The sequence below is a fragment of the Olea europaea genome, unplaced genomic scaffold (genome assembly GCF_002742605.1).
Source record: "Olea europaea var. sylvestris unplaced genomic scaffold, O_europaea_v1 scaffold1588, whole genome shotgun sequence".
In the NCBI taxonomy this organism is placed as follows: domain Eukaryota; kingdom Viridiplantae; phylum Streptophyta; class Magnoliopsida; order Lamiales; family Oleaceae; genus Olea; species Olea europaea.
Genome location: NW_019233501.1, coordinates 68,506 through 140,594, shown reverse-complemented (window position 1 = coordinate 140,594; position 72,089 = coordinate 68,506). Strand labels below are relative to the sequence as shown.

General features: G+C 38.3%; 2 protein-coding genes across 2 annotated transcripts; one reads left to right on the top strand and one right to left on the bottom strand.

Annotated features, from left to right (window-relative positions):
• Positions 1-37,781: 37,781 nt before the first annotated feature.
• LOC111376960 lies at positions 37,782-41,296 on the top strand. Its single transcript, XM_022999972.1, has 4 exons — positions 37,782-38,118; positions 38,206-38,370; positions 40,095-40,476; positions 40,617-41,296. Exons 3-4 carry the CDS (start codon positions 40,351-40,353, stop codon positions 40,863-40,865), a joined length of 375 nt encoding a protein of 124 aa, XP_022855740.1. The 5' UTR covers positions 37,782-38,118; positions 38,206-38,370; positions 40,095-40,350; the 3' UTR covers positions 40,866-41,296.
• Positions 41,297-66,085: 24,789 nt separating this feature from the next.
• LOC111376963 lies at positions 66,086-66,916 on the bottom strand. Its single transcript, XM_022999974.1, has 3 exons — positions 66,655-66,916; positions 66,268-66,541; positions 66,086-66,179 (listed from the first exon to the last, which is right to left on the bottom strand). Exons 1-3 carry the CDS (start codon positions 66,914-66,916, stop codon positions 66,086-66,088), a joined length of 630 nt encoding a protein of 209 aa, XP_022855742.1.
• Positions 66,917-72,089: the final 5,173 nt, after the last annotated feature.

Sequence of the window (72,089 nt, the reverse complement as noted above, 5' to 3'; positions counted from 1 at the left end):
CAATGACCTCCAAGTTATCAGATCTCCTGTAAGTGAGCATGTGATTTTTCGTTCCTTGCAAGTATCTCAATACTTTATTTGCAGCTTTCAAATGATCAAGTCCCGAGTTACTTTAATACCTGTCCAGCATTCCAACAGTAAAACTGATGTCTGGCCTGGTGCGAGTCTAAGCATACATTAAGTTTCCAACAAGAGATGCACAAGGAATAACTGTCATTTGTTTGCGTTCCAATTCATTTTTAGGACATTGCATGAGACTAAACTTGTCTCCTTTCTGAATTGGAACAATACTCGTTCAACAATTTTTCATATTAAATCCCTCTAAAACTTTATTGAGATATGCTTTCTGAGATAACCCTAACAATCCTTGTTACCTATCACGGAATAATTCAATTCTAATCACATAGGTTGCCTCTCCCATGTCTTTCATTTCAAAATTTTTTAGAGAGAAATTTCTGAGTCTCATATAATAGACCAAAATCATTAGTAGCTAGCAAGATATCATCAACATACAGAATCAGAAATATAAACTTGCTCCCACTGACCTTCAGATATATACATCGATCAACGACGTTTTCCTTAAATCCAAGGGAAGTAATGGTATCGTTGATCTTAAGATACCATTGACGGGAAGCCTGTTTAAGTCCATATATTGATTTCTTTAACTTACATACCATGTGTTCCTTTCCTTTAACTGAAGTTGATCCATATAAACTTCTTCATCTAAATTTTCATTTAGAAAGGCGGTTTTCACATCCATTTGACGTAGTTCTAAGTCATAATGAACTACTAAAGCCATTATAATTCTGAGTGAGTCTTTCTTAGAGACTTGTGAAAATGTCTCCTTATAATCAATGCCACTTTTCTAAGTAAAACATTTGGCAACAAGTCTAGCTTTATGTCGTTAGATATTACCATTAGAGTCGCGCTTGGTCTTAAAGATCCATTTACGCCCAACTTTTTTACATGATTCTGGTAATTCAACGAGGTCCCATACTGCATTATGTTCCATAGATTTTAACTCATCTTTCATAGCATCTAACCACTTATCAGAATTAGCGCTCTCAATGGCCTATGAAAATGAAACTGGATCATCATCAACAATTCCCAAGTCAAATTCAGACTCTTGTAGGTAAACCACATAATCATCAGAAATAGCATGTCTATGTTGTCTTTGTGACCTTCTTAATGTTATTTCTTGTGGTTCATTTAATGCGGGTTCATCGATGGCAACTTCATTGTGAGGTGTTTGATCATTTATTTGTTGTTCGGGTAAATTGTCATCTCGTTCAACAATTTCAGGAACAACAACATTAGAAGAAGTTGAGGGTAGAGAAACTTGAACTCTAACTTCTTGTATTTCCACATTTCGTGGTTCAAAACTCCCACTAACTTCACCATTCTCAATGAACCTAGCATTTCCAGTTTCAACAATTCTAGTACTATGGTTAGGACAATAAAATCTATACCCTTTTGATTTTTCTGGATAACCAATGAAAAATCCATTGATTGTTCTTGAGTCCAGTTTCTTTTCATGTGGATTATTAATTCTTGCTTCTGCTGGGCAACCCCAAATATGCAGGTGCCTTAAACTGGGTTTTCCTTCCTGTCCACAGTTCAAAAGGAGTCTTTGGAACTGCCTTACTAGAAACCCTGTTTTGTAGATACATAGCAGTCTTTAATGCAAACATCCACAAAGATATGGGTAAAGAAGAATTGCTTAACATACACCTTACCATTTCTATTAGAGTACGATTATGCCTTTTAGCTACACCATTTTTGTTGTGGTGTGCCTGACATAGTGTATTGAGAACATATGCCATGTCTTTCAAGAAATTTAGCAAATTGACCTGGGTGTTGTCCAGTTTCATCATACTTTTCATAATATTCACCATCTCTATCAGATCTAATAATTTTCAACTTTCTGTCTAATTGCCGTTCAACTTCATTGACAAAAATCTCTAAAGCATTTACAGTTTGAGACTTTTCATGTAATAGATAGACATAACCATAACGTGAAAAATCATCGATAAAGGAGATAAAATACTTTTTCCCACCAAATGATGGAATATCAAAAGGCCCACATATATCGGTATGTATTATCTCAAGAAGCTGTGTGCTTCTTTTGGCTACTTTCTTTGTGTGTTTGGTTTTTTACTCTTAATACAATCCACACAAGTTTCAAGATCACTAAAATCTAAGTTGGGAAGGATTTAATTCTTTACTAATCTTTCTATCATTTCCTTGGATATGTGACCCAAACGTTTATGCCACAAGTTAGCAGATCGTTCATTCAGTAAAACACGTTTAGCACCAATATTATGATGCAAGATCAAAAGAGGCAAAGAGGTTATCAAGCTTTAATTTATATAAGCCATCACAAAGAATGGCGGAACCGATAAGATGATTTTGTTTAAACAAATTTAAACATCCATTTCCACCATCAAAGAAATATCCAACATAATCAAATTTCGATAAGGAAACTAAATTACGAGAAATAGAAGGTACATAAAGAGTCTGAAATAAATTTAAATGATGTCCAGTATCTAAAATCAAACGATAAGTTCCAATGGCTTCAACTGGAGCTTTGACTCGATTTCCCATGAGGACAAACTTTTCGTTTGGATTTATGGTCTGGGTTGAAAAGAATCCTTGCATCATATTAGTAACATGAGTGGTACATCCGGAATCAATCCACCAAGTATTATAAGGAACTTTTGCCAAATTAGATTCGAAACATACGTAAGAAATAATCTTACCTTTACTTTCGAACCATACCTTACGTTTCAAGCAGTCCTTTTTATGGTGCCCAGGTTTGCGACAGAAATGGCACGTATCCTTCTTATGTTTCTTATTGTGGATTTGGGCAGAAGACTCATTTATTTTTAGTGGTCCTTGCTTAATGCCCTTTCCAGATCTTTTCTTATATTTCTTTCCAACTCCTTGATGACTTATGAGATGAACAAAATGAGTTCCTTGATTCTTAAGCCTTGTCTCCTCTTGCACGAGCATACTATGCAATTCATTTACATTCCATTTATCCTTTAAGGTATTATAGTTCATATAAAATGGATCGTACTCGGGAGGCAAGGAGTTGATGATAAATTGTACCAGAAAGTTCTCATCCACAGTCATCCTAAGAGTCTTAAGTCTTGCTGCAATGTTACTCATTTTAGTAACATGCTCATGCATGGTACGAGAGCCATCAAATTTCATGGTGGTTAAGGTTCCCATCAGTGTGCCAGCAAGTGATTTTTTAGTTGTTTCTGAACGTTCTTCCACAAACTTCATATATTCCTTAGCATTCTCAGTTTTAGGGATAGTAGCCTTGATATTCTTTGCTAAGGTCATCAACATAAACATTAAGCTTAATCTGTTAGACCTTTCCCAAGCTTTACTCTTGTTTGCATATCCAAGAGGCTTAATGCCCTTGCTTCGTAGACAGGGTTTGTGGGAACAACTCGTATTCCTATTCTTCTCTCCAGCATACCTGGACAGATCTTTCATCAGCACTGCTCTATCAATAAGATCAACAAGTTTCTCAACTTGAAGTGCCAAGTCCAAGTCCAAAACACCTAAGTTGAACTGAACTTGTTTACACCAATCAGAGAAATTGAGCCTAATTGAACACTGGTACAAATAAAGCATGCGAATGTAGAGCAACGGGAACAGATACTGCAAAATATAAAATACTCTAACATTAATACTTTGAGTTTTAATTTCAGATTCAGATAACAATAAATGTATAGCGTAATTCTCCTTTGGGTGATATTACGTTATACCATCATAATAAACATAATGATGCTAATTGAATTTCACTTGATTGGTAATTAATCATACTCCAATCAGACATGCCTGTCATCTTTGGATACACAAAACACATCTAATTAAGTATATCAATTAACCACGATTATGTTCAAGATTAATAAAATTGACCGATCAACCTTTGGGCAATCCATAATGATTTTATAATCTATGAACGCCAATATACTCTTGAAATCAATAATTTTCAATGTCATTTCCTATTATAAGCATCACACTATCAAGAGTATTTGACAAATAAATTATGTGATTTAATGTTCGCATACCATAATGTTTGGCCATTTGGGTGACTAACAAACAACGTCAATCGTACATTAATTACATAAACATAATATTTATCATTTAATATTTTTCAATTATTATCCTGTTTATTCAAGTATTACAGATCATCATCTACTATCAAAATATATAATAAATCCATCCTTTGACTATTGGCATAACGACAGAATATATATGTGTGTGTGAACAGGACGATAGCAAATTCATCAAGCCTCATTTAATGACCCAAAATACATAATTATTAGTCTTGAAATTTGGGGTCAATGTCTGAATCCAACTTTAATTAGCACAGCATATATATTCCAAAGTTTCAAAAAATTTCTTTCTGCAATTACCGTACACAATTCCCCATATATCACACCATAATTCTGACATTATTGGGAATTGGAATAAACAATTGAAACAAAGTCAATTGATATAAATAGTGGTGTGTACTGGATCATTCTGACACACATTTAATGAATTAATTTTTCATGCCCTTTTCAACCACTTCACAGAATTATGAAAAAAGACCATGAAGAACCAGAATTTAAATACGCAATGAATGACCATGTGCATATAACAGCGATTCATTTCAACGGAAACTCCCAATAGCATATTTAATTCTAGTAAAATAGACAGTACAGAATCCAGATCTCGAATCTGATTTCATATTTCGTTCATAAATTTATAATAAAAATTAAAGATCGATAAGTAGAAAATCATAATCTTTAAAGGAAAATCATAAATTCTATAACTTGGGCTCTGATACCACGTGTTAGCCATTAATTTAACTTTAATGCCAAGATCTTAGAATTCTATGACATATAAGCAATTTGATCAAGAAACATACCTTGATCCATGACAATAATTGAGAATTTTAGATCTGCAAAATAATAAACGGTTAAATTAAATAAACTATTCTCTCACTTTTCCTCTCTTTGATTGAATGAATTAGTTGATGAGTTTCATTCACATTTATAGGCAGAGAGAGGCAGTCTCCTATATGTTATAAAACTCTCCACCTTCCATCAAAGTAGACAATTATAAAATTGCCACTTCTCAATTGGGCCAATAGGATTTTAGCAATATTAACCACCTTTAATTAAGTCTTTAATATTATATAGGCCACAAATAATTGGTTTTACAATGTACTCTAATTTTATTTGTGTTACATCGTATAAGTACTCTGAAGGTTCCAGCTTTTTTATATCCAGCTGCTCTAGGAGGTGATTGGAAGGCTGTTGAAATTGTTCTGATTGTGGACACAAGTGTAGCTTGTATAGAAAAAAGAAAAAGAAAAAATGGCCTCTTCGCATAGATGCTGTCACCAAGCAAGAATCTAGTGACTTGGCGTTGACAAGTGCACATGGAAATACCACCTTTTGTTTTGCAGCTGCATCAGGGATTGTAGAAATTGCCAAGGTCATGTACGAAAAAAAATAAATCGTTCTTTGCCAACAACTCGAGACAGCCAAGAAATTACCACACTTGAAAAGGCAGCTGCTTTGCTCGGAACCTAAGATATAATTTCATATCTTTACAAGATTACATCTCTTTGAGATCTCAAGGCTGAGGAATGCACCAGGCTTCTTGTATCAACTATACACACTGATAGTCTGACATGTGTGGCATTAAATCTCGCTCATGGATCTACCCGTTTAGGATTGTTAGCTCGAAAGCCTGTTATCACACTATGACAGAAATGAATTAAGAACCTGGGAAAGACTTATTAGCATCGTTGCTACTATCCTTTATGTTCCACGTAAGAAAATAAAGATTTATTTCTCTTTTCTACCAATTAGATCGCTTGGTTTGTACCTGAAGCAATAGTAATCAAATATTAGATTATAGCCTCATGGATGATGATAAATTCAAGTTCCTAATTTACCCAAAAAATGTCAAGCTGATTGATAGTCCACAAATGTTTCTGCTAACTCCTTTCAACTCATTTCATTTTGGAGCCAGTGCGATCCTTTAGTACTCTGTTCACTTCCAAAAATACAATTGCATTTTGGGGATCACGGCTTTTGATATTTAGTCAAGGATATCATACATTTAGAGAACAGTTAGTAGATAAATTATTCTACTTTTCAAGTAGACTCTAATTTTGGGACATCCGTTAAATGGAAGCGGAATTTACAGTTGGATGGGAGAAGTATCTTCACCATTATTTTGATCCCACGTTTAAAGTTGATTATGGGAAAGAACGGTTGATTATGAATGAAAATAAGCATGCCCAATCACACCTAAAATTGCAGGATAATCTCCATATATTGTTTGTTGCTTCGTAAGTATTGTCTACTCCTACATGATTTGGACATATTTCTTGTTCTAATTATATGTTCTAAGGCTAGGAGAAGGATTTTATTAATTAGTAGAATTATGACAACCTCTTTCTAAATCAGACGAGGAACAGTAATAGAAGAAATTATCGTATGTCTCTCTACTATAAACTCTAAGATGTCTCTCAACGTCTATAAATTCTGAAAGGGCTTAAACTATACATTGTTGGGATGTTTTTCTCTTCAGAAATTGTTGTCCATTTACATGAATAATTCTACTGTTCCCAGTTTTAATTTCTCAAGAATTATTTAGTATTATATCTTTCAAGCAGATGTTAATGGCATCTACAGTGTATCTTGAAATTTATTTTTAAGCATTGACTATCAAAAATAAAATAAAAAATATATATCTTGTATTTAGAGAGTCTTTTGAAAATGCTTTCAGCTAGCCAAGAAAAATGCATTGAAGTTTTGGTTCGAAATTTGCAATATAAAGCAGTTAAATACTAAAATTGAGGTACAATTAAATATATTTTCAATAAAAAATAATTGATATTTTGACGGTTAAATAAATGAAATTTGCCACACTAGAAAATTAATTTTTTTCTTTTGGATATGGCATTACGTCTTGAATTATATTTAAATTAAAATACAAAGGCGACGAAAAAAGTAAAATTGTTGTATTTTGGGAGAGTTGGGGGTTATTCAGTCATTACATTGCTACTTAGTGGGTTCATAAATAATGTCGTGATACAATTTGATAATTATTATGCAAAGAATGGAGACGAAGTAGCAACTTTGCAACTATTAGAGTGTTTAGTTAATATTATTTCTACTTATGATTTAGATCCACAATTGTAATTCACTGCTTATGACTATTTTAGACAATATTTTAAATGATATACGTATGACTTTATCTAACCATTTAAACATTTAAATCAATGATAAAGTGTTTCAAGATTATGTACTTTATTATGCAACCTTACACAATTTCATTACATTTTATTCAACTTCGATCATTAATCTATACACAATTTATAACTGATTTAAAAATTTCTCCACTTAAAAACAAAAACTTCATAAGTAATCACTTAATTGCTCATGTCACAATAGAGGCGATCCACATATGATATTTAATTTATATTATCAAGACGTAACTATAGTGTTACAATTACTTTTTATAGTTTCTCCAGATTGGGCATTATCGTTGAATCTGACCTTGAAACTTGCATGCACATGGTACGACTTTTAGCACTTCGAACACTTAAAACTGCTGTACTCCTTCAGTATCTCCATTATTTTTAGTATGGTCTCTTTCCCCTGATCTTATTTTAAACCAACCAAGATATTCATCGAAACTCTCCTTGCAAATGCAGAATTAAAATCTCTTTATACTTAGTGGCTCACGTCTCTAGCACTTTCCACACCCGTTTACTCATATATAATTATTTATGTTACGCTCCTATCTGAATCACTTTGAAAAGTCTCCCCCCATGTCATACAAGGTGTTCAACACCCATCCGAAGTGGTTCCGAAGTGACGCCACCACCAATGTTGTTGATCTGCTAACGCGTGCGAGGCACAGACAGTCTATTGAACCTACCAAAGTGCCCTCACCCCGAAGCCGAGGCGCAGCACATTCCGAGGTTCTCTGTCAGAGGATCCGCCGCCAATTTCTGAAAGAGATCTATGTCAAGATCCTTTCTGCCCCCAAGGTTTAATTGATTGGACGTCTCCATGAGCCTAGTTGATGTGACGTATCAACTTTATGTCAACACAACTATGAAGAAGTAATTACCCGCCCACCCTATAAAAGTGGCTGATTGACGCCTATGAGCAGACGCCTCACACCGTCAGATGCATACACGTGTCCCACATCCAACGGTTCTCCTCACCTATAAATACCCAAGGTTTGACAAGAGGCAAAGGTAATGAAACTCTTACAACATAGTTTTCCATAATAAGCAAATATATTCATTCTCCTCCCCACTATTTCGCACAACCTTGGTATTGTTCCGATCACCTGAAGTTAACTTGACCGTCGGAGTGTATGCGGCTGCCACCACCCCCGCTGGTTCGGACCGTGTGCATCTGATCGTGCGTTGACTGTGCGCAGGAAGGAATACGTGGAGTAGCTATCGATTGGCCACATGGAAGGTCTAATTTGCAAGGTCAACAGATTGACAGCGTCAGTGGAAACTACTTCCCGTCCAAAGTTCTGCATTCTCCACCGGAAAACTAGTGACTTACCTTGAAAAGGGCACGTTCTTGAAAAAGAACAAAGTCGAGTTATAATCTAAGTTCTTATCACCTTTGAAAAAGGATATGAGTCACAGCCATGAAGACAAGAACCCTGTGAGAGAGGCATCTGAAGAAGAGGTGCTACGTAACAATGTCACTCACCAGAGACCCCATCACCGGCGTCGCCGAGGTGAAAGAACGGCCATACTCATTGAAGGAATGACTCAAATAACTGCGGGTATGAGAGACATTGTAGCCCAGAATATGGCGATGCATGAACTTCTCATGCAAGCCCGAGATCACCAGGGCTCTCAAATGCCCTAAGGATCTTACCCAGTTCAGAAAGCCCCAGCATCTCGTTCCCGAGGCCATGTGAGCCAGCACAGAAAGTGCCCCCTCGAAAGAGAAGTGGGTGCAAAAGCCACATCCTATGTGCAAGGGAGCCAGTCAATAGAACCACAATTGGGGGGACAATTTTCATCAAGAAAATAAAGCACAAAGGTCAGTCAGCGTCTTTGACCGAATAGGGCATGACCCTAGTAATAGGGGCTGCTCAGTGCGAAGATCAGTTCGGAAAGAACAAGAGCAAGAACAAGCACTTCTTCCTCTCAGAAATAGGAAGGAGAAAAGGGATTTAGTTGATTGGGGCAGTCGAGGAGCAGCACCTCCACCTCCCCAGAACATTCAAGAGGATGAAGGGTCAGATGGGCCTTGTCGATCGTATGAAATTGACGATGATGATGATAACCTCCCTTTCTCAAGGGAAATTAGAAGTTTCCCAATGCCTACGAATTTCATGCTCCCTAAGATCCCCAAGTATGAAGGAAAGGGGGGACCCGAAGAAGCACCTCACCAAATACATGACACAGATGAGCCTCAGGGGAGCCTCGTCTGCTTTGAAGTGCAGAGCCCTCCACTTAACCCTAAGCAGAGCTGCTGAAGTGTGGTACATCAGACTTTCTCGCCTGAGCATTAGGTAGCCGGATCTGAAGAAGGGGTTCTTGAACCAGTACCTCTCACGTAGAGAAGGAGAGGCCTCGGTGCAACGCCTGCAAGATATGAGGCAGGCCTCTGGAGAGACGCTTAAAAGCTATCTCGCCAGGTTTACAGATGAAATCACGTATTATGAACAGGTCACTGACAGAGAAGCCCTTTCAGCCTTGAAAGGCGGCCTCAACATGAACACTTTGTTCTGGAGGGATGTGCGCAGCAAAAATCCCACCACTTATGATGAATTGGTAGAAATGATGAGGCTTGAGATCGTTAGTGAAGAGATGATTGATCACAGAAACCGTGTCGCCCAGGGACTCCCTCCGTCTCAAAGGCAGATAGGACGAGGACCCGCAGTGCACCTTGTCACTCAGCAAAGGACTCAAGCAAGTCATACAATAGCCCCCATCTCTAGACAGGCACTGGCTTCTGCCACACTAAATGCAGTGCCAGAGTTAGCGTACGAGAATTTTCGTGGCGGAGCAGGGCCATCTGGCGGAACTGATAATAATAAAAAGAAGAAGAAAAAGCGATCAAACAGGCCCTTGGAAGGGGCAAGTTTTTGCACTTTCCACCAACTCTACGAGCATGACACCAGCGAGTACAGAGACGCTCCTCCACGCCCGGATCGGAGCGACCCACGTTCCTTCAGGAGGAACGAATATCCTCTCAGATCCGTCTCCCTGAACAGGAGAAAGAGAAGGCATAGAGAGCAGTCACCCCAGAGAAGAGAATCAAGGGACCAAGGACAGTCCAGACAGAGAGATCAGACCCCATTTTCTGGGGGCCGAATCATCAGGGAGATCGACACGGTTATTGTGGGACCTCACATTGGTAACAACATCAGGAACGCCCAATGGAATTACACAAGGGAAACAAAGGACCCGTCAATGCTCACCTAAATTGTCAACGAGTCTCAAGTGGCCAATAGGATGGCTCCAATCACCTTCTCCCAGGAAGATGCACAAGGAGTTCACCACCCTTATTGTGACGCATAGGTTGTGAGAGCCGTAGTGGCAAGAAATGGGCTCAAACGCATGCTCTTCGACAATGGTAGTTCGGAGAATATACTATTCGGCTCCACCTTCGACAAAATATAAATTGAACATGGGTTGATCCTCATGATCGATTCACTGTTCGAATTTACTGGAGACAACATCGTCCTACGAGGGCGGATTACTCTACCCATCGAGATGGGTTAAGCTCTTCTAGGGGCGCAACACTTCATGGAATTCTTGGTGGTAGACCACAGATCAGCCTACCATGGAGTATTGGGAAGACCCGCCTTGAAAGATCTTTAGGTTGTCACCTCCATCCACTACTTGTGTATGAAATTCCCAACTGAACATGGGATTGCCACGGTACGAGGCAACCAGATGGGCTCCAGGGCATGTTACTTAGACTCTCTGCGAAAATCGGAGCCCTGAACTGTTAACTTGATCCTAACTGAAGTTGCCAGTGAACCCAATTTGGACGTGAAAATGCTCAATACCCCTGAACAAGGGCATACCTCCGAACATGAGGAAGACGTCGACATGAAAGAAGCCCCTGAGGAAGGGCACCCTCTTAACGAATTAGATCCCCGGATCATTGACTCCGAGCCAAATGCAACCCCAATGGAAGAACTTGAGACCTTCTTCGCCAACCCAGAGGACCCTAGTCAAGTCCTGCGAATAGGAAAGACACTGTCCCCCAAAGAAAAAAAAGAGATGGTGAGCTTCCTGAAAAGGAACTTGGATGTCTTCGCTTGGAAGCATGAAGATATGGTGGGAATAGATCCAAGGATCGGTTGCCATCATCTTAACATCAACTCCTCCTGTGCCCCCACATAGGCAGAAAAGACGTGCCCTCAACCCGAAATGGTATGTGGCGCTGAAGGACGAAGTACACAAACTTAGCCGCAGCGGATTCATCAGAGAAGCCATCTATCCGAAATGGATATCCAATCTAGTTCTGTTGAAGAAGCCCAGCGAAAAGTTGAGGGTGTGTGTAGAGTTCACAAACTTAAATGAGGCATGCCCTAAAGACGGCTTCCCACTTCCGAGGATAGACCAACTTTTGGATTCCACCGCCATACATGAACTCTTGAGTTTCATGGATGCATACTCAGGGTATAACCAGATACCCATGTTCCGACCCGATGAGGAGGCTACGTCATTCATCACTGACAGGGGATTTTACTGCTACAAAGTCATGCCCTTCGAATTGAAAAATGCTGGAGCTATATATCAGAGGCTGGTCAACATGATGTTTGTCGAACTCATTGACAAAACCATGGAGGTCTACGTGGACGACATGCTAGTCAAAAGCCTTCAGGCCAACGAACACATAAGTCACCTCGACCAAACCTTTCAGATACTTAGAAAATATAAAATGAAGTTGAACCCCCTCAAGTGAACCTTTGGAGTGCCTTCGGGTCATTTCTTGGGATATATTGTAAACCAACAAGGAATCGAAACGAACCCAGTGAAGATAATGGCCTTCCTTGAAATGAGGTCACCTCAGAAACCAAAGAAGGTCTAAAGACTCAATGGTCAGATAGCAGCACTCAGTCGTTTCATCTCCAGAGCTACAGATAAGAGCTTACCCTTCTTCAATGTGCTAAACCAAGGAAAGAAGTTCCAATGGATTTTTGAGTGCAAAGAAGCCTTCCAAGCGCTGAAGAAGTACTTCGGAGAGGCACCCCTGTTATCAAAACCTCAATCGGAGAGCCACTACTACTGTACTTCACTATTTCGGATGAGGCGATCAGTGTTGTCTTAGTCAGAGAAGAAAATGAGCACCAGTTACCAATATACTATGTCAGCAAAGCACTCCTCCCACCTGAAACATGCTACCCAGACATGGAAAAATTGGTACTCGCTCTTATCACAGTCTCAAAGAAACTAAGGCCATACTTTCATGCCACTCAATTGAAGTTCTCACCAATTTCCCATTAAAGTAAGTGCTGTAAAGTACAGACGCATCAAGATGCCTGCTAAAATGGGCGATCGAGCTTAGTGAGCTCGACATACTGTTCCGACCTCGCCATGCCATCAAGGGTCAGGTCCTTGCAGATTTTGTGGCTGAGTTTGCCAAAGCCCCAGAAATGGAGGCGACAATAGAACCAGTCGAGCCCCCAACGTGAAAACTGTTCGTAGATGGATCCTCAGGAGAGGCCGGCTCCGGGGTAGGGATTGTCTTGAAAAGCCTCGAAGGCCATAAGCTAAATTGCGTAGTAAGGTTTGGCTTCAACTCCTCGAACAACGATGTCGAATATGAGGTCTTTCTAGCAGGCCTTAGACTGGCGAGGAAAATGCAGGTCAGAAGGCTCTTAGCAAGCAGCGATTCTCAGCTTGTAGTGAGTCAGGTCAATGGAACTTCGCGGCCAAAGACAGTAGCATGGTTGCATACTTGAAATTCGTTCTGGACCTAGTTCCTCATTTTAAAAGGTTCGAGCTGATTCAAGTCTCATGCTTAGAGAATACTCATGCAAACGCCCTGTCAAAATTGGCCAGCAGCAAAGATTCAGAGCTACTAAAGGTTGTACCCATTGAACACTTATCGAAGCCCTCCATTTTTGGAGGTGAAGAGGTGCTATGGATAGAAGGCACCCCGTTATGGATGCATCCCATCATCGCCTATCTTAAGGACCAATCACTACCAGCTTCCAGAAGCGAGGCAAGGAAGTTAAGAATAAGGGCTGCACATTTCGTCCTACAAGAAGATGTCCTCTACAAAAGAGGTTTCACCTCGCCACTTTTCCGATGTGTAGGAGGTGAAGAGGCTATGTATATACTCAGGGAAATCCATGAGGAAATTTGCTGGAATCATTCCGGAGGAATGGCTCTGGCACACAAAGTACTACGGCAAGGCTACTTTTGGCCGACCCTAAAGGGGTGCTTGTCAGTTTGTCCAAAAATGTGATAAGTGTCAGCGCTTCTCAAATATTCAAAGGCAACCTTCTCAAAGCCTCTCCGTAGTGATCAGCCCTCGGTCGTTCGCCAAATGGGGCATCGACTTCATCAGTCCACTCCCAAAAGAAAGAGGAAGCGCGATTTTTGCCATTGTCGCCATCGACTATTTCACCTAGTGGGTCGAAGCTGAACCTCTTGCCAAGATCATCGAGGCGAATACTACAAAATTTGTCTGGAAGAACATCATTTGCAGGTTTGGCATTCCCCACTCCTTAGTATCTGATAATGGGAGACAGTTCGACAACAAGAAAATGCGAAACTTATGAGACGAACTGGGCATAAAAAAGGATTTCTCGACGCCTCATCACCCACAAGCAAATGGCCAAGTTGAGGCAGTAAACAAAACAATCAAGCATACCCTGAAAAGGAAGCTTGACACCTCGAAAGGGGCTTAGGTCGATGAGCTTTCCCACGTCCTCTGGGCCATCAGAACAACTAGCCGAACTGCAATAGGGGAGATACCCTTCTCCATGACCTACGGAGCCGAGGCCATGAGCTCGATTGAAGTAGAGTCTCATCGCACCATCGAATACACTTCAATGATATCAGTAACGACGAGGCTCCAATGAGCGAAATCCATCTCCTTGAAGAAAGGAGGGATGCCTCCCAGGTGAACTTGGCAAAATATCATAGAAAGATGACGCACTACTATAACTCCAGGGTCAGAAATCGGACTCTTCGTCTGGGAAACCTCGTCCTTAGAAGGGTCTTCCAATCATCAAAGCCAATCAGCTCTGAAGTGTTGGGATCGAATTGGGAGGATCCTTACTGTATCCGCAGGGAATCCCGACCAGGAACTTTTGAAATTGAAGACTTGGCAGGGAAAGCACTGCCTCATTAATGGAACATCAAACACTTGAGGAAATACTATCAGTGATGAACTTGTGTTCCGGTCCGATCTCAATGTTTAATAAATGTGTCATGATCCGATCTCATTTGTAACTTCCCTGTCTTACTAAGTGCTGAAAATACTTGGGGAAGAGTGATGTAAATTCAAAGTAATTATACTTCAGTTCTTTGTCACATAGGTTAGTAAATTGTTACATCTACTCTTTAATATGTTAATTAGTCCCATCTACTGTTATTAATCGATTATTGGTAAATGGCGCTTCATGTTTACTTAAGTGATTGTCATTCATATACTCAAATGTAAATGGTTTAACACAATAGAAAAGTAGAAGCAACAATACTTAACAAAAAATTTTCATTTCATTCATTTGGAATTGGATTACAAAAGAGGTCGAAGCCATTACAAAAATTGATTACCCTACTCTACTTGGGCATCTTCTGCCCCGGCCTCCGCCGCTCTTGTCCCAGGGGCCTCTGGAGCATCCTTAGAGAACCTATCAAGTCGACTTCCAGTAGGCCCACCAAACTCCGCCTCTAACGAGGATATGTCCAGAGTAGGATGAACTTCTTTTGGCCGACCCAATATTCCTTGGGCGCTCCAGAAAACCCAGAAGTTGGCAAAGTCGTCGTGCAGAGGGTGCTCTTCAAAGTGGTCGATGAAGTTTTGTACTGCCACCTCCCCTGCCGACTTCAGCTCCTCCTTTATAGAGGCGATCTCTTCAGCCTGGGCATCCACCCTCTGCCTCAACTCCGCCTTTTATTTATTTGAGGCCTCCAGATCCTCTGTGGCGAGCCAGTGGTGCTCGTTTGCATGATCAACCCGTCAGGTAATTGCAGCCACCTGGCACTCCACTTCATAGAGCTCCTTCTTGAGCCGTTCTATGTCCCCCTTGGCAGTTGCCAGCTGGGCCTCAGCCTCCTTCCTTCCTCTCTCTTCTTCCTCGGCCTTAGCCCGGGCCTCATTCACTACGTCTCCATATTGTATCGCCTCCTTAAGGCCTTGGTGAGGTCCTCCCTCGTAGCGTTGAGGTCTTTCACCAAGCTCTCGAGTTGGATGCTTGTGCTTAAGGCTCGGGCCACATTGGCACTGTTGGCTGCAACCAAGTCCCCGGCAGTGTAGGAGGCAGTGTGGTCTCTCCATTCCTCGGTCCAATACTTATTGTGGACCACCGCCACCGTAGCCGTCTCTGGAGAAAGAGCCTCCAACACTTCCATCACTGGCTCCTCCGAATTGGCGCCCAAGAAGTCCATCTCCTTCGAGGGACGGGCCCTTCTCCTCTTTGGCTACCCCTGCAATTGGGCAATGGGTATAACAGCTACTGGCGATGTGGTCGGGGCAGGAGAAGCTACTGATGGCGAGGGCATCTTCTCCAGGATGACCACCCCGGTAGGAATTGTTGTTTGCCTCAGAGCCGGGGACGGCCTCGCCATAGTTGGGCACTTCGAGAGGGTAGCAGGCTTCTTGCCCTTCCGCAGCAGATTTGTGTCCGGGTCCTCCGCCACTTCCTCTTCGGTCAGAGGCTGGAGCTTTTTGCTGGTCTTCACTAGATCCTCCATCTGCTTTTTGTACGCAGATAAGGAGGTCTTCAGGGCTCTCGCCTCTGCTATCATCCTTTAGATGGTTTTGGAGTCTGGCCTCGGAGGCAGCTTCTTGTTAAAGTTATCTGCAAGGGAACAATCAAATTAGTACAAGTGCAAACAGTTCAGAAAGTAATGAAAGATATTCGCTTTAGGACATTTACCTTGAGAGGCCATCAAGTCGTGCGTCACGAAGTGGATGTTTTTTCTGATCAGCTGGTGATATGACCTCTTCTTCGGAGGCAGTTGATAGATAATGCAGATGATGTAAAAGTCATCGGTGGAAAGCTCACACCACGGAAGAGTACTTTAAAAAACAAACAGAATAGTTAAGAATCGAACCGGAGAAGAATAAACAAGATACACAAAGCCACAAAACTCACAAAGTGTTGAATACTTTGTGGGGACCGTAAAAGGCGCCAGGGGGCCCCCCTCCATCGTGTCCTATCTCCCAGCAGCCCAACACTACAAGATCTTCCACTCTTTAATAGAGCTCGACAGATCAAGCAAAAATGAAATGGAAAACCCCATGAGGTTAGGTAGTACCAGCCCCTGGTCTTATCCCCCCTCCCAGGCGCTACCTTGGGGATGTAAAGAGTATGGAATACAAAAAAAGGCATCTCTACCCCAAGCGACGCCTCCTTCCACAACATCCAGGAGCCCACCATTTGGCTCCAGGAGTTTGGGTAGGAGCTAAGCCGTATGACCTTAGTACCATATGGAAGAAATGGTGGATTAGGAGCCTAAGGCCAGCCCTAAGGATTGCCTCGTTGATTGCCACGTACCCTGGCTTAGGGTAGTAGCTTGTCAGGTTCTGGTAGGATCAGATCTATACTATCTGGGATCCTATATTTAGCCTTAAGTCTCTCCAGGTCGGCACCCTTTAGCTTAAAGTGGTAATCCAACGCCCTTCCAATGCATAGATGTGTCTACTGGGCTATCTGGTCTCTTCCATATGTTCTTCCTCCCAATAATCACTTCGGCTAGTTCAGAGGAGGTCGCCAAAATGGGCTCGTCCATCCTCACTAGTTCCAACCCCCTCCCCGAGCTACCACTACCCTCAGAAGCCATTTTCAAAAATGAAAAGTTTCAAATACTTACTGAAACTTTCGAAATGAAATGTCCCGCAGTCGGAAATGGTCAAGAAACAACATGAGTCGTCGAAAATTGGGATTTATCGCCGAAAATTGATTGAAGATCGTCGAAAAATGCAAAGATTTTGAGAGTAAATGGGGATTTTGATTTCGTAAAAGTAAAAAGCTCCAAAAACGTTCAAATCCGCCTTTTCTAGAGTGTCCCAACTGATCTCCACCATTGAATTCAAATGAAATCAATCTAGGCTGCCGGTCGCATCATCAATCTACACCATTGAAATGAAATGCCAGAGTTGATCTATGCCTAAGATCTAGCTGTGACCTTCACGCTCACGCGAAACGCGTCGCCTTGATCACCATCAGTCGTCTACAATAAGTACCCGCAGTAGCCTTTTTTGGGAATGGGCATTGCATCCAACTGTCACCTTGGAAATACGCGACAGCTGTCAAATCATTTAAACTAGAGATGCCCGCCTCAGATTGAGCTCTTCACTCAGCTTTACTAAACTTAGACGCACCTGATGCGAAGTCCCCTGTGGGTCATCGCCTTAGTAGCTGCGATCCCTCCTAAGCTTTACGAAGCTTTAGCCATCTCCCAATGAGCCGTCCCCTGTGAGTCGGCGCACCGGAGGCAGATGAGCTCATCAATCGGCTTTACTAAGCTTAGACGCACCTGACGCGAAATCCCCTGTGGGTCATCGCCTCGATAGCTGCGTTTCCTCCTAAGCTTTACGAAGCTTTAGCCATCTCCCAACGAGTCGTCTCCTGTGGGTCGACGCACCAGAGACAGATGAGCTCCTCACTCAGCTTTACTAAGCTTAGATGCACCTGACGTGGAGTCCCCTATGGGTCATCGCCTCGGTAGATGCATTCCCTCCTAAGCTTTACAAACTTCGACAGTCTCTCAACGCATTGTCCAGTTCACAGTACATCGATCTCGAATAAGTTCTTTCCTTACACAGTAATGAATCTTTATCGCGTCTGCCTAAGGTGAACACTTCGGTGAACACAGAAAAGCGACCCATAAGTTCTCACAAATCACGGTCCCTATCGTAAGGCGGACATACCCAATCGGGAAAATAAGTCCACTCATGATATAAATATTCATGCCTGAACTTGGAGGGACCGCTGTTACGCCCCTATCTAAACCATTTCGGAAAGTCTCCCCCCGCGTCATACAAGGTGTTCAACACCCATTCGAAGTGGTTTCGAAATGACGCCACCACCAATGTTGCTGATCTACTAACGTGCTGCGAGGCACAGACAGTCTACTGAATCGACCGAAGTGCCCTCGCCCTTGAAGCCGAGGAGCAGCACATTCTGAGGTTCTCTGTCAGAGAATTCGCCGCCAATTTCAGAAAGAGATCTATGTCAAGATCCTTTCTGCCCCCAAGATTTAATTGATTAAACGTCTCCATGAGCCTAGTTGATGTGACGTATCAACTTTATGTCAATTCAACTCGAAAGAAGTAATTACCCGCCCACCCTATAAACGCGGCTGATTGACGCCTATGAGCAGACGCCTCACACCATCAGATGCATACGCGTGTCCAACATCCAATGATTCTCCTCATCTATAAATACCCAAGGTTTGACAAGAGGTAAAGGTAATGAAACTCTTATAACATAGCTTTCCATAACAAGAAAATATATTTATTCTCCTCCCCACTATTTAGCATAACCTTGGTATTGTTTCGATCAGTTGAAGCTAACTTGACCGTCGGAGTGTATACGGCCACCACCATCTCCGTTGGTTCCGGCCTTGTGTATCTGACCATGCATTGATTGTGCGCAAGGAAGAATACGTGGAGTAGCTGTCGGTTGGCCACGTAGAGAGTTCAATTTACGAGGTCAACAATTTATGTACAAGTAACTCATTATTCTAAATTAGATTGGGAATGTTGTTACAGTGTTACTCTTCAACAAGGAGATTCGAGGGACAAGGAATGAACGTAAGTCAGATATTTTAGCACATGCACAATGGCCCTCAAGACAAATTTATCAAACAAAATGCATAACAGCTCTTAAATATCTGTAGGCAATATCATAGTTTCTAGATTCGACTTGAAAGCTAACCTAGCAGGGGCGAGTTGGGGGGTGGCAGGGCTGGGTCCCAAGGCCTTTTCGCCCACAAACACGGAGTAAACCTCAAGCTGTCAAGCACATATCTTCTCTCCAAAATGTCATTCCCGTGTTTCTTCCGTATATTACATTGTATAATTTAGATTAAAGTCGACATGCGCTGATTTTCGAGCTATTATATAATTCTCGTGTCAAACATAAAAAATATTATTTTTGTTATATAAAAGTTAGTAATTACCCTTATTATATACTAAATTAATCCTTAAATTTAGTTTCATTCTTTGCTCCAAAAACTCAAGAAGATGAAGGTTTTTAAGATGAAGTATAAAAAACTATTAGCAATTTTAAAAAAAAATGTGAAAAATGATGTCTAGAGTGTTATGCAACTATTCAAATGCTAAATAAAATTTGAAATTGTTATTTAACAATGATCAACGGGTTAATGGGTTCAATTCAAAGGTTTTTTTTTTTTTTAATGAAAATTTGTGTCCGTGTTTTTTTTTTTTTTTTTTTAAATATTGCGTGGATTGTAAACTAGTCTGATAGAGTGGCTCGAACAGGATTGATATCGATAATGGATTTTTCGTTTAATCGCCTATCTTATTCAAATTTAATAATATTGGGTAATACATCTTCAATGAATTTTTTCACTAAATGTGTTGTAGATAAGATAATTATCTAACATAAAAGGCATCGTATGATTCTTCTTAACATGTATTTCTAAGGGATGCAGCATAAATTCCTAATTCTTTCTTCTTCTCCATCTTCTTCATTATTATTTCTTCTTTTTTAAGAATTGTCTTTATTTGAATAGTTCAATGAACAAACAATTAATTTGACTTTTAGTACAAAGTCCCGTTTGGCTCCCATTAAAACTATAATTCATTTTTTCTCTTTCCTTATCAATCACATATTTTTTTAATAAAATAATAGTACACATAATTTCAAAACGCTTTTTCTTTTTTAATCACATATTTTATAAAAAAAAACACTACCCATTTTTTATGACGATAAGCCTTGTTTGTTCTACATATTTTACCCATTTTTAGAGATTATTTATCCATTGCACAGAGCAGACCAATTTTAATTGATTGAAGTGTCTGACTCAAAGGACGGTTGCATGTGAATTTTCAAGAATCTACTTCAAATTTTTTTCCTTTTTTACAGAGGTAAAAAGGGCAAGTGATAAATGAAAGGATTCTAATGGTAAAGTCGCGTCTTTTACGTGAAATTCAAAGGCCCATTTACTGTGCAATGGTCAGATAGTATCTAAAAATGAAAGGAAACATGGCTACCAAACACAGGAAGGTTGTTGGACGCACTGCTGTACGGAAATAATGATTTTTTGGTTCAATCATTTGGGGCCCATGATGTTTATATATTTGTAGAAGTAGAAAATGGTTTAACTATGTAATAATCAAATATTTAAAAGGGTGGTTATATTAGCAACGTAAAGCCTATTTTGTTTATATTAAAATTCGATTTTAATTTAAATAAAAGTTAAACAATCAATATTAACCATATTTTTTATGGGTCCTACAACTTTTCGACCATATATTTCAAAAACTTCTATCACAATCTATTAAAAATCTAATTTTAATCTCCACCAAATACCGTCATAGTTTTTTTTTTTCCTTTTTTTATTTACAAGACATTTTAATTGTAGTATAGCTCCTCAATTTTTGCTCGTTATAGCAATTAGCTTCTTTGTTTTTTCGTCGAATTATTATCTTTCACCTTCCATTAATTAGTATATCTTTTCCTTGATGATAATTTATATCAAAATATTTTATTTCCATGATTTAAAATAAGAAAAAAATATTTTTCGTACTTATTTATTTATTTATCTAAAGTACAATGAAAAAATAAATTGTTATATGCTATTTCAACGTACTTTTTAGGCATAAACTATTACAGAAAAACAAAAATGTGTTAATTAATAGAAAGGTCTAGGATAAGATCAATATCATAAAAAATTGTCAGGGACATAAATACCATATTGAGTAAAGATCTAGAACCTTAAAATATATTTTGCCCTCCAGATAGTGCTATCTATGAATGCAGAGAAGGAAAAAAAGTAATTATGCAATAATAATTGTAGGATAAATTTGATATTTGGTAAAAATGAAAACAAAAAATGGCCTATATCCTACAACCCTACTCAAAATTTTCATATTGTAGGATTATGAGCATGTTCGGGAGTGATTTTGAGAATTGATTTTTTGACAGTTAGGAGAAAAGTGGGGGTTTATCTACGAGAGAAGAAGTCTTATGTGAAGACTGAAATAGTGAAATAACGGCAAAAAAATCAATTTTTTGGATCAAAAAATCGCTCCTAAATAGGCCCTATATTTTTAATTGAAAAAATCCACCAGATGGTAATATTTTTAAATTGTAGTATACAAATAGATTAATTCACAATTATGAGGATGGAACACATGCAAAAGACTAAAGAGCGAGGAAAATTGCATATCAGCTTTCAACCTATCATGTAATAACAAATAGGTCCCTATTCTACTTCTCTAATCATTTTAGTCCCCTCCTTTTAATTTTACGCAGCACCATGGTTTGTAACAAAAGCTATCCAATTGTCAGCGAAACATCCATACGAGTCTCACATTACACATTTCGAAATGGACCACACCCCCATGCAAATGATTTCAACCACCCATCCTTTGCAGCCATCGCTGCTAAATCAATTATGACGCAATACGAGACAAAGAATTCAAGCAAAAATTTTAAAAACGCAATTTTTGGAATTCACCAAACTATGAAGAAATAAGCTCATTAAATTTTTGAATTAAGTCATTTGTACTTGTTTGTTCACACTTTGGATTATCCAACTCCACCACTCTTCTCACATGAGGTCGAGTCCCATGTGAGGGTCATGACGTGGGGTCCTACCCACATGTGAAAGGAGGAGGTGAGCCCGAATAAACAAAAGTGTGAACAAACAAATATAAGTATCATAACCTTTTTATTATCATCTTTTTCAGAAAGTGCAAAACTAAAACTCTTGAAGCATGTTTTCAATCGACTTTGTAATCTGCTCGGGTGATAATGCTCAAAATGGACTTTTGAAATGCTTTTAAGCATACCCAAACAGGCTCTCAACTTGTTATGTGCTACCTTGTATAGAAAGCCTTAGCTCAAGTTTGAGCAAAGGCAGTGAACTGGTAGCTGAAGCCCTCAATTATTATTCATTTTTTGGTAGGAAATTGCAGTACGCCTTGTCAGTTGTCAGATTACAAAGTCGAATTGAAAACATGCTTTAAGAGTTTTAGTTTTGCACTTTCTGAAAAAGATGATAATAAAATGGTCATGATACTTGTATTTGTTTGTGAACACTTTGGGTTATTCGACTCCACCACCTCTCACACGGGTCGGGTCCCATGTGAGGGTCATGACGTGAGGTCCTATCCACATGTGAGAGGAGGAGGTGGACCCGAATAAACCAAAGTGTGAACAAACAAATACAAGTATCATGACCATTTTATTATCATCTTTTTCAGAAAGTGCAAAACTAAAACTCTTAAAGCATGTTTTCAATCCGACTTTGTAATCTGACAACTGACAAGGCGTACTGCAATTTCCTCCCAAAAAATGAATAATAATTGAGGGCTTCAGCTACCAGTTCACTGCCTTTGCTCAAACTTGAGCTAAGGCTTTCTATACAGGGTAGCACATAACAAATTGAGAGCCTGTTTGGGTGTGCTAAAAGCATTTCAAAAGTCCATTTTGAGCATTATAACCCGAGCCTGCACGAAATAATCAGCATTCGCATTATAGCAGATCAGGAGTTACTTGTACAATGTTGAAATGTTATCAAATTCATATCTACTATATATGCAGAAATTAACCCGAACTGATACCAATTAACAGGATAATATTGGTTTTCTTGATATATTTCCAGGTCATCGGGTAGAAGAAGACTAAGAAGGGGTAAAGCAACGAGTTGGAGGAGTTATGAATCGGATCCAGAACTAACTCCCGGTATGAGCCAAGTTGAAGTGAAAGTAGGAAATCCAATTTCCGGAAATTGTAAGTTTCTCATTTTCTTCTATTTTACAAGTTCGGGAGTTGATCAAATATAGGGTAAGTGTATAAGCCTGAATTAGGGCTGGACGTGGTTTAGTTTGAATCGATTTCGACTCCAACCCGAAATCAAATCAAATTAGTCGGTTTGGGTGAATTTCAATCCAAACAACCCATTATAACTCTTACACCGACTTTATATTACAATAACTATTGACTGAAAAATAAAATCAGGTTAATAGAGACAGATCTACAGAAAACTAAAGAATTTGTTTTTTTTTATACATTTTGTAATCAGACTGTTTTAGTAGGGAAAATATACTAAGTATATTATAATAAGCTTGTAAAAGAAAATTTTCAATACTATTGTTTACTGGGAACATCATATATCGTCAGGAATCAAGATATGGTTATGAGATTAGAGCTTATATTTTGATTTTGATTTTTTATTTAAAAAAAAAAATACAAGTGGGTGAAGTCGATTTGGTTAACTAGCAGTTTGACTCTCAAACCATTGTTGAATAGACCCATTGTGATGTTAATTAAGAAAAAAATCAAACCAAATTAATTACCTGTGTCAAATTGACCCGAATTGGTTTGGTTGATTTTCTATTTTTATTGCCCCCTTCTAGCCAGAATTTGGACTATAAATGGATTGGATATGAACCGGATCGCCCATATTCGATCCATTCCGATCAGAGTAATTATTTGATTTTATTCGATAATCCAACATATATTTGATTGTTAAATCCATATTTGATTATCTATGTCATCGGACATCCGATCCAAATTAAAGAAATTAGGAAAATAATATCAATGTTGAAATTAACTTTTTTAATATACATTTTTCTTTCAAATTCATCAATTCTTAAACGGGTTTAATAATTATGAATTTTTAACTTTTAGCCAATTGGATTGAAAAACACAAAAAGTTGCTTACCCATTTATTTATAGATGATGTCTCTAAGCATTTTGTTATAAACTTTCGAAGTGAGACAATAATTCATTTGGTTTCGTTGTAGTACATTGTATGTTTTGTTTCCTATCTTTTACTATTTAATAAAAATTTAAAACTCTCCAAATATTTCAATTAATACTATTATTATCTTGCTTATCGAATATATTTATTTTATTAAGCTCTTAAAATTGCATTTGGTACTATAATTTGTATGTATCATTAAAGGTGCATTTGGTTGCCAATATTTTTTATGGACAATGTGTTTTTTCCATCCAAATTCTTACTTTTGTGCTGTTTAATTATCATTTTTTTATGGAAAATATCTTTCTACTTTTGGTCATGTGATCATATTTTCTTCAAAATTAAGGAAAATACTCTCTTTCTCTCTCATATCTATTCACTCAATTGTCTAAAATTTATTTTCTTTTCATGCAAATTTCATGCTCGCAATCAAATAAAATAATTTTTAGATTGATTAAAATTTTAAAATAATATTAATAAGAAAATACATTTTTACATTTTTTTACGTCTAGACTCACCTAACCTGAAACCTCCACGCCTCTCCACGCATTACGCTTTTGAGAACAATGTGTACACATTAATTGACTTTCTTACTTTTAATGTTTTGAATTTGATGACTTTTTTATTCTAAATTTCTTTATTTTCTCATTTTTTTTTATTTTACTGACAAATAACATGCCATAAACTATTTAACCAACTTAGCTATTTATAACAAATTGGATAGGGTTGTTATTGGATCCGATTAACCTCTATCCATTTTTTATCCATTTAATTAACGGATTATAAAATTAAGATCTTGATTGGGTTATCGGATTGAGACCCTAAATGTATCTCCTATTAATTTGATCGAATTCGGATCGACTTCGAATCAATATCCAATCCGTGGGTGGCAAGATGACTATGAATATGAGCATAAAGTATAATCTGCCCAAGTTATTTATGTAGACGGCCACGTCCCATGGAAGTTATATGATTTTCCATCTGGAAATCCCGTTATAGAGGTCTTAGGTTGGGACTATATGACATCTGTGGCCGAGTGATAAAACGAACCGTGAGGGGGATAGAGAGGCTTAAAACCTATTAAGAGGTTTCGACAGACTTGATTTTGGTTCTATGCAATTTTATTTTGTTCAATGTAATTATTTTCGTCCAATTTTTCACATCCCCTACTTGGAAAGTATCCAAAAATCATCAATATCCTCGTTATGATTTGAACTAATTTCAACAGTAATGAGATGGAAATTGTTGCAATTAGCCTTGGAACAACTTTAATACAAAGTTGATGCGGCTAGTAAATATTAAGATGTGATGATTGTGTACTACGTTATGTAAGTGGATTTCTGTCTACTTTAGTTTAATATGTGTTACATATTCCACTTTCAACACATATCTGACAATGGTTCTCCCTGAACATCATCAGGGGTGTAAGTATTATGTCTTAAATCCAATCAATTTTGGACAAAAATAGTTTTGATATATATTTAATGCAATTTAATGGCAGATCTATTATTTAATTAATAGATAGTTAAATAAATAATAGAGTCCGTAGATTCAAATCTTCGTAATTTGTTAATTACATGGAGTTGTGATTGTGAAATACAAATTACATCTGATTGAATCTTAAATCATCCATGGTCGTAAGTAATAACGAGATACGGATATCGTTATTACGGATAGACCATCACGTGTGGCATTTCTTACTTATGAAATAAGTAGCTGATCTCACAAGCTAAAGTGTGGTGACACTTAAATGAACACGTGAATATTTTGTTATAGAACAAATCATTAGAGACCCGCCGAGAGATTCCACATGAATAACTATCTGAGTGTCAGTGGTTAATCTCTAATGTTCGGTAGTAGAGTTGGTCCTTTAACTTGAGGTCGTCATGGTACCTTATATGAGGACAGTCATACTTTGGTGTTGTTGGATGTTGCTCTACAAAGGGCCGCTAATACGATATCGTTCGGGTACGTCAAGAATCATATGAAGGTTGTGATTGACCAATAAAGGATTCGTCACTCTTGATAGTAGGAGATTGTGATCTGCATTTCATTCAATAAAGTCGATGATGAAATCCTTGGCCAAGGTGTACTCATAAATCGAAAAAGAGTTTTCGACTTATATTGACTTAATAATGGAGTGAAAGATATGATCGATGATTTAGATTGACACACTTCCATATCTCGTAATTGATCGGGTCATATTGATGAAGGGATTATAGATTCACGGTAAACGAACGAGTTTAGTTTTGTCACACCACATAACATTTTTCGTCACATGTATTGCCCTGACATATTGCTAGATGTCAATCTGGGATGGCAAGTGTGAATTGACGATAAATTAAAAGGGTGTTTTAATTTATCAATTTTGATTAGATCAAAATAATATTTCACGTCGTTAGGTATCGTGATCGGGAACCTGATGGGTCGCACACAAAAGAGAATTGGAAAATTACAATTTGTCAATTAATTAATTTAACAATTGTTAGATAAATTAATTAATTGGATTGGTTATTTATAGGCCCGAATTAATTAATTGGATTAATTAATTCACTGATCGGATTTAATTAAATGGATTAATTAAATATTAGATCGGACCGAACCAGGCCCGTTTGGGCTTATATAAATACATGGCTAGGGTTTTCAATCCATATGCTTTTTCATAATCATTCTTGCTAGCACAAGAGGAGAAAACCCTAGTAGCTGCAATCTTGTTCTCTGTGTGGATCACAGTTGGAGGCCGGACAATTGGACAGCTATGGGTGGCGAATCAAGATTGCTGGAACGAAAAGAAAAGCAAAAGGTTTGCAGAATTCTTCAAATGTACAATCTTTATCACGATTTCTATCTAAATACAAAGAGATCTTCGGTGGGAATCGAAATAATTTTAGTTTTCCGCTGTGCATGTATAAGTAGATTTCCAACAGTGGTATCAGAGCCTACTTTGTGTTTGTAAGAAATTGTTTAATATGTTTGAATAATCAAATGTTGATTGTTATAATTTTTCATGGATCTAGCATTTAAGAAGAAGTTTTTTTTTAATTGAAATCTGGTTCTGATTTTGAAAGGAAAAAAAAAAAAGGGTACTGGAATAGTCGTCGGTGGGATTGGGCGCCACTGGATAAAGAGCAACGGCAACAGGTGCCGCTGAGTGTGTAGCAGCGACTGTTGCCGCTACAATTTAAAGGCAGCAGCGCCGCGTGCGCTGCTCCGGTGCCAAGGAGAAGCCGCCGCGTAATATGAAGGGGAGCCGATATCCAAAAAAGAAGAAGAAGGTGAACGATTTTGGGCGAATTCTTTAGGGTTTTCAGATTTTTGGAGACGGGGGCTTGCTTTGTAATTTCTGGAATTCAAGGGGGCCGCCTGGGAGGATCAACTTGCAAATTTTAAATAAGGGTCATTTTGCAAGAGGTTAATATTGAGGACCCCGACTGCAATTATATAGTAAGGGTCAATTTGTAAATTTTAAATGAAGGGGCTCCTATGCAATTTCAGTGGATAAAGGCCCTGTTAATAAATTTTAATTGGGTCAAATTGCAATTTCAAAAATGGTTTTGAATTTGAATTTTAAAATTCTTTTAAAATTATATTTTGAATGGGTTTGATCTATAATTTTAATTTTGACCCAAAGTAAAAAAAATTATTTAAAGTTGACGACTTTAATATTTTCGTTAAAATATGATTTTAACTTAAATATTAAACTTTGACACTATATTGATTTTTATTTTATTTAGGAGTGTTATCCTAAATTAAAATATTGATTCAATTGAAATTAGACTTTGACTCTAATTTAATACTTAATTAATATTTTATTTTAATTAATTATTCACCCGAATATATTCTTGTAATTAGAATTGGATTCTAATTTCACATTTAATTAAAATTTGATTTTAATTAAATTGTTTCGCCCTAAATTTATTATTCGAATTAGAGTTAGACTTTAATTTTGTTATTTAATTAAAATTTGATTTTAATTAAATTTCACCTCCTTAAATTTTGAAATTAGAGTTTGACTCTAATTTGATTTTTAATTAAAATTTGAGTTTAATTAAATAATCGCACCATATAATTGTTGAATTAGAGTTGGACTCTAATTTGTATTTAATTGGAATTTGATTTTAATTAAATATATCCGCTAATTAAATAATTGATTAATATGATTAATTAATTATTTAATTGTTCCGATCCATTTGTCTAAAGGAGTTTAGACGACTTAATTGCTAGAAACTTGAAATTAATTGCATATAATATTAGATATTATATAGGTATATATTTATGTGATGAATGTATTATTAGTGGACGATTATGGACTCGACCATATGGATGTGTTGAATGGTTAATTTTTATTCTTTTTATTTTATGGGCTTGCGAGCTCTTAATTATTTTGGGCCGCAAGCCCGTTATTTTTGTTATTATTTTGGGTCTGCGAGCTCTTGATCATTTTGGACCTGCGAGTCCAATTTTATTTAGGCCTGCGTGCCAACTAGTATAGGATATAGGTTACAATTTGACTAATTGAAGAAACAAGAAGAGGAGGAGACCATGGAGATGGCGCATTGATATTGATCAGTGTAATACCCATAGGAATTGACCAACTAGTCTTCCTTATGACTCGAAAAGACTAGATAGTAAAAGTCCATTATCGTCCATACTATTATATGATGTTATATATATATTTATTTGTATGGTAGATGTATAATAAAATATATATATTATTGTTTCGATGAGACTTTTAAATGCAAAATTCCTCCATAAAATATTAAGTCACATTTATGATCGTCTTTCATCATTATAGTGAAAAATCAGAGTCCCAAATCGTCTCAACTTGTTGAGTACACTCAAGGTTAGTCCATTAGGGATATGTTTGGTACTACGAAATATTTGATATTTCTGAATGACGGGTTTGACTTAACTACAATTTATATTTTGTTGAGTACACTCAAGGAGATAAATTTTAGAGTCTTGTTAAGCTAACACATAAGATGTGTTAAAACAAAAAGTTGTCAGCTTAATGATTTGAGAGTTGTATGGAGATACAATTGATAATAGTATCTACCCAAATGTTATATTAAGGCTTGTTGAGTACACTCAAGGTCTTAGTATAACAGATGGGATCCCAGCCCACTGGGAGTCGAGTATGGACTCCATAAATTTATGTGAGAGGGTCATAAATTTGAATTAAACAGCGGGAGCATAATTAATAAAAGTCCACATTAAATTAATTGATGCATTTTATATATTATTCTTTTTCTTTTCGTCATTTATATTTATTGAATTGTGAGTAACCATATATATTTGAGAGGCATATTGGATGTCAACAACCAAATTAAATCTTCTTTATTAGTACTGCAATTTGAGAATTGTTCTCAAGTATGAGAAAGTTGGTTGTCCTTAAGTAGCCATTTTCCAGAGACACCTGCTGATGACTCGATTAAGGAAAAGGTAGCTGCTATAATAAACGCAGTGATGACAATAGTACTGCAACGTATGTGATACCTGCAACTATGTCACTTGAGTTACAAAAGCAACTTGAGAGTATAGATGTTAACACATAATTTTTCATTACAAAAAGTTGTATGATAATAATCATGTGTGGAAGGATATGAGACTTTCAAACAACTATACCGATGCAAAGTGACAAAAGAATCTTCAGTCAATCCTCATGTACTGAAGATGATTGACATGAGAAGTGTCTCAACTGAGTTCAATCATTAACTATGAACTAAGTATTGACTTAGCTCTGCAATCTCTATCATAGAGTTATTCATACTAATTATGAATTATGATATGAATAAGCTCGAATGCATACTCATTAAGTTGCTTGACATGCTTAGAACTGTTAAGCCCTTTATCAAAATTGGTAATGGGCAAACCATTAATTCCTGTCAGAGTGTTAAGAGGAATAAAGGGGTTTTGAGAAAGCACCCAATATGGTTAAGACAGTCTAAGTAAAGGACAATACCAAATCTATGACACTTGTTTTCATTATAGATTAAAAGGTCAGATATTGCATGACTTACGTCTACTTCACGAGTTTCTTAAGTATTTAATACTAGATGTAGATATCATGTTTATACAAATATGGAGAAACTAAATAGAAAACCACTGCGAAAGGGAGAAGTTGACCTACACGTTGAAGGTGAGCAAAGGTTGCTGCATTGCCTATAGGAGTATACTTCTTGCTGTTGCCTTTTGACTTAGTAATGAAATTAGAGAAATGTTGTTTTATACCCACCATAACTGGAACATTAAAATGAATTTCATGTTCGGACATGAACTATTTTAATGTTAAAGACAATTGTTGTTCTTATTTATTTTGATAAAGATCCTAATGGCTATGTTAAGTTACAAAATAACATTTATATTTTAAATACTAAGCATTCTATAAAGAGTATAAAAATTATAAGACATAAATACGATAATCTAATTATTACCGAAATCTGGCATCACAGACTTTGTCATATAGATGAAAAGTAATTCCAAAGTTACATAGAGATGTATACTTGAGATTAATTTATTTTGACAAGTACAAATTACACAGGTCTGGGACAATGACCAAATCTTCTTTTACTTGAAAAGAAGAAAGGTCAGCATAATTACTGGTCTGATGCATAGTGATGCATATGGACTTGTGTCAATTAATGTCAGGTAATGTTTCTCCTATTTAATCAATGATCATGTATACTTGATGGAAACTCAAACATGAAACTCTTGAAAAGTTCAAGGGATTCAAACTAGAAGTAGAGAAACAAATAGGTAAAGATACCCTCACATTAAGATTCGATTAAGTGAGAGTATCTTAAAGATAAAATCTAGATTATCTAAGAGAGAATGAGATTCTCTTGCAGTGGACTCCTCCACATACATTGCAGCATGGTGGTGTATCTAAAAGGAGGAATCGTTAACTATTAGATATAATACAATTAATAACAAGCCATGCAAATCTCCCAAAATTGTTTTGGGATCATGCATTGATTGCAATGTGCAACACACTAAATCATGTCCCATCTAAATTGGTTAACAGAACTCCATATGAGTTATGAAAAGGCAATAGTCCCAATTTATCTTATATGAAAGCTTGGGGCCATGACGCTTATTTGAAGTGCCTTGAATCGGATAACTTTGACACTAAATCTGATAAATACGTATTTGTGGGGATACTCAAAGGAGACATTTGAATATAAATTCTATTATCATGAAGAAAGTCTTCGTGTCACGAAATATCGTCCTTTTAGAGAAAATGTTTGCTCTAAGGGAGGACAGTGGGAGCAAAATAGAACTTGAAAGAGTTCAAGAGTCCACAGATATAGTTAACTAAGTAGATAAATTCGAGTTTGATCCCATATCTGATATGGGACATACTCTTGATCAGGAAGTTGACTCTTGAGGGCATATCAGCTCTATGTGAATCTAATAGGATCATTCGACCTTCAAGAAGGTGCGAATCCATGATTACTAATCAGGTATTACTGATCGAGGATAATGAACCTGCTAGTTGCACCAAAATGAAGTCAAGTGTTGACTTAAAAGAGACAGCCAGAGGCCATGAAACTCGAGATGAACTCGACGTATGTGAACAAAGTTTGGACCTTGGTCAAGCCTCCTGATGGAATAAAACCCATAAGCTTTTGTAAATAGTTTACAAGAAAAAGGTCGATATGGATGTGAATATTCATATATACAAAGCAAGGCTAGAAGCAAAGGTTAAGTGTTGACCTTGGTGAAACCTTTCTCCTGTAGTCTTGCTTAAATCCATTTGGGTAAGATTTAAATCCATTCGGGTCTTGCTTGCAAAAGTTGCATATCATGACTATAGGTTAAGAGAAGTCTCTTGGAGCTGAAATCTTCGATTTGATAAAAAACTCAAAGTGTTTGATTTTATAAAATTTGAAGACGAATTGTGTGTTTACAAGAAGATAGTGGGAGCATTGTCGTATTGCTAATATTATAGAAAACGACATCCCTATATTTCAATCATTGAAATAATGGTTGTTAAATGATTTATTCTAGAAAGCTATGGGAGAAGCAACTTGATCTATAGAGATAGATCTAGAAGATTGCTTAACTCATCTCAATTTACATAGATGAAATCTTGAAAAGATTTCATATAGGGAAACTAGTTTACTCTTAAGCGATATGTTAGAAAGGTTCCAAACGTGAAGCAACCGTTGATTCAATAGTAGAAACCTAATACATGATTACTTCAGAAGTAGCAAAGAGTTGCAATCAGGATCATGATATTCATAAATGAACTTGGAGTAGTTCCTGATATTGTTGATCACATGCCATTGTATTGTGATAACAATAGAGCCATTGCGAAAGCAAAGGAACTAAGGTTTCATCAATGATCCAAACATGTATTAAGGCGGTATAAACTCATCAGAGAGATAATACATAGAAATGATGTAAAGAGAAGAACAAATTCCCATATTTAACAATATTGCAGATCCACTAACAAAGAGTTGTCGTAACATAAACATGATCGTCATGTAGACTTATTATATTGGATACATAAGTGATTGGATCTAGTGCAAATGGGAGTTTGTAAGTATTATGCCCTAGGTCCAATCAATTTTGGACATAAATATGTTTGATATATATTTAATGCAATTTAATGATAGATCTATTATTTAATTAATAAACAATTAAATAAATAATAGAGTCCATAGATTCAAATCTTCGTAATTTGTTAATCACAAGGAGTTGTGATTGTAAGATACAAATTACATCTGATTGAATCTTAAATCACCCATGGTCGTAAGTAATAACGAGATATGGATATCGTTATTACAGATAGACCATTACGTGTGACATTTCTTAGTTATGAAGTAAGTATATGATCTCACAAGCTAAAGTGTGGTGACACTCAAATGAACACGTGGATGTTTTGTTATAGAACAAAACATTGGAGACCCGCTGAGAGATTCCACATGAAGAACTATCTGAGTGTCAGTGGTTAATCTCTAACGTTCGGTAGTGGAGTTGGTCATTTGATTTGAGGTCGTCATGGTACCTCATATGAGGACAGTCATACTTTGGCGTTGTTGGATGTTGCTCTGCAAAGGGCCGCTAATATGACATTGTTCGGGTACGTTAAGAATCATATGAAGATTGTGATTGACCAATAAAGGATTCGTCACTCTTAGATAATAGGAGATTGTGATCTACGTTTCATTCAATTAAGTCGATGATGAAATCCTCGGGAGTGGGTACTTATTCTTAATGGTTAATCAATTTATCTCCCTATAATCGATGCACATCCTCATGCTTCCATCTTTCTTCTTTACAAACAACACCGTCGCACCCCATGGAGATACGCTTGGTCGTATGAAGCCCATATCTAGGAGTCGTTGCAATTGCTTCTTTCATTCTTGTAGTTCCTTTGGGGCCATTCGGTATGGGGCCTTAGATACTGGTGCCGCCCTGGGAATTAGGTCCATGGTGAATTCCACTTGTCTATCGGGTGGAATACCAGATAGATCTTCTGGAAACACATCTACGAATTCCCCGTACTACTTGTACATCTTCAACCCTTATCGTCTCTTGTTTCCCTCCTGAGATACTTACTAGATATCATTGACATGTTTCTTTTCTCAACATCTTCTCAGCTTGTAAAGCCGATACTAGTCGAATAAGGGGTTTCATCTTCATTCCAAGGAACGAAAATGGTTCCTCTTCTGGTTTCTGAAATGATACTTCCATTTCCTTACATCGGATGGTGGCATAATTACAACCTAACCAATCCATGCCTAGTATTACATCAAAATCCTTCATTTCTATCATGTATAGGTTCGCTTCCATTTGTTTTCCCTCAACTTTGATACTTACTGACTTGGCTATTCTATCAGTATTCAAAGGGTTGCCCGAAGGAATACTAACTTCTAATGTACTTTCTTATCCTCCGTATCCACCAGATGTGGAACATACCTTGAAAGGTGATAAAATTTCCTCTCATACTCAGTCAGGGACATAGTCTTTTGCTTGAGCTAGAGGAATTCACTTTCTTTGTGATCCCTCAAGGACTGGGGAAAGTACTTGTCAATTGCTTCCCCTTTGAATTGCTCCCAAGTCAATTCTGCTTGTTGCTCAGGGGTCCTTGTCCTTGATATTGAGTCCCACCAGTGACTTGCATCACCGGAGAATATGAACTCAGCACACTGGACTTTCTGGGCGTCCGTGCACCCTATCGATTGGAATATACGCTCCAACTTGCGAAACCACTCCTCGGCTGCAAGTGGATCAGCTACTCCATTGAAGGTAGGGGGTTTGTGCCTTCGAAATTACTCGACCACTGAAGCATGGTTTGGAACATTAGGAGCTAGTGGTAGGGGTTGAGCTTGGTTCAGGTTTTGCCTGCCTAGGTCTTGAACCGCTCGGAGGAGGTTTCTTATCAAGTTTTGGTTTGCGCGGGCCATTTCCTTTAGACAAAACATATGGTTCTTATTAGTTTCATTCTTCGAATACTAAAGCAAAGAAGATAGTATTTTATTTCTTGACATAAGCGAAGCTATTACAAAGATTTAAATCTAATCCCTATAAGTTCTACGAATCTTCTTTGGTGGAGCTTCATCTTCAGAGGAGTCTTCCGCCTCAGGTCCGGACTCTATGTCCATCTCAACCTGTGGCTCAGGCTCAGGATCATTCTCTAAATCATCCTCGGGTTCTTCTTCCTCAGCTAAAGGTTCCTCTTCAGACTCCTCATGGATTACATCATCCCACAAATCAATCAAGGCATGGCAATACCTCTCAAATTCGAACAGGTTTGGGTTGCCTCCTAACATTTCATCCCTAACCGTGACTCCCATATCTCCCCATTGAGGTGGGCGGGAGTGTATGAGGTTATTTATGGCCTCAATATGTGTGATCTCCATACCAGCATTAACCGCCGTCATGCATCTCTCATAGATGTTATACACATGTTCGCTAAGCGGTCGGGTTGGATCAGTTACATAGTTTTCATAGGAATGGATAGTAATTCTACGGTTCAATGCTTCTCTATATGCCCTAACCGTTCTACGAGCCATATCTGTTGCATTTTCACATACATCATACTTTTTCTTTGCTTAAAGAAAACATGCAAATATTTAAACTTTCATATCATGCAATTCCCTTTAAGCCCTTAGCTTTTGCCCAAGTCCATTACATATCTTTAAATAACACATCTCTAAATCATATCAAAGTATCATAACATAAACATAATCATTAACTTTAAACATGAACATACTTGGGCCATAGGATGAGGTTGATGGATAGATACATGATGCCATGGAATACCTTAAACTTTTCATTTTCCTTTTGTTTTTAAAAAAAAAAAAAGCATACTTGGTCTACAGAACCGGCTAAACCTTGCTCTGATACCACGCTGTAACGTCCCGATCCCGAGTGGACCGGAACGCTACTTACTTTACTTAGCTTAACAAGTGGTTTAGCAACAATTGTATACGTTTTAGCGGAAGCTTACATCTTCGAATAATAATTTAAATAACAATATTTCAAATACTTTAACCAAAAACACTTAATCATTTTTCAAAACAACAAAATGTAATTTATTTGAAGAAAACATAACTTGTTCTCGCGTTCTGCGTTATTTAAAACTTTAAAGAAATAACATTGGAAAACATTTCATAAAAAGAAATCCAAATCACTTATTCACCGGATTTCTATGGGCTCGTTGCATCACTCTCCATCTTCTCCTCCATCCATGCCCGAGGTAGAATTCCTTCAATCTGTAGAGATGGGATTAAACCCGTGAGTTGAAAAACTCAATAGATGTCATAGGTACATTCGTGATGAAGCTATATATTTCAAAACATTAACTTTATAACTTTTCATACATGCCGTACCCGGAGGCACCATTTGACATGAAGGGGTATGCCGTACTCGGGGGCACCATTTGACATACGAATATTTCTTCAACATAGAGGAGTATGCCGTACCGGAGTACCATTTGACATACAACCATTAACATAGAGGGATTTGCCGTACCGGAGTACCATTTGACATACAAACATTAATATGAATCGAAACTCATAACTTAACATGATTAAACACATTGCACCTCTACCTACCTTGATTAGTGCTTTTGAAACTTTGAAAACTTGGATTGAAAACTTCGATGAAACTTGGACGTTGAAAGAAATGCACTCTTTGGATGTTTGAAAATCGTTGAAAATTGATGTTTGAAGATACTTCTTAAACTTCTAGGAAAAATAGTTTTCCTCCCTCTCTTTTTCTCTCTTGGAAACTCTTTCTTTAGTATGTAAAAGCTCTTACTTTTGGTGTGAGAAAAATGAGTGAAATGAGGTCTCTATTTATAGGTAAATATCCCATAACTTAAAGCAAATGAAGGGTCAAATTTCATTTAAGAGAGAAAACATGGGTGCCATTTAAGTTTGAGGTTAAATGCTTCAATTTAGTGGGGTTTTATTGCCAAAAACGTGGGTGGCCCTTTGAGAAAATAATTGATGAAAATAAATATTTAAATTCTATAGAAAAACGAGAATTTTCATTTCAGGCAGTTTCGATCGACCGGTTGTAGTCCGATTGACACTGCACAGCTTTCAGTTTTTCTATCATAACTTCTTCTCCTGATATCCGATTGAGGTAATTCAAAGTGTGCTGGAAAGCTAATTCAAAGAGCTACAATTTTTATTTAGATACATTTTCAAATTGAATGTTTCCTATGTCGAAAATGGGTCTCAAATGAGACTTAAAATCTGAAATATACTTTAGTCATCCAATATTCATATTTTAGTGCCACTAAGGTGTCTAGAATTATTTGGGGTTTTATATGGCCAAGGTGTACTCATAAGTCGAAAAGGAGCTTTCGACTTATATTGACTTAATAGTGGAGTGAAAGATATGATCGATGATCGATATTGACACACTTTCATATCTCGTAATTGATCGGATCATAGTGACGAAGGGATTATAGTTTTACAGTAAACGAACGAGTTTGATTTTGTCACACTACATGACATTTCCCATCACATGTATTGCCCTGACACATTGCTAGATGTCAATCTGGGACGATGAGTGTAAATTGACGATAAATTAAAAGGGTGTTTTAATTTATCAAGTTTGATTAGATCAAAATAATATTTCACGTCGTTAGACATCGTGATCGGGAACCTGATGGGTCGCACACAAAAGAAAATTGGAAGATTGCAATTTGTCAATTAATTAATTTAATAATCATTGGATAAATTAATTAATTGGTTAGTTATTTATAGGCCGAAATTAATTAATTAATTCACGGACCAGATTTAATTAAATGAATTAATTAAATATTGGACCGGACTGGACCGGACGAGGCCCGTTTGGGCTTATATAAATACATGGCTATGGTTTTCAATCCACATGGTTTTTCGAAATCATTCTTGCTAGCATAAGAGGAGAAAACCCTGGTAGCTACAATCTTATTCTCTGTGTGGATCACCGTTGGAGGCTGGACAATTGGAGAGCTGTGAGTGGCGAATTAAGATTGCTGGAACGAAAAAAAAGCAAAAAGTTTGCAGAATTCTTCAAAGGTACAATCTTTATCACGATTTCTATCTAAACACAAAGGGATCCTCAGTGGGAATCGAAATAATTTTAGTTTTCCGCTGTGTATGTATAAGTAGATTCCCAACAAGGGGAAGAAATGAGAAAAAAATCGGGAGCTTTGTATATCGTTGTATAAAGCTGCTTTAAAAAGAGATTGGAAAGATGCTGAAACTGCTCTCAGATTGGACAAAAGTGCAGGTTAAGATAACAGAAATGGGAGAAAGGCCTCTTCACATAGCTGCTCTCGCCAAGCGAAGTGCGTTTGTCCGCGAGTTAGTCATCACTTGAACAAAGAAGACCTGAAATTGACGAATGATCGTGGAGATACAGCTTTCTGTTTTGCAGTTTCGAGGCCAAGGACCGCAAGGACATTCTTGTTGCAACTATCGACAGTGGCATGTATGGTATGGAATCTCTGTTCATGACTCGGAGCAAGATGACAATGAAAATTATGTTTGCAATGGTTTAAAAATTGCTTTTCTTACATGCAGATATCGCATTAAAAATATTGGAAGCTGATAGAAGTATAGGCATTTCTCCAAACGCCGTGAAAGGAAGTGCTCTACACGCATTAGCCCGAAAAACTTTGCCACACTATGGTAAAAGTCACGAATGGATATGCGAAAAACTCGAGAGAATCATCCCTTATGTTCCCTGTAAGACCATTCTATTTCATTATCAACTTTCAGCTGACGATAAATGAAATATCGAGCATAATTTACCTGAAAATTTCTAGTTGATAATAGACATATATGTATCTACACCTTTCAAGTTGTTGCAGTTTGGATTCACATTCGCGTATATTACCCTGCCCACTTTGAAATATAGTTGTTTTTAGGAAGCGAACTTTTTTATGCATAGTGTTTAGATTGAAAACTTTCAAGCTTTACTTTTCACATTTATACCCTTTCTAGTGCTTCTTTTTAATTTTATTTCCTTCTGATAATTGAGGTCATCATACAATCACAAAATTATCGGAATATAAGTAATGTTAGTTTAAAGCATTTTTATAAAACCCGGACTAGACAGTCCGGCTCCGTCTGGAAACCGTCGAACCTTGTGTCACATAATTTTATTGCTGGAAAACCCATTGAACCACCCGTTTTTTCAGTAACCCGTTAGCCCATATATTGTTGAACCGACAGGCCTTAGTCATTGTATATATGCTACTTACAACACTGATTTCTGGTCCGACTTTTCAATCTTCACAATTCAAGATCGTTGCAAAATCAAAAACCCTTTGCCATCTCCCAATCTCTCTGCAGTTTAACCACTGCCAAAAATTCAAATCTTCAATTTCAAGGTTTAATAGATGGAAGAAGAACATGTCAGTCTGAATTTTTTTCTTTTTGCTACCGTTTTCGCCATTTTCAAACCTGTTATGAAATTTATTTTTGGTTTCCATAATATAGTAATTGATCTTATGAATCATTAGTGGTTTCCATTTGCGATTTCTACATTTTGGACCTGTACTTATGAATCAGTTGATTTGTGGTACCGTTGTCGCCACTTCGGGCTTGTAATTATGAATCATTTGTGGTGTCCATAATATAGTAATTGACTAGGGAGAAAGTACTTTTCTTATTTTGAAATATGTTGTGCTACTGGAAGTATTTATTTGGTTCGGACCATTATTTCATTTATTATATTTATTTGACAGCATTAATTTCTTTAAGTTTAGTAGTTATGCTTTTGAATCAGTTGCACTCTCTACAGTATATTAATGTATGTGTACCATCGAACATTAACAATTTTTTTGTGCGGGAAAATTGTGGAAGATGTTCACCATTTGTTGTTTTTATACATTATTTATTTATTTCGGTTGTTGTGATGGATAACTTATGAAAAATCTGAAACTAGCTTATATACTAGCGACCTAATTTATAATATATTTGTATAATATATTTGACAGGCATTGACCCATCAGGTCATCTGTTGAACCACTGACCTCGTTGAACAGCTGCATTTTCTGAGTCAGTGTCTGGACCGAGTCTAACAACGCTGGTTTAAAGTCTAGACTGTGTGTGTATACAAACACACAAATTTGGTATTTTCATTCATAGCATAAATTTGTAATTTTGTATATATACACGATTTCTAAAAATGAGAAAGAAATATTCTAGTACGTACATTAAAAGCAAATCCCTGACTATGCTCCTAATTAATTTAATTACAATGAGTGAGTAATACATGCTGGAAAGATCATATCACAGTGCTAAGATCATGGTGATTTGTTTGCTGAATTTATGGAAGATATTTCTTCCTTTATAATAGATTTATTCACTTTTTGCTCAGTAGTTGTTTTTTCATTTTTTTATTTTTTTATTTTTGGCTCTGTAGATAACTTGAATTTTAGAAATAATTTAGCAATGAATTTTAGGTTTCAAAAAGATATGTGGTTCAATTCAAATGCGGGAACAAGCCAGTTAGTTGGTAAAGGAGCTCTGCACACAGTTAAAGGACTCGGAAATTTCAGTCATATGTAGCCAACCAGAAACTCCTATACTTACTGATATCCCGATCTTATATGGAAAGCTGACACAAATGGTCACACCATATTTCATGTTGCAGTTATTAACCGACAAGAGAAAGTCTTTAATCTCATCTATGACACAGGAGCTATTAAAGATTTATTAATGTCCTTAGAAGATAAATCCGGAAACAACATTTTGCATTTGGCTGCAGAATTACCACCTTCAAGCAGACTCAATATTGTCTCTGGAGCAGCTCTTCAAATGCAGAGAGAGCTCCTGTGGTTTAAGGTGAGAAAGTAACACGACTAACAAATCCCCTTTCCTTTTCCCCTCAAAGTGGTGAGGAATACTTTATAGCATGACGGTGAATTGTGTCATTTCTTATATATATATCCATGTTAATACATTAATTTGAGTAAGCTTTACAGGAGGTAGAGAAGATTCTACTGCCTTCTGACGTTCAGAAGAAAAATATTAACAAAAAAACACCTAGGGAGTTGTTTACAGATGAGCACAAGGAGTTACAGGTTGCTGGTGAGAAGTGGATGAAAGACACAGCAACTTCTTGCATGGTTGTGGCAACCTTACTGTTGTGTTTGCTGCAGCCTATGCCTTACCTGGTGGGGTTTAGGAAGGAACGGGGTCTCCAACTTTCTTGGACGAAAACTAGTTCATAGTTTTTGTCACATCTGATGCAGGGGCAATGTTTAGCTTGACGGTTTCCATGATGATGTTCTTTTCTATCTTAACTTCACGCTATGGAGAAGATGATTTTCTATTTACATTACCAGCAAAGTTGAAGGGTGGACTAGTTACACTCTTTGCTTCAGTCGTTTGTATGGTCTTAACATTTAGTGCAACCTTCTTTTTGGTCTGCAGGAAAGAAAAGGATGGGACATTGCCTGGTCTTACTTTGTTTCCAATCACTTTACATGCTATGCTAAATTTTAGGTTATGGATTTCCCTAATCCACTCAACAATTTGGGCGTCAAGGTTGATGTTTCGACCGCGTAAGCACCGGCTTTTCTAATACTAAGAAAAGTGGAGAAGTATTGTTGTTGTTGTATTTTCTAATAAAAGGCTTTGTTTTAAGCTTTTGTTTCTTCTAGCTATTACTTTGTTGTTGTTGTTGTATTTTCTAATAAAAGGCTTTGTTTTTCGAGTGCTAGAAAAGTGGAGAAGCTTGCTATTTCTTATTAATTTGTCTTTGTTATTCTTCAATATATATTTTTATATAAATATCACAATTACCATTGGGACACAAATTAAATCACTTCTCCACGAGAAACATCAGAGTTTGCATGCCTCAATAAAGATTTATTTCTCTTTTCCACAAATTAGACCACTTGGTTTGTACCAGAAGCATTAGTAATCAAACATTAGATTATAGCCTCTTGGATGATGATATATTCAAGAACCTAATTTAACTAAAAATGTCAAGTTGGATAGTCCACAAATGTTTCTTAGGAGTCACATGCATGCCTTCATTCTTCGTTCACTTCAGAAAAAAATATGGTTGCTTTTTCGGAATTGAGTTTTTTATGCATTATGTGCCGATCATGTCTTCAAATATTTAGTCAAGAATATCATACAATTAGAAAATAGTCAATATTCTACTTAGTAGACTCTAATTTTGGGATATATCTGCATTAATATTTTGGATAGGGTGTTTGACATAACTTACAATTGAATCAATGATAATAACATTTTTGAATTGAATTGATCAATGGAGAATGTACTTGTGCTTTGTGAAAGTGTAACTTTAGTCTTTCATTTGTATCACGAAAACCCCTCGATAAATCTTGATTCCGAGTTCACAAAATAATCAAACGAACACCGATTTACCTCGGTTCAACCCAAGACTTTCGCCTTCACTTTGTACTGCCCTCTTTCTCTTTAATCCCACAAAGGAGAAGGGTGGTGGTGTTAGCAATCCACAAAGGTATGGACAGGAAAAAGCACTCACAACCTCACATGGCTTCCCTCTCTCTTAGCTGCCTCTATTCTTTCAACTCTCATCTCCATTGCTACAACACACACACACACCACACGGTGGGGGGAGAGATACATATATATAGGTTAGTTTAGGTCACCAAATATGGGCCAAGAAATCTCTAAGTAGGCTGTCATATAACCTAAACTAATGGTCCAATTTCCAACTCCATATTAATCACTAAATGGTCCAACTAACCAAATAATCACCAAACCCAAACCCGAGCCATCCAAAAGTGTAGTTCGTCTCCGAGTCAAGCCAAGTCCATGGTGTCGATAAATAATTCAACAACTGTTTTAAATCATAGCCCGTATTATTGGGTATCAAAAAACCCAACAATCTCCACCTTGATGCCCAATAATCTGCTAGCAACCAAAACATAAAGTTTATACTTGCACAATCAAGGTAACCTAATAAAATTGGAATCACGGACCTTACCTTGTGTTTTCAACCTGAAACACATACGATACTTGCTCCATGTACTCACCAGGGCTAAGGTCAAGAACACCCAAGTAGAAACAAGTATTGACAGTGAACAAACAATCATGCGATGAAGATATATAAGATAACACACACACAAATCTTTTCAAAATCAAGTTCACACAGAATCACAGATTAACACTTTGTTAATCAACACACAGTCAAGCACATATGCAATAAATGCATAAATGACCCCATGAAAGATCTCACCACACTTATTATATCACATTCCGTGTTACTCTCACATCAAGAACACATATCTCCTCTCGTCTCCTACCATGCTCACTAAACCAATCACTCAATTTATGTCTAACTGGCAAGTCACAATAGATTCTAAGCTCTCAGGATAATCCTCTATCACCACATCATTTCTCCCAACCTATATGGATAATGGGACTCCACCTTACAGAAGTGATAAAAGTGCCTCTCTTGCACTCTACCTGTGCAGGATCTCTTTCACAGATAAAGGATTTTAGCATTTGATCACTTCTCCTCTCGTGATCCAAATGTCGCACTCCACATTCCTCGTGCATATCACCAATGCAACTCTAGGCATCTATATATCATCTTACCAAAAGACAATCCACACCTTTCGGTGACCACAAAGTTTACTCCAATCACCAAAGCTCCAAAAATCCACAAAGAACACGACGAAGGTGGCATTCACAAAGAAAAATCGAAGAAAGAGTCGGTTACTTCACTACACTCACAAAAAAGGCTCACAAAGAGAAAGAAGGTAACCTTAACATGATCGCCTCACATAATCTCACAAATCACACAGGCTTGCGAAGGTAAAGGAGAAAATGGCTGCCAATCTTTCTTCTTGCTCCCCCACTCTCACACCACTCACAGAACAAACAAAGTACGCCACAAATCCCAACCCGCTATGTATGCAAACACATCACAGTAATAAATCACTCTAATTTATGCAATTACACACATCAAACATATTGAAAGTGTAACATACAAACGCAACAGAATTAAGCAATTACATGCATGCAGAAGGGATATCACACAGATGCAATGCAGTAACCAGGTTTATTCTCTCAATAAACCTCACCAGGATCACTACTCGACCCTAAGTCATATTTCCATAGTCTGTATCCTCGTCTTTCCTTTTATTACCATCCTAGGATAATCTCTTTCAACTATACCCAAATTTTACCACAATTAAAATATATTTTACTTTTCGCACTTGCCTTAGACCTATACATGCCAGCATTACCAAATAATGACCAAAATTAAAGTATTAACACATAATTCACACAGAATAGTCAAGTAAACTTTTCTAAGGTCACATGCAATTCTATCGATGTAGAAAAATTGGTGACAAATTCATATAAAATTTAAGGCAATTAATTAACATATAATTTCTTAGTCTAGCAACAGACAATGGTTACCCTTTCACGGTAACTCCAAACCTAACATCATTTCACACGATGATTTCTAATGCAAAAAATAAATAATTACCCTATACAATAGTTCTAACTGCAATAATAAAATGTAAAGAATACGATACCGAGCAGATCACGTCTAAAGGTCCGTAGATATCGAGGCATGCGAATTCACCACTTTAGGAATATCACTCTCCATCCCAAAGCTTCTAGCAATCGTAGTAATATAAACCGATAATGGCACCCAAACGTCCAAGGGTAAAATTGTCCAACTTTCACTGTATTGCTCGAAACTGAAATTCGATAACACCAGAGGGCCCGACTCATCACTGGCAACATTCTATCTGAAGAAGTCATCTGCTGAAAAGGTCGGACGTGCCCTCACTCGCGCTGTCGGCGTCGATGTCGGCTCCAACCACGCACCACCCTTCCAGGTTCATCTCCGCTTGCACAGTCCACCGGTGGTGTCCGTCTCTCCAAACTCTTTTTGATTTATCCGAAAAACACCAAAATAGATCTATCTATGTTTGCAAAAATCTACTCAAATTTCGTCCAATTTTCTGCCTGTTTCCCAGATCGATTTTTGGCCACTTCCAACTAGTTTTTCACCCAAAAAATTAGAGATTTATTAACAACACAAGCTCTGATACCATTTGTCACAAAAATCCCTCAATAAATCTTGATTTCGGGTTCAGAAAATAATCAAACGTACATCAAATTACCTCAGCTCAACCCAAGACTATCGCTTTCATTTTGGACTGCCCTATTTCTCTCTAACCCCACAAAGGAGAAGGGTGATGGTGTTAGCAATTTAAAAAGGTATGGAGAGGAAGAAGAAGATATCACAATGGTTGAATCTCACTCACAACCTCATATGGCTTCTCCCTCTCTCGGTTATCTCTCTTCTCTTAACTCTCATCTCCATTGCTACAATATACACACACCACACGGTTGGGAGATAGATACATATATATAGGTTAGTTTAGCTCACCAAATATGGGCCAAGAGATCTCTAAGTGGGCTACCATATAACCTAAACTAATGGTCCAATTTCCATCTCCATATTAATCACTAAATGGTCCAACAAACCAAATAATCATCCAACCCAAACCCGAGCCATCCAAAAGTGTAGTTCGTCTCTGAGCTGAGCCAAGTCCATGGCGTCGATAAATAATTCGACAACTATTTTAAATTATCGCCCGGATTATTGTGTATAGAAAAACCCAACAATTTGGTTTTTCCTTTGTATCTATACTTGTATAAGGGTTCTTATTATCCCCACCTAATATTAATGGCTCATGTTGACCTTGAAAAATGCACCTCCAATGGGGCCAACATATCCCAAGACCTCTTACATCCACGCGAACCAAGTTGATGCACACTTAAACAAATCGTTGCCACACGTGGCCTTCTCCAATGGGGTGGAGTTAGTTACGTGCACTCCAACTTTCATGTCAATTAAAGGTAGTTATATGAGTGTGTGAGGGCTTTGGGCATGAGCCTCCAATGTAAAAGAGGATTGGTTTTTGTGCATAACAAATAGTGATATGAGAAAGTTACTGTAAGAGTCTAAACTTGCATCACCTCCTCTGTGACACCAATGTAAGCTTTTATAATAGAGAAATTTGAGCATAAATCATGGGATGAAAAGACACGTAACCTCATCCTAGTAGCCGAGGTCTCTTATCATAGTTATCAATCCATTTAATTTTATGACTATCCGTAGCCCTATGCCTAACATGTTAGACTAGTCTTGACTCGTTGATTGAGTAGAGTCGCCTATTCAATGAGTAGTCACATCACCTATTTGCTTCAAGATCTTGTATGAAAATCCTCTATGTAGCGCTTCTATCTGACTCTCCTTATCCATAAGGATTTAGTTGAAAGGCTCGACTTACGGGGTTCGGCCATGCCATAAGTGCAAATGACATGGAGTGTTAGCCTGTGTCCTTATTGCTGAGCAGCTACCACCTGACACTGTTTAGAGCCTCGTTAGAATAGGTGTAATTATAGTTCCCAAGTCCATATATGAATATTAATATAATGTGTGGACTTAAAATGTACAATATCAGTAAACTATCAACACAGTTCCCCAACCTGATTTTAATACGAAGCTTTTATATTTAGGTGAAACCTTCATAAAAGGTGGAAATTGTGGTAAGGTGGAATCGGATTTGAGAAAAAACTCTAGCACAAGGAAGAGCCCATTAGTGAGAGATAGCTTGTTGGTGACGCCAAATCAAAGTTGGTTGAGATCTTTGTTTTCTTTTGTTTTGGAGAAGGACGAGCCTATTGAGCCACTTAGGCTTATAGAGGCAGGCGCCCTAAGGATTTGAGAGAAATGCCAGTTTTTGAGCTATAGTAGCGACATGGCATGATGGTTACTAATGTATGTGTTGTGTGCACATTTACTGCATAATGATGGTGCATGGTATAGCTGGCAGAGGTTACTCAAGTCCTTAGTATGTGTGATTTATGGATCCATCAAAGTGTTTGATCTGAGGTTTTTATAGGCACACTTTGAATTTAACATATTTTATTGTGATAGGGTATTCGGCCATGATTAAATCTTGTTCAATCAAACAGTGTTGCTCTATTTACGCTGCCTGTATAAAGCGGAAGGCAACCATTCCTTACTTTCTCACTTTATGAAAATCTCCCAAACCCCTTGAAAATTTCATTTCAGATCACTATTGCTGCTGTCCTGGGAAGAATTCTTGCCCACATTTTAGCGTCCCTTTACGAGCTTTGTAGGTGAGAAACTTGAGTCTTTTTATGTTTGTGTTGTAAAATAATGATGTCCTCTTCGAAGAAAAAAACAGGGGAGGTTTATGCTTGTGTCTAGGATAATGACGTTCTCTTCTAAGAAGAAAACAATAGGGAGATCGTCTGAGGACAGATATGCCACTAATTTGTGCTCAGGTCAATTTACATCCAATGATTTTGACTGAGAGTATTATGGAGGCCATGGGGGACCTCATAGTGCATGGATGATGCAAGAGGGTCCAATAGTTTATAGCATTAGGTAGGAGACTTCATTGTGGCCGACCTGTGTAAAGGAGAGTAAGCTGGATACCTTTAGGGGAAGGTATAGAATCTATGATACCATGGAGATGATTATTCTAATCTTTGATGGACGAGCCTGTTTTCACAGACAGAGGTGCATGGCAGTGAATGAGGCGATTCTTAGTGGGGGGGATGAAGCTGCCTCTACACCCATTTCTTAGGTACATCCTTAGGCAATATAACCTAGCCCCTACCCCGTTAGTGCCAAATGTATTGAGCCAATTGGCAGGGGCCTTCCATCTTTGGAAGGAGGCCACTTTTGGAGAGAATATGCCTCTCATATTTTTCGTACACTCTTTCAGCCCTGAGCCTCTAGTGGAAAGGATTGAAAAGGGTAGTATTGTATGAACCATTGGGGGTTTGCATTCATCCTTCATTTGGAGAACTCTACTTTAATAAAGAACTGAAAGTTATCTTGGTTTTGGATTAGGACTCGTTGGCAGACAGTGGAGAAAGATGCAGTCCGGAGATTACTATGTCAACCCAGTATCACGAGTATAGTGAGTTTAGATTCAATTAAAGGTCTTTCATTTATCATATTTCAATATCTATTTTTATATTGTGTGTTGTACAGTTGTAGTTAACCAATTCGAGTTCGAACCTTCAGAGTGGGCTGCCATTAGAGCCATTTACGAGCTGTCTACTGAGAGGAGGTATTTCAACACGATGCTTGGGAAGCGAGCTTTATTTGTGATACTTACTAACGGTGACCAAGGGTAAGCCATTGCTAAACATCATCACTCTTGATAGTTTAACTTGATTTCTAACTAAACTAATGGTTCGTATTTCACTTGCAGAGTAACATGGTTGAAAGAAATATGTCAAGCACGACATGTTCTATATGAGGCACCTAGCAGAGGAGAAGAAAAAGAAACAATTGAGCTCCACTTCTTTCATCTACAAGAAAGTTGGTTCTCGTAAAGAACATTAGGCCTTCACCTCCTCCTAAGCACAAATGACAATATACGAGTCATTGAAAAAACCAATTGAGCCAAACCCCATCTTCTCCATAAAGGTAGTGGAGGCGAAGGAAATGAACAAGGAATAACGGTGCCTCATAAAAAAAAGAGAGGCAAAGAAGCTAGTTGAGGTGGCCCTTTAAATGGTCTTTCAGAGAGAAAGGCTTAAAATTTTCTTAGAGGCAAGTTTGATGAAATTACTCCAAAGGTTTTAGAAATGTTCCCTGTCGAGGTCCAAGCAACTACAAGGATTCATCATAAGTACTGGACTGATAAGTACTCATTTTACGCCAAGACCTATGACTCGGTTAACATGATGGAGGTTGGCTTCCTGCTGGCTTGCTCATAAGGCTACTTTTTAAATGCCCAAATGGACATGAGGAGACTACAGAGGCTGAATGAGGAATTTAACCAAAAGGCTGCTGATCTTGAGGCCTAGGTAAAACGGCTGAAGGCTGAGGTCTCTATTGTCGACGAGGTCATTGAGGCACTTAAAGTGAAGGAAGATGAGGCCGAGTCAAGGATTGGGCTCCGTACTGCTGAAAATGAGAAAATTAAGAAAGAAGTCCACCTTTGCAAAGTCGAGGTAAACCTTTGACTAAGAGGGTCGAAAACTCTAACAGTTTATAAAAGCTAGTTTCATTGGCCTCGAAGGGTACCAATAAAGAGAAAGTGGAGCTACAGGTTCAGGTGGTTGAGCTGACTGTTGAGGTCGCCAACCTAAGGCAACAACTGAACGAGGTAAGGGAGGCAGCTGTAAACGAGCACGGGGCACACTTTCGTGAAACTGATAAGTATGACGGCCTCAATTTGTACTAGAGGAAGGTTGTATACAATGAAGTTTTTGGAAGAATTGTTGAGCTATATCCCCAAGTAGATCTGACTATGTGAAGGAAAAATTTTCTCCCAGCAGAGCCATCCACTCTTGTAGATGATGCTAAAAGCTCTGAAGGTTGAGAGAGCTAAGCCTCACAGGATGAAGTTGTTGTATAGATTTTGCCATATTGTTTCCTTTTCAACATTGTATAGCTAGCTTTTTTTTTATAATAAATCCATTTGAATGAAATAAGTTCTTTTAATGAAACGTGTTGATATGATGACTCTGTAATATGAGTTTTTCGTGCTAACTTATGCTTTAAAAATATGATGCAACTAGGGATGTCAAATAGGTTGAGCTGCTCGTCGGCTCGACCGTTCGGCTCGTGATTTGACAAGCCCGAGTCGAGTAAGGGACTCAATCCCACGAGCTGAGCCTACTTAGCTCATTGAGCCCATGAGCAGCTCGTGGGCCATGTGCCCACAAGCCAAAGTTCATGAGCTCGTAGGCTCGTAAAAAATGTGCAAATTTACAAAAAAATTAAAAAAATCACGAGCTCACGAGCGGCTCATGGGCTCAGCTCGGCACGTGAGCTCGTGGCTCGTGAGCTCAACAGCTCGAGCTCGGCTCGTTTTTTATAAGCCATGAGCTCGGCTCGGCCCATTGTGATCCCTAGATGCAACTTATGGGCTAGCCATAATTAAATTAAACTTAATTGGAATGTTGTATAAGCTTGTCATAATTTAATATTATGCAAGGGCTCGCCATACTTAAAACTTGATGCAACGTATGGGCTCTGCATAATCGAATTAAACCTAATTGGAACATTGTATGAGCTTGTCGTAACTTAATATTATGCATGGGCTCGCCATACTTAAAACTCGATACAACTTATGGGCTCATCATAATTGAATTAAACTTAATTGGAATGTTGTATGAGCTTGTCATAACTTAATAATACACATGGACTCGCCATACTTAAAACTCAATGCAACTTATAGGCTCGCAATAATTGAATTAAGATGTTTGTGTGGTTCATAATAGGGATCTGTTTGAAAGACGACTTTGAGCAAGCACATCTTTATTATTGAATGGCACATAGAAGTCGATAGTATGTGATATGGCAGGCATCTATTGATAGTGTATTCTCAGGTACTTGACCTTTCAAAGGCGGGGTTGTACCTTCACTTCTAAAAATTTTCGATCCTAAAAGTCCTCGGCCTTAGTTCGTTTGATTTATTGTAGGGTCCTTCCCAATTCTGACCCAGTGTGTCAACACCCAACTCTTTGGAGGAGAGGAAAACCATTCTTAACACAAGATCCTCATTCGAAATGACTTTTTCTTAAACCCTTATATTATAATACTAGGTCATCTTTCGTTGGTAGGAGGCCAATTTTACCTGGGAGTCGTCCATCCTTTCTTCAAGAAAATCCAACTCGCACCGTTATATCTCGTCTAAGTGTTGGTGATGGGATGAAGGCATCCCTCTCTTTACCGAACTCATGGCTTTTACACTACAAGCCATGGAGAAAGGGGTTTCTCCCACTGTAGTTCAACTAATAGTGTGGATTTCCCATAGCACATAGGAAAGCTCGTCCACCCATGTCCTTTTCGAAACATCAAGTTTCTTCTTCAAGATTAGTTTGATGATCTTATTAATTGCCTCTACCTGACCATTTGCTTTAGTTGATAGGAAGAAGAAAAATGTTTCTTAATTCTCAGCTTCTCCCATAAGTCCCCTTTTTGTTGTCGAACTGCCTTCCATTTTCTAATATGAACGAGTGGAGAATTCCAAACCGAAAAATGAAATTCTTTCATGAATTTAGAGATGTTAGCCTCTGTGATTTTTTTTTTAGCCAGAGGTTCAGCCTTGACCATCTTAATGAAGTAATCAATGACTACAATAGCATAGCTGACACTTTCATTTTCTTTCAAAAAGAGGCCTATGATATCTACTCCTCACTTGGCGAAAGGCTAAAGACTAAAAACCACAGTCAGTTATTGAGATGATTGTCTTTGAATGGTGGAGAAATGCTGGCACTTGTTACATTTCCTCACAAATTGCATAGAGTCCTTTTTGAGTGTTGGCTAGTAGTAACCTTGTTTTATTACCTTATGTCGGGCCGCCAAAGTGATTGCCACAGATCCTTTCGTGAGTCTCACGGAGAACATAATTGGCCCCTTATCCTCTGATACATCGTAAGAAGGGCGATGAGAAACCCCTTTTGTAAAGCACTCCATTTTGAATCGTATAGTGGGCAGCTCTACGTCTAAGTTTGTAGGCCTCTTCCTTGTCTTTCAATAGCATTTGGTTTTGAAGGAAAGCAATGATTGGTCGCATCCAAAGAGAAACTCCTTCAATCCACATCACTTCATCCCCCTTAAATATGGAGGGTCGAGAAAGGTGTTTGTACCACATGAAGCAACTCTGAATCTTTGTTGCTAGCTAGTTTTCCCAATGCATCAATCTATACATTCTCCACCCTTGGTATTTGGATCAACTAAAATTTCTCGAAGGATGGAAGCAACTTCATGAATTTTTTGAGGTAAAATGCCATGCCCTTATCCTTTGCAGTAAAGTTGCCATTGATCTGAGTTAATATCAATTGTGAATCACTACTTGCAATTAATCTCTTTAGCTACATATTTCTTGAGAGCTTGAGGCTCGATAGTAGTGCCTCGTATTTTTCTACATTATTGGAAGCCTTGAATCCAAACCTTATTGTACAAATGAGCTTGTGCCCCTCTGGTCTTATTATGATTACTTTGCTCCCAAGCCTTTTCACCGAAAAATTCATCTACAAATAAGCTCTAAGTCGGGGGTCTAGGGGTTCCATTGTGATGTTGACATTAAGGCTTCAGTGAGTTTTGTTATGAAATCAGCCAACGCTTGTCCCTTTACCATAGTCCTTAGTTTGTAAGAGATGTCGAATTTTGCTGAGTTTTATAGCCCATTTCATCAACTTTCTTGAGGTGTCAGGTTTCTGGAGTACTCGCTTAAGTGAAAGGTTGGTCAGTACCCTGTACTGTAGGCTTGAAAGTAGGCCCTCAGTTTTCTAGAGGCGATCATTAGGGTATAAGAAAGCTTATCCCTGTCCGTATACCTTGACTTTGCTAATAAAAAAACCTTGCTTACATATAAAAGGGTAGTTATGTGTCGTCCTTTTTTCTCACAAGCACGGAGCTCACAACCTCTACTAATATGACTAGATATAGTAAAAGTGCCTCTCCTTCCTTGGGTTTAGAGAGGAGAAAGGCTTGTCTCAGGTACTTTTTCAGCCCTTGGAAAGCCTCCTTTCACTCCTCACTCCATTGGAACCTCTTCCCCCATTTGAGAGGCTTGAAGAATGGAAGACATTTATCAGTTGCCTTTAATATGAATTGACTCAATACCTCAAGTTGACCGGTTAGACTTTGCACTTCTTTGGGGTTTGCTAGGGGACCTCATGTCTAGTAGGGCCTTGATTTTATCTGGTTTTATCTCTATGCCTCCTTAGTTGATCTTATAGCCCAAGAACTTTCTTGAGGCCATGCTAACGGCACATTTTAACGGGTTTAATTTCATTTGATATTTTCGCAAGACCTTAAAAGCTGCCTTCATGTGCTCAATATAGTTTGTAGCTTTGAGGCTTTTCACCAGATATCATCAACATACACTTCCGTTTTCTTGCCAATGAGGTTGGAGAACATTCTATTAACCAGTTGATAGGTAGCCTCGACAATCTTCAAATTGAAAAGCATCACTTTATAATAGCAAGGACCTCTATCCGTAATGAACAAAGTGTTCTTCTCATCAGATGGGCGCTTGAAAATCTAATTGTACCCGGAGTATGCAACCATGAAACTCAACAATTTATGTCCTACTGTAACATCTACTAGTTGGTCGATTCTTGGAAGCGAAAAAATATCCTTTGAGCATGCTTGGTTAAGATTGGAGAAATCTATGCAGACTCTCCATTTGCTATTGTGCTCCTTTACTGGAACCAGATTAGTTATCCACTTAGGATAGATCGTTGCCCTGATGAACCATTAGACATTAGCTTTCGTACCTCCTCCTTTATGGCTTCGTATTTTTCTGAGTTCGAAGCCCTTGTCTTCTACCTGTTGAAAACTTAAGGTCGATATTAAGGTTATAGCAACCAACTATGGGGTCAATGCTAACCATTTCTCCTTGTCTCCATAAGAATATGTCCAAGTTATTTAAGATGAAGCCCTTGAGCTCTTTTTTTCCTTCAAGTTTAGCTCCTTTTCTTTCTAAAGTGTTTTCATAGGGGGTTCTATCGAAAAGAGCTCCAACTCCTCCATTGGGATCGCCTGGTAGTTCGTCTCTATGATCCTGGGGTCCATATTTATTTTTATAGTCCTTTCTTCAGGGGCGACCTCTTTCTCAGGGACATATACAATCTCAACATTCCACTTGTTCATAGGATTAGATCTTTTTAAGTGCATTAAGCATTTTGATGTCTATCAGAGCCATATTCAAACTTCTAGGTTCAGATTTTCTCAAATAGTTGAGGTAACACTTCCTTGAGCCCATATCACCTTGGACAGTGGCAATGCCTTTGATCCTTAGGAAATTTCATACACAAATGGTGGATAAATGTGAGAGCCTGGAGTTCTTTCAACACATGTCATCCCAGTACTCTACGATAAGCGGACCTATGATTTAAAATTAGAAATTCCATGAAATGACGACTCGTAAAGGAAGATGTCTCCATTTCTACAGCCAATGTAATCCTTTTCCTTAGAACAATGCTGTCACCAGTGAAACTGTATAAGGAGGCAATCATGGGGTAAGTTCTTAGCCTGTCAGCATCTTATCATAAGTGGCTACAAACAAAATGTTGACAGATCTATCATTATCTATAGCATACGATTCAAGCCATTTCTCGCCACAATAGCCTACACCACTAAGGCATCAAAATAGGGATAATGTACACTAACAATGTCATCTTACGTAAATGTTATTGGCGGGGTTGCACCAATCCCATGGAGGGTGTTTGATACCAGGTAATTTGACATGGAAGAATCTTTAGCTTCCTCAATATAGATCATTTGAGCGTTTCTTGACTCTTCGCCAATATGCAGGCCACCAATTATTGTGTCAATATCTTTGATAGGGTCATTTTCTATATCTACATGGTTCTCTTCTTTGCCTTTGTGAGCCTGAATCTTGTCTCTACTTTCATCATCCTTTTGTTTAGGCGATTGATCCCTATGATGATGCCTTTTATTTTCGCGCCAAGACTCCTGATCTCATCTGTTTTGAGGTACACTCATTTGGGCCGGACATGAGTTACTGCTATTGGTATACGAGCCTATTGGCTCCGTATGATATGGTCTGGACATGCAATCATTTGTACCATGGTTATAAGTTCTGTGGTAAGTGCAATAAAACCTATTTCTAAGCTCATTACTCCTTCTCCTACCTTTGTTTTTTGGTTAGTTTGGCAAACTGTGTGCATCGAGGCCAATCTCTTCATAAGCAAAAGAGGGTACTACATTTAATGCAATGGTAGCTAGCGTTTGGCCTAAGGTGGGAGATGATTGTGCGTCCCACCTGGGTCCATCACTATTCTTCAAGTACGAAACTGGGCCTTGCCTCTACCCTTGAGTGGATGGAAAACCCAATGAGGTTCGATTGTGGTGGTCAATCAACTATTCTTAACAATTTCACTCTTCATCATTTCCACTAAAGCGTCATAAGAAGTAAGATTTTTATTCCGCACGTCTCTCTAAAAGAAGATGTCCATGTTGAGGCCTCCCATTAATGCTGAAATAGCCTCCCTATCGGTGAGCTATTCACTGTAGGTCATTTTATCCGTAAATCGAGACAAATAGCTCTTTAAAGTTTTCCCTACCTATTGCCTCATGTCTTATAGCCTTCGGATAGAGGCTTCCCCCTGTTGGTTGACAAATATTGGTTCAAAAAAGCCTTTTTGAGGTTAGGCCAGCTTCTGATGTTGCAATTTATATGTGGCTATACCAATTCAATATCAGTGAGGCTCCTCTAAGAGACATATGGGTCTTATAATTGTTAACGTACTTCATCGAAACTCATTTTCCTTTATATTTAAGTATTTTTGGTGGTACAAATAGCTTGGGACATGGGCGTTTCTTAGCTTTTGCGAAAATGGAAGACTTTCTTCATCATCGTCCAATTCAAAATATCAACAAAGACTATCTAATTTTCTTTTCTCAGCTTGGTAATGGAGCAGTTTAGATATTCCAGCTTGGTTTCTCAAGTTTGAAGCATCCCGCCTTTCTCATCTATTTTTAGGTTGTCGAACCCCCTAAGGTTCATACCCTTGCCCATATTCCTATTGGCTCTGAACGGGGGATAACTGTTGGGGCTTACTCCTCGACCTTGATAGTCCAATCCTCTCGAATATACTGACGGATCCTTGAGGTTCCTGCTCTTGAGCATATTTTGGGAGGAAATTTTCTGCCTCTAGTGGCAGGTTTTTGCCAAGTCGATTGGAGACATGATTAGTAGAAGTGTCCACTTCTAGCTCTCTGTTGATTAGGTTTAGCTCTCCTTTATCCTTTGTGAGTGGCTCCTTGTGTCATTTTCATTCTGTTTCTGTTGGAATGCCTCATGTTAAGGCTTTTGATAGCCTACTTGTCCATGCATTTGCATGGAAAGTTGTGGCATGATAGCATTCTACTGAGCATATTTCTCATGTTTGAGGCCATCTTTCCTACTTTCCTAGCCAAATGGATAGTTTTACTACCTCGTCAATGTTGGTGGTAGGGTTTATGGACGTTGACATTTGTTCAAAGGACTTCTTCTTCAGAAGCTTCTTGGTGACAATTCCAACCTTGAGAACCGTAGTAACTAGAGCTCATGATATATGACTAGCTCTCTTGTCGATGGTGAATTTAGAGAGACACTACTTTAGTGCCTTTCGTCATTCTTTCTTCAAGAACTTCCGACCTTTCTTCAAGGTATGCCTATAAGATAACTTCCTTTTAATGGTTTCTACCAATAGTATACTCCTGTTTGTAGTATGGTTCCCATAGATGGGGTCAATCTATTGGCCTCGAAAAATGTATTTCCAATGTGGCTAACAGATCCCAAGACCTCTTACGTCCACAGGAGTTGGGTTTTGCACTCTTGAACAAACTGTTAGCCACATGTGGCCTCATCCGGTGGGGATGAAGTTAGTCACTCGCACTTTGATGATCAAATCAGTTAAAGATAATATGAGTATCGAAAGGCTCTGGGCATGAACGTCCAATGTAAAAGAATCGATTTTTGGGGGTAACAAATAGTGATACGACAAAGTTATTGCAAGAGTCTAAACTTGCATTACATTTTGTGTGACACTAAGTGCAAGCTTTTATAGTAAAGGATGGTGAGCATAAACTACTGGATGAAAAGACATGTGGCCTCATCCTAGTAGTTGAGGCCTCTTGCCATGGGCATCAATCCATTTAATATTATGACCTTCTGCAGCCTTAGGTCGATATAGCAGCCAAGGCTTCTTGTCATAAGTATCAATCCACTTAATGTTATGACTATCTATAGCCCTAAGCCTGACATGTTAGACTAGATTTAACTTGTTAATTGAGTAGAGCCGCCTATTCAGTTAGTTGCCACATCACACACTTACTATAAGATCTTGTATGAAGATCTTCCCTGTGGTACTTCTATTCGACCAATTTATCACATGTGTAGATGACAGAAGTATTAGCTTCTTCAGAACTTCCTAGGAAGAGACGTAACAGCTATTCGATCTAAATTTGGACGAGCTTCTTCAGAACTTCCTAGGAAATGCTAATTTGCATGGGTGGGCTTATGTGAATCGTGATTTCATTTTTGCTTCCGTAATTATGTAGTTTACTCTTTGATTTTATTTTTCAAAATTTAAGGGTTTGTAGTGCAAATGTTGTTAATTTAGCAAAATTTCAGGTTTCAAAAGCATTAGGTTTTATGTAATTGGTGATTCTGTGAACAGAAAGGACTAAATTGTACATGTGTAAAAGTCAAGGAGTTAGATACAATTTTTTATAGATGAGTTAGGTATGTTAGTGTTCAAGTCCGAAATAAGGAAAGAAAAGACGTCGTAATATCACTAGCTATTCTCCAAGACATTGCTTGAGCTATAAAAAACAGAATGATTGTTGCTCACCTGTCGCTCGGACTTTGCTCAAAAAAAACATCGTCGCTTGCCTGTCGCTCGAGCAATAGTGTATTTCGAGAAAACTTAATTCGCATTTTTTAAAGTGTTTTATCTGGCCCAAACTACCTAAACACTTGAACTATAAATACCTAAGCCCTAGCACGAAAATTATGTGGTTGTTTTCATTGTGTTTCCTCTCCATATTATTCTTTGAAGATTCAAGAACACATTCACCCTTTGTGATTCAATCATTTAATTCTTGAATTCATACAACCACCTTTTGGGAAAGCATCAAAGATCCAAAAAACCAAAACACTCACTTCTTTAACATATTAAGGAAGGAACTTTCTCAATTGGAACTTCAGAGGCTGCTGAAGATTGAGGAAGGTTGGATTATAAGCATAGGAATAAGAACAAGATTAAACGATTCTTGGGTATCCATTTGGAAGAGACAATTGTACTAGATCGGAAGTTGGAGGAGACAACAGTATCTTAGAAATTACAAGAAATAGATCATGAAGTCTAGCAGAGTTATCTAGACAGTATCTAACTATAACAATCATTGTCTATAGTGGAGGTAACTGTCTTGGTACCGAAATTTTTACCCAGTTGGGATTTCTCTGTCATTAAATTGGTGTTATTTATTGTTTTCATATTACAAACTAAGGTATTCAAACATAGAGAGTTGGACTTGTATGATTAATAATCTAGAAATTATTAAAAAGTGACTTGTTGCTTTTAATAGTATAATTCCGTACATAAGGTCAAACTAAATAAGCTAAGTAAGAGAGCTCTAAAAGAGGACATATAGTTCACTTCACATACGAAGACAAGTCGGTGAGCATTACCAGACTCTACATTATAAAACTAATTCAAGAGACATCAATAATACCACGAAAATTAGGTTTTGTTGTTATTGCGTTGAATAGTCTATATTTACTTGACACATATATATTATTTTTATTGTTAAACATATATACATAATTTCTACACAAATTTGACTGAAATCAATATATATTGATGATTCAGATGAAATCATCAACAAGATCATTGCTAATCACTAACATTTGTCATGATTATCACTTACCATGCTTCTTCGTTGTAACTTACAAAATTCTATTTTCTCTATATTTTTTTATGTTTTTAGATATATCGACAATTAAGAAAAATATTTTTTTGCTTCTTTCCTTATAATACTACTAACTTGTAAATTATTTGTATTGTATTTGCACCATAATTTTCGTTTAGTATTAATTATATATTTTAATTTTTTTATTTTTTATTAATTTATTTGATGAAGAATATTCTTTGGTAAATTAAATTTGTTAAGCTAATTATCCAACTTACGTAACTGATTATTACAAAGGGGTTACCAAACAAAGTAACTTACGATTTAAATTGGTCGTTAGGGACAATTTATGAATGAAAAAACTTGACATAAATATTGCCAAAACTTAATGACATTGTTTCTTAAGGATTAAGATTATATACAAAATCTACTTAACTATGTTTTTCTAATATCTTATTTGTATGATATAGGACCTGACCTTGAAACTGCAAATCTAGGCAAAGGACTAGGTCCCGTGCTGCTTGATGTTAACCTTCGACAAATTTTGTCTTGTGACTTGAGCTATAATATAAGGGCCCAGATTGCCTAGCATTGCGATTTTTGATGTCTGTACTTCTTATGCTACCATTTTCAGTATTGATGCTACCAAAAAATAGTACTTGAAAGATATTGAACCTGATGATCGAACTCTGAACTTTGATGAACATGATCGGTCTTCCAATACCTGAAACAAAGGCAACTAGGTGTGTGCTCATCGTCCCTCCGATGTTTAAGTCAGATAGGAAATTTAGTGTGTGAGGCTATAAATTGGAAATAATGAAAAACGTACCTCAAGAATGAGCCCAGGTTATGTATTCATGGTGCTGATAATAGAGTCCTAGAAGGATTTCGCCACGTGTGATCCTTATCCTTGTAGGACAAGGAGTTAGTGTTTCATTCCAAGTATTCAACCACTGCTTGAATCGAAAAGGGAATCTAGCTAGGTAAGAAGTATAGGATCGGTAGAATCTATGTTCCCATTTGTCGTAAAAAAGTCTTGGCATGACAACACATAGTCTTGGCATGACGACACATAGTCCCGCCTCAGATTGGTGGTTTTGAGGGAGGTCAAGTTCGGGATAAAGTGGTCGAGTTCGTGATCGACCAATTCTGGGGTGATTACAGGCCCCCGTGCGTCAAGATCATAGATTGCGGCCTAAGTCTAAACTACGAGTGAAGATGCAGAAGTATAAATGTCCAAGTGTCACTCCACGTGTCACGCGTTTGATGGAATGTCAGAACTCAACCTTGGATGGGTGCCACGTGTCCTGGTCTAAGGGTTGGGATTAATAAACCATTGGTATTCTACAGTCTCCTATAAATACTCTAACTTTCACCATTCATTTTCACTTTTCACTCTCAATTACTCTCTGTAAAATCGAGCTCGAGTTCAAGGATTGTGAGTTAGTGAGCGATCGTCTGAAAAGGTAAGAGTTCGAGCCCTTAAGTTATTTTTTGAATTAGTATAATGTTGAGTAGCAGTAGTAGTATGGGGTCGAGTGATAGTGATAGTAGCCATCCATCTAGGGCCTCGATCAATAGTGACAAACCTGTCGATGTAGATGCATCCCTCATTCCCCTGGCGATCGCTATCAGTACTCACGTCGATAGCGACGTCAGCTTGAGATATCCCAAAGAACCGACGAAGTATAAAGAGCATGTTATTATTAAGATAGTCAGGGAGTTCGAGGTCATGCCAACCTATGATGTTGGGGCCCCGGGACGTATAAAAATGGTGTTGGATGCTCGGGAAGGAAAGATGACATTTTTTAGGATGCTCTCAAGGCTGGGCTTAGGTGGCCTCTTCATCCTTTTTTCATTCACTTTCTATCTCCTTACTACTTGTGCCCGGGCCAATTAGCCCCGAACGGTTGGAGACTGTTAGTGTACTTTTCATTTTGTGTAGATGCCTCGAGGTCAAGCCTAGACTAGACCTTGTAAGAATAGTTTTTGATATGAAATTCTCCCCGGGGTACAACTACTTTGTCTATTTATCAACGAAGGGGGATTTAGGACACCAGAGACCCCAAGTTCTCTCCAGGGTTGGAAAGAGAGGTTTTTTTGTGAAACCACAAAACTCTGACCACCTCTTTAACCCGAAGTGGGAGGTACCCGACAAGGATAGATTTAACGAAGGGCAGGCATACTTCGAGATATTAGAACAGGATAGGTTAAGGTTAGTTAACCACGATCCTTTGGCAGAGAGATTGATTACTTGCTCGAGGATGACACCCTTGACCTTGTAAATGTGAAAGGCCTTGAGGGTTTGTCCTTTCATCTTTTTTTTCTTTTCATTAATTTTCCTTGAGCTTAAGGTCGAGCTAATGTCTTGTGATCTATTTTTGCAAATTGGGAAATGCCTTTCAACCCATCGAACCTTCTCGCGAACATTCAGCACAAGGTCAACGGTCTAAAGCCTAAAGCACCGACCCCATCCAAGCGAAAAAAGAGAGCGAGAGAGGTTGCTGTGAGGGAGCCCCTGGTGACAGAGACCCCGACCTTGCATAAAGGCCAATCCTCAACGTCGAAGGCACCGACCCCACCACCTCAGCCAATACCCAGGGCGCGAGATCGAGCTCGGGGTGCTAGGGCATTGCGGACTCTGATTTGTCTCCCATCTCTGATAGCGCCCTCGTGAGGGATCTTGTTGACTGGTTTGAGAAAGAGGGTAACATTCATGAGGGGGTTAAGACATTGGAGGTCCAAACCTTGAGGGTAAGATATCGACCTCTATTGTGCTTCCTTTATTTGATATTCTTTCATCGGACTAACATTGAGTTTATTTATGTAGACTTTGAGTGTAACACGAGGCCTTACCTTGAATGGCCTCAATATTGCGAGTGAGCTGCAAGAGCTTGAGAAGGTAAAATAGCGAGCTGACAGTCGAGCTAATGACCCCAAAAAAGCTCTTGATGCATCGAAGGTCGAACTTAAAAAGGCTCGAGAGGAGGTCGAGATCCACAAGGGGGAAGCTCAAGAAGCAAAGCTCGAGCTTTTTGAGTCCAAGAAGGGTTTCAAGGAGGAGCTGATTAGAGCTCGCGACGAAGCTCAAGCTCAAGTTGTGGAGGACTTCAAGAAATTGAAAGAGTTTGGAACCCTCCTTGGTCAGTATGGCTCCGATTCCTGTCATTGTGGCTTGCGGCTTGCTCGCTCCTTTCTCTAAATAAGGCTTCCTGAGGACTTAAGGCCTGTTGTAGAGGAGCTAAGGACAGTGAATGTGCTAGCTACTGAGCTCGAGCTCTCCACCTCAGAGGCTGATGATGATGATGATGATATTTGTGATGGTGATGGGGATGGTGACGAGGCTGGGATTGGTGATCATGATGATGTCAGGGTTGTTGACATAGATTCGGTTCCCCGACCCTAAGTTTTGAAGTTTTGTTTGTGAAATGTAAAGTACATTGCCTTATGTGGCTTATTGCCTCTTTTTGAGATGTGATCGATGTTGGTTTTTTCTTTTCTATTTATACAAGATCGCTTATGATGGCTATTTAGCTCGATCGTTTGTATAGTTCATGTGACTTGCCTTTATTATAAGCTCGTGCATGAATTTTAAGTTCGTGACATTATGATTGTGCATGGATGACATTATGATTATGCATGGATCATTAAAAGATCGATTATTAGTATAGATTATATTTCGCAACTCGAATGTTGACGTATTTACCTCGGGTGTGTGATAGCTCGAGGATACTGATTGTCGATAATGTATTTTCAAGCTTTGGGTAGGGATGTCACGCTTGGGGTCAACGAATTCGAGTATTAGAGTAGTGCACTGTAAACTGATTTTTCAATATCCTATATCGAGGGGTGACCATTGGGTCGCTGATGATTTAAAGGATAAGCTCAGGCTTGTACCTTGTAATTTAGACAACTTCTTTCCTTTGTGGATAAGATCGGGTATGGTCTTGTATGATAAACTCTAATTTCATACCCCAACCTTGATGTTGATATTCTTTGTTATGAGGGCATTTTGGGATCGAATAGGGCGGGTTTGATGGTCCCGACCTATTGCCATGGTTAAGTGTTAGCTGCATGCGAGAAGAATGGCCTTATGCTCACTTTGTTAATGTATTAGCTGCATGTGCGGGGTACGGTCTTATGCTAATTTTGTTAATGTATTAGCTGCATGTGCGGGGCATGACCTTACACTAATTTTGTTAAAGTATTAGCTGCATGCGCGGGGCACGACCTTACGCTAATTTTGTTAAAGTATTAGCTGCATGCACAGGGCACGATCTTACGCTAATTTTATTTAAGTATTAGCTGCATGCGCGGGGTACGACCTTACGTTAATTTTGTTTAAGTATTAACTGCATGCACGGGGCACGGCCTTATGCTAATTTTGTTTATATGGAAGCAACAACGTAAAGAAAAATTCGTGTTTTATTAAAAGGGCTCAAGGGCATTAATACCCGAGCTTATTGGAGCATGAACTGTTAGGCGTTAGAGCCAGAAAATTAAAAATGAAATAAAGCAAACATAATGTGGGCATACAAGCCTTAAAGGAAAAATTATAGCTATAACTAGTTGCAATAAATTTTTAAATTGTCGGCGTTCCATGGTCTTGAGAGCGGCTTCCCCGATGTGTCCCTGAGGCTATAAGCTCCACCTTTTAGTTTTCTTATAACCTCGAATGGTCCTTCCCATGTTGGTCCGAGCTTCCCTGGTAGGTGTCCAGCAGTTTCTGCTTTTCTAAGGACAAGATCGCTAGCTCTGAACATTCTCATCTGTACCTTTTTGTTGAAGTACTTTGTCGTTCTGTTTTGATAATTTGTAGCTCTAAGTGAGGCTTGTTCTCTTACCTCTTCTAGCAAGTCAAGGTGTTCAGTAGTTTGTCATCCCTACTCATCTCGAGCTTCCTTATTGTGGGGAGGTTGACCTCGATAGGAATGTTTGCCTCTAGCTCTAAGTGAGGCTTGTTCTCTTACCTCTTCTAGCAAGTCAAGGTGTTCAGTAGTTTGTCATCCCTACTCATCTCGAGCTTCCTTATTGTGAGGAGGTTGACCTCGATATGAATGTTTGCCTCTTGTCCAAAGGCAAGAATGAAGGGTGTCTCACCAATTCCTGTCATGTACGAAGTTCTGTATGCCCATAGTATAGAAGGCAGTTCATCAGGCCAGTCACCTTTGGCATCCCCTATTCTTGTTCAAAGGTCCTAAAGTATGATTCCATTAGCTACTTCAGCAAGCTCATTACTTTGTGGATGTGGTACCGAGGTCAAGCGATGATCAATTCCATGGTTTACACAAAAGCTCCTGAACTGTGGGTTATCGAATTGCCTTCCATTAGCTGTGATGAGGACTTTTTTGTATTCTAAACCTACATATGATGGACTTCCATATGAATGATCTGAGCTTCGGCTTCGAAATTATTGCCAGTGGTTCAGCCACTGCCCACTTTGTGAAATACTCTACCGCCACAGCTACCAACTTTAATTGTCCTCAGGCCAAGGGGAATGACCCAAGAATATTGACTCTCCATTGTTCGAAGGGAGCCGAGTAATGAATGGAAGTTAGCTCTTCAGTAGGAGCATGTATGATGTTGCCAAACTTTTGGCACTTGTCGCACTTTCGAACGTAATCCGTAGCATCTTTCTTCAAACTTGGCCAGTAGTACCCATACCTTATCAACTTATATGCAAGAGCTCGGCCTCCTTGGTGATTTCAACAAATGCCTTCATGAACTTCAATCAAGGCTTGCAGAGACTCGAATGGTTTGAGACATCTTAGATAAGGGAGTGAAAAACTTCTACGGATCAGGACTCCTTCGATTGGACAATATCTAACAGCTCTATACCGAATGCTTCTAGCAAGCCGAGGGTCTGCAAGTAGGTTGCCATTACTTATGTTATCAACTATTGGATTCATCCAGGAGGGCTCATGGTCGATGTCCATGACACTTGGCTTTTGAGATATGTAGGGTTCTACAAATATCTTGACGTACACGGTTCTATCGAGCTCGTCCACACCCATGAAGACGAGTCTGGATAATGCATCAACTTTGGCGTTATCAGCTCTGGCCACCTTCAGGATTTCACAACTTACAAACTGCCTTTGATGGTCATGTACTTTCAGATAGTATAAACTCATCTTCTCGTCCTTTCTTTCGAAAGACCCCTCGATTTGCCCGATCACTAGCTATGAGTCACTAAAAACTTTGACAGGCTCTAACTCAAGACTTTTTGCAAGTTCTAGGGCTATGATAATGGCTTCATACTCTGCTTCGTTGTTGGTATCCTCAAATTCAAATCTGAGAGCAAATTATATTTCTGTAGCCTTGTCTGGGCTGGTGATGATGACGCTGGCCCTCCAGCCCTAGCTATTGGATGCTCCATCTACAAAGATCTCCCATATTTTCAAGGTCATGCTAGGGTCTTTAACCTGTGTTTTCGGGGGCCTCGGAGTGAGTTCTGCTATGAAGTCAGCTAAAGCTTGAGCCCTAATTGCGGGTCACGACTTGAATTCTATGTCAAATTTACCAAGTTCAATTGCCCATCTCAACAATCTTTCTGAGACGTCTGGCTTCTGGAGTATGTGTCTAAGAGGTTTGTTAGTGAGTACCACAATTGGATGTGACCGAAAGTACGGTCGCAACTTTCTGGCAGCTATTACTAAAGAGAGGGCCAGCTGTTCTGCAAGTGTATACCATGTTTCTGCATCAAGGAGTACTTTACTTACATAATAGATAGGCTGCTGAACTCTTTCTTTTTCCTTTACCAAGACTTCGCTTACTGCATTCTGGGAAATGGCCAAGTATAATATCAACGTGCCATCGGGTTCGGGTTTGGTAAGGACTGGAGGTGTTGATAGTGCCTGTTTGAGCTCCTGAAAAGCTAAGTTGCATTCCTCATTCTAGTCAAAGCTTTTATTTTCCCTAAGTAGTTTGAAAAAGGAAAAACAAATGTCCGATGCCAGGGAAACAAACCTATTCAGTGCTGCTATGCGACCTGTCAACTTCTGAATGTCCCTTTTGGACTTAGGAGCTTCTATATTTATCAAAGCTTGGATTTTATCAGGGTTCACATCTATTCCTCTGTGTGTGATCATAAAACCTAAGAACTTTCTAGATGCCACCCCAAACGCATACTTTGTAGGATTGAGCTTCATGCTGTATCTTCGTAACGTGGCAGACACTTCCTCAAGATCAGAGACATGATTATTCACCTGTTTGCTTTTAAACACCATACCATCCACATATGCTTCGACCGTTTTCCCAATTAGTTCGACGAAGATCTTGTTTACCAACCTTTGATATGTTGCTCCAGCATTTTTTAGTCCAAAGGGCATAACCCTGTAACAATATATGGCTGAGTCTGCCATGAATGAGGTCTTCTCTTGATCTTCTTTCGCCATGAGTATTTGGTGATACCCTGAAAAAAAGTATCCAAGAAGCTATACAACATATGACCTGATATACTGTCCACAAAGTTTTCAATTCGAGGTAGAGGATAACTGTCTTTGGGACATGCTTTATTCAGATCCACGAAGTCAATGTAGACTCTCCATTTCCCATTATCTTTCTTGATAAGAACTATGTTAGCAAGCCAATCGGGATATTGTACTTCCCGAATGAACTGTGCGTTAACAAATTTGGCAATCTCCTCATTTATGACTTCTCGTCTTTCTGGTGCAAACTGCATTTACCTTTGCTTTACAGGTCTTGCCTTCGAGTTTACATTGAGTCTGTGCATTGCAACCTCTGGGTCAATTCAGGCATATCCTCAACATTCCAAACAAATATATCAATGTTGCAGGAGAGATAATTCAGTAGTTTAGCCATGACTACTGTATTCAACTCCCATCCGACTAACACTTTCCTGCTAGGCTCGAGCTCGACCTCTTCCAATCCTTCCACCGGAGACAATTTGTCATGATTCCTGTGCTCGTGCTCGAGTTCTGTAACCTGCATGACGTCGCTCTTGATTCTTCAAATGCTAGTCACATAACACTGTCATGCCACTGTTTGGCTACCTCGAACTACCCCGATTCCATTACTTGTAGGAAATTTCATAGCCAAGTGGAAAGTTGAGACAATAGCTTGAATTCTGTTGAGCAATGGTCTTCCCAGTATGGCGTTGTAGGCCATTGGAGTACGGAAAAATTCAAAAGTGGTGATCTGTGTCACCTGTTTACCTTCTGTCCCCCAATGTTAAAGGCAACCCGACAATATCTTTCGGGGTGATGACCCCACCTCCAAATCCTTGGAGAGGTGTTTTGACTGGCTTGAGGTGCTTCGATGAGATCCCCATTTGAACGAAGACTTCATGAAATAGTACATTAGCTACATTTCCATTGTCTGCCAGAATTCTCTTGAATTCAAAGTTGGTGATGATGGCCGATATGACCAGAGCATCATCCTGAGAGAATGCTATGCCTTCCAAGTCCCCTGTTCCAAAAGTGATGTCCTCTGTAGAAACAAGATCTGATCTTGAGATGATTGGAGGCTGCTAGTAAATTGTTTACACCCGCTGCTAGAATCTCCTCCCGAGGTTATTCTCCTGATAATGATATTGATAGTACCTGTGGTTTGTTGCTTGTTTCCCAGACCCTCTAGGCCCTTGTCTCTGTTCTGATTATTCATTGGGCACTTGTCATTGCTAATGTAAAAGCCCAAAAATCTCCCTTTTATAAGAGCTTCAATCTCCCGCTTCAAGGCGAAACAATCTTCCGTTGTATGTCCATGATCTCTATGGAAATCACAGTACTTGCTCTTGTCGCGAGTATCAGGTGGAGACCGCAATCTAGGAAGCCACTTCAGTTCCTTCGAACCCTTGATCTCCATCAGAATATTGGATCTCGAGGTGTTCAAAAAGGTAAAGGATGTTGAGAAGGGGTCTTGCCTTGGCTTGACCTGAGGTATATCCTATCTTAGATTGGACTCATACGGCTTTTTCTGATCAGACTTTCCTAATGAGGAAACTTCTCTTCTTGGGGCCATGGTTTCTTCGATATTGACGTATTTCTCAGCTCGTGTGAGTAGCTCGGTGATTGACTTCAGTGGGGTCTTAGACAAGGACATCTTGAATGCTTCACACTTAATGGCGTATGTCGAAGCTGAGATTGTGGCAATGATATATAGATCAGGGATCTGAAGCCTTTCTTTATTGAACCTGGTCATGAAACTACGTAGTGCCTCGTTGGGTCCTTGACGCATCTGCATGAGTGATGCGGCTGTCTTTCTAATTTGCTTGTTGAGTGTAAAGAAAATGAAGAACTTATCGGCCAAATTTGAGAAAGAGGCGATAGAGTTGGGTTCCAATGTGGAAAACCAACCTCTAGCTGCATTTGTGAGGGTCTGAGGAAAGGCCTTGCACATTACTGCATCTAGTGCAACCTGTAAGTTCATGATATTGGTGTACACATTAAGATGATTGATGGGTCGGCTGTCCCATCGTACTCCTTTATTCGAGGATACTTGAACCTGTCTGGAAGAGGATACGAGAGAACTTCTGAAGTGAACGACATATTGGGGATGAATCTTGTTGCAGCCCGAGTATTTATTGCATACCCGCTGCTATCCATTCTTAAATAATTTTAGGGAATTCAGCGAAGTCCATTGTAACGGACCTTGAACCTGAAGCCACTTGCGGTGTACCTAAAGTTCCAACCCAGCCATCATCATGAGCTGTACGTTGGACTCGAGCCCTGGCATCTGCTATAAAACCACCTTCGAGGATTGGATTATGTGACGGGTGTAATTTCTTTGGCATAACAATTAGGTTAGTATAGCAACTTGCTGACGAAGTTCCTTGAAAGCTCCGATGGTGACAATAGCTTGAGGAGGTGTTGGCATCTCTGACGATTCTTCTTGAGGGACATGGCGTTCCTAAGGAGGAGGAGGCTTATCCGGGACGGATGAGCTTGCTGGAGGAAGACCTAAACGTGTATTGACCATGGCTTTTGGTCTTCACACAGATGGCGCCAATGATGCTACCAAAAAAATAGTGCCTGAAAGATCTCAAACTTGATGATCGAACTCTGAACTTTGATGAACACAAGCGGTCTTCCAATACCTGAAACAAAAGCAACGAGGTATGTGCTTATCGCCCCTCCGATGCTTAAGTCAGATAGGGAATTTAGTGCGTGAGGCTATAAACTGGAAATAATGAAAAACATACCTCAAGAATGAGCCCGGGTTATGTATTTATAGGTGCTGATAATAAAGTCCTAGAAGGACTTAGCCACATGTGATCCTTATCCTACAAGGATAAGGAGATAGTGTTTCATTCCAAGTATTCAACCACTGTTTGAGTCGAAAAGGGAATCTAGCTAGGTCAGAAGTATAGGCTGGGTAGAATCTGTGTTCCCATAGGTCGTCAAAAAGTCTTGGCATGACGACATATAGTCCCGACCTCATTGACCCAACCTCAGATTGGCAGTTTTGAGGGAGGTCAAGTTTGGGGTAAAGTGGTCGAGTTCGTGACCGGCCAATTCTGGGGTGATCGCGTATCATACTGATCTTGACCATGAGTTGATGAAGCCTTAAAATATCTCGAATCTTTTACACTCGACTGTGGAGTAGAATCTCCATAGGACTGCTTCGACGCAGGAGAAGCATGTGCTAGTGACATAGCTGGAGAGTATCGAGGGGAGGAACTCAATATTGCCAGTGGAGTTGAAGAATTCGAATAGTACTGACTGTATACTGCGCGGAGGATGCCATAAGGTACATGAGATTCCAATAAGCTTCTGGGTGGGTATGGAGAGAGCTTACACAAATGAACCCTGTGTAAATGAATAAAATGAGAAACATTTAAAAAAAGTATTACATGACAGAAACAAAACGTAATCAAATTTCCAATTGTCATTTCAATTGACTTTTAACGGCACAAGTATAGAATATTTTTAGAGCATATTTCCATTGTAGTCATATCATTACACTGACAATATCTTATAGATTAACTACCCAATGACTAAAGACCACATGAATCATAGGCCAATACTTATGACTTGAAAAGAATTAAGATGATTGTTGTAGACACGTTGTCTGCCTTTTCCAGAATATATTAAATGATAATGGTAGGTCAGTAAAATAACTAGAGAAGATGATATGCCTGTTCGAGTGAGACTGTAAAAGAGACTTTATTTATATGTAGGGTGGGAAACTTCATCACGTATTTCAACATAATCAAGATAAACACTTAATTGTTTAGTTAGATGTAACCATAAATATTCAAATATGGCTGCATAAGACAACTTCAGTAGCAAAGAGCAATGAACGGAGAAGAAAATTAACTCTTGGTGTATCTGACCATTTTTTACTTCTCAGACTAAAACTCAAGTACTCGTACCTTGCCAGCGATGTACATTGTTGCTGAATCCTCCAGTGTCAACATTGAAGGCCAAAGTGTTCCAGATTGTAGATGTCATAAATGTCGCAAATCAATATGGCAACAAGTTCCATGAACCATCACTTGCACCCCCTACGTCTTCCAATTATTGATTGAACCCATTCAGAATCATGGTCTTGAAATACATTAACACTATTTTACCACTCTTCTCATCCTCCGAATCTCTCAAGTACTTTATTAGGTAAATGTTTAGCCATGCCTACTAGCAAAAGGTGCACCATCTTGAAGATTCTACTGAAAAAGAATCAAAAGCAATTGTGTGTCCTGCCTAAATACAGAACCTAACCATTGTGTCCCTATTAACAATTTGCTTAATATTTGCTTCTGTTTCTATTCAGTCAGCAGAATGCATGCTTCCAGCAACTGCCTCCAAATTCTCACGATTTGTCCGTATGAGGTGTCGATGCAATTGAGGAGTGCAATTGTGTGGTCTTCCATCATTCTGTCATGCTATCAATTAAGGGTGAGATATAGGCAATATGAAAATAAACAATTACTAGAATACAAGATTTATGCAGAAACCCAACTGGAAAAAACCATGGACAGAGTTAGAAAATTCATTATAATCAAAAGTAAGGCTTACAAGGGATCTATCCTGACCAAACTAATAAGTTGGATAATTGGTCAATCTTAATATGTGTTGTATACTACATGGTTACAATTAAATAATTTCTGACACAGTAGGAGAATATAATACAATAAAGAGTCTGGCAAAAGGTGGCGTGTTCGAGATCAAAAAATTATTCGACAAAATTCTTCACTTCTTCCACAAAGCCCAACTAGGGTAAATTCAATTACTAAATATTGACAGGGTTACTTTGGGTACCAAATTTGCTTCAATTATCACCACGAGCAATAAAATACAACTAAATCCTTTTTTCCTCCAGCTTCCAAACAAAAAGCCTACCATAACAAGAGTTTGGTGTTGCAATTCAAAAGCGGAGTATTCAAATTCATACTTGCCATGTCGAAAATCAAACATCGATCCGAGTTGATCAAACATAGAGCCAACCCTGACTATAGGTAGCATAGACGATCAACTAAGGCCCAACTTAAAGAGGGTCCCAAATTATGTACGGTTATAATTGATTGGTTGACGACAAGTAAAGATTGTAATTACAAAATTCTTTAAATTAGAATTATCATATGCAAATACAAGAAGCTAATAAAATTTGAAAATACAAACATCTCTGCAAAGTTCATATAAATGGCATAAAACCTATCACATACATTTATGTATCATATAAATATATCCCAACCATTACTTTCTTTAAATATAATTAATTTGACCATTTATCTTCCCCGCCATTATTTTTTCTCTTTTTCTTTGCAAGAAACGAAATGTCACTTTTCTCTCTTTAAAATTTACAGTCATTACTTTTTCTGATACTTTCGTGGTGGGTGTTATACGTATCCAATGAGCTGCTGCTAAAGGCAATGATATTCATTTCTCTCTCTAGGTTCTTGCGTTTCATTTTATTTGTCCCTTTTTTCAGTTTTCCAATGTAATTGTATTGATTAATGTTTTAATTAAACTGATGCTTCTATGCGTTATGTAATCTGCTTTGTATTTTGTCTTCCAATTTTTCTGATTATGTTTAATTATTTTTAAATTGTATTTAACTATTTTCTAAGTAAAAGTCAACAACTAAGTTTAACCACACATTTCATAGGACCCACAACTTTTAAACTACACATTCCATCAAATTTTATCAAAATCTGCTATTAATATATTTTTTAATTTCTGTCGAACTGGAGCTTAATATTCAAAAGGCCCCATATTTGAAGTTAGAATAAGGCCCTGATTCAAACCCCACTCTATATAATTTTAATTCATCGCTTATAAAGATACTTGCCTTTTGCTATGAGTCTTAAACAAACCCTTGGCTTGTAAAACACTTGCCTTGTGGCTTCACAAAAAAAAAAATTTTAAAAATAAAAATAAAATAAAAAAATAAAAGAAAACAAATCATAATTCAATTAGGCAAGTATTTTAATTAGGATTTAGTTTTCAAGCAGCTTTCCAAACTCTCTAACTTAGGATTTGTTTTTCTTTTTTCTTAATTATATTAACAGTTCAATTCGACTTCAAATGATTTTTAAGTATTGAAATTAGAATCTACTATTTCTAAACTGTTTGTTTGATTTGGAAACCTAAACATTGACAAGTTTATTGGACCCAAATCAATGGTTCGACTCTCAGACTTTAAGTTTGATTTTGTAATTTGGGAGTTTTTTTAAATGCCAAGAAAATATAATAGAGACTCATTTGCTGATAAGGCAATAGATTGAAGACAAATACTGCAATTTCCTCCAAAGAAAAAAAACAGAAGAATAATTTAGGACTTCAGTTATAAATCCACTGCCTTCGCTCAATCTTGAGGTAACACCTTCTTTGCAGCGTGTGTAATGCTACTTGTATAGCCTGCATTACAGACTGCATGACAAAAGGTGCAGTATCACCGGAGCCTGCACATAATAATCAGCATTCGCCTTTCGATATATGATTAAGCACTGAAGTATATAGCTGGTCAATAGTTACGTCTACAAAGTTTAAATGTTATCAAATGTACCATATATGTAGAGACTAACATAAACTGATAC

Bases quoted from the DNA above. Each gene is read 5' to 3' on its own strand.
- LOC111376960 (XM_022999972.1), top strand. From the start codon at position 40,351: ATGTCCTTAGAAGATAAATCCGGAAACAACATTTTGCATTTGGCTGCA. The intron at 40,477-40,616 runs GTGAGAAAGTAA...TAAGCTTTACAG, and splicing joins GAGAGCTCCTGTGGTTTAAG to GAGGTAGAGAAGATTCTACT.
- LOC111376963 (XM_022999974.1), bottom strand. From the start codon at position 66,916: ATGGAGATCAAGGGTTCGAAGGAACTGAAGTGGCTTCCTAGATTGCGG. The intron at 66,542-66,654 runs GTACTATCAATA...TTGTTTCTACAG, and splicing joins AAACAAGCAACAAACCACAG to AGGACATCACTTTTGGAACA. The intron at 66,180-66,267 runs GTAAACAGGTGA...ATTGCTCAACAG, and splicing joins TTAACATTGGGGGACAGAAG to AATTCAAGCTATTGTCTCAA.